We start from the raw sequence: 72,089 nt of genomic DNA on the forward strand, positions 1-72,089 counted from the left end.
ATATTAATTAGTGTTGGAAAACAGTATCTATAAAGTAGCATGTTTAACACTAGTCTAATTAACATCTGAAATCAGGTGTATGGTTTAAGATAATCGTTACTATAAAATGACTTGAGATCATTACACAAAGTAAATCAAACATGTCATTGATTGCAAGCTGTAGCCGACTTCAAATGCATTGTCATACAAAGGGCATAATATGTTAGCCAGTAGTGTTTGTCATATCACGCAATTTCAGATAACATGTTTAGGTCAAAACTGTTTTGCAGCACAATATGGACATGCTCGATATCAGACCAGCTCTGGTGCAGTTTCACACGGCTCCTGCATAATCTGATAGCAATTACAGATATTGCCTGTTTATAAGAAAATAACCCTCAGTTTGATTTCTGGAGGGAGATAAAGTTATTAAAAGCAGATGTTTTACAGTTAATATTGAGGTTTCAAAAGCAGTGAGGAAAACTAAAGCTTTTTTTTGTTCCTGATCGTATTGAGATCTTAAACCAACACAGCATCTTGATAACAAAAGCTACAGTAGTTCTTTCATTGTTGAACGTCAAAAGGAGGTCAGATTTCCAGGTCATATTTCACCCCAATTTCAATTGGACAGAAAAAAAAGGAACTATTTTGCATAAATAAAAAAATAAGCATATTTTAGGCTGATTAAAAAAAATGTGATTTTTTCTAAATTAAAATCAGAATAAATTTAATTCAGCACTATTATTGTGAATACGTCACAATTTTAAATAATGTATGAATATTTATTTTACAAAAATCACAATAATGGGAATTGGGCAGGGGGTGCTAAATTATCCTAATATTAATGCAGAAATATTTATGTCAATATTACTTATCCGCTTCATTTTCTTCAAGTGACAATTACATTTTATGTTTTTCATTTTGCGGTAAAATATAACCCAGACGTCATATTCTTGATAGGTTTCACGAGTTTTGAATATGATTAACTTTCTACAATTGTAAACAAAAAGTAGTGGTTGGTCACATATATATATATTATATATATATATATATATATATATATATATATATATATATATATATATATATATATATATATATATATATATATATATATATATTTATTAAAATGAGTTCCTAAAAAAAAATATGCAAAGACAAAAGAAAGGCATTTGCATCTGTGTAAGACAGTCATGGTTGACTGATTCGGTAGCGTAGGCATACTGTAACGGGATGGGACCGTGTGAGAGGGGTCAACAGGGATGAGGTAGGGGGTGTAAAGTGTTCTTTTGTACCAGAGGGAAAAGCAGAAAGCTCCTAAACTGCTGTAAAAGGCAATAACTTTACAGAAAATAAAGAGAAAAAAAAGAACATCCAAATGTTGCACATTCATTTGCATGAGGAATATGAGAGAATCTTCTCTTTTGAAAGATGCATTAAATCCATCTCAAACTTTCAAGCATATATACACATATCTTTTTTCTTATTTTTTGGCCATTCAACTAAATCCCCAAATATCACTTCTGTTTTACAGAAAGCAGCATTATTTTCAAAACAAAAAAGGGGGGAAAAACATCTGTGCTATATTGTTCCACAAAAGGTGTCACTGATGGTGCAGTTAGTGTTAGTATTATTGTCTTCATAAGTCACAGTTTATAATGTGCTCACAGTTTACATTCATTCTAGAAACTGAGCCCATAGAACCTCTGGCGCTAATAAAGCCACAATTACTGCCAGACAAAATCCTTGTGTGTGTGTGTGTGTTGTTCGGGTGCACTTCTGTTTCACAGAACAGCCTGTTTGTTCCATGCTTGATTAAAGCAAATTTGTAATTAAGCTCATTATTCAAAAGCAAAGCCCTAAATAAATACTTTGGCTCCCATAGCAATGGGGTACTTCCTTTATGTGCTTGAGTCCTTCGCAACCGTCCATTTGAGTCCTTCTCGCTTTGTTCCCTGGTCAAGGCTTTTTCTTTCGCTTTGAAGTGATTGCATTTAGTGTTCATATATTTACAATTTACTTTTTTTTGGGATGATGATGTGCATGTCTGTTCTTGCTGAAGTATCAAACCTCAGTAAAACTTCTTGTAGTGTGCTTATGTCTCTGCGTGTGTGTGTGTGTGAGAGTGTACGGTGTGGTCAGATACCAGTTCTGTCGCTGTAGAAAGGCGTCACGTGGAATATGTAGCAGTGAGTGCAAACTCTCACTGGCTTCATCTGACCGTATCTAGGCAACGGGGCTGAGTGTGAAGAGCAGCGGGAACAGAAGATCTGCAATAAATATAAATCATCTTATTAGAGTTTGAATCAGGTGAAATTATTGTTACAAACAATGTTCTTTCAGCTGACAGCTGTAGAGCGCAAGAGTGAGTGTTTAAATTCACAATCTTACATAGATACACTTAATAACCTGATAGTTATTAAACCGCTCATACAGTTTAGGCAAAGGCTGATCTGCATATGTAGAGTTTTTTCCATTATTTCTCTCTGCATGTAAACAAATCTAGTGAGTTGTTCAGTGTGGGCTGAGTAAGTTTTGAGATTAAAACTTTCAGGGATCCTAAACATTTCAATTTCAAAACTCCATACTTTTCCAGACCTCTGTAGATTTTTCAGACCATATTTACAGTTCATACAGCATTATACTTGGTATATATTTTCCCAGGTTTTTTTTAATCGGTTTTCTCAAAGTGATAACATCCGCTTACATGATGAGAAGAAACAAAAAACGCTTACATATAATTTATGTATAACCTATGTATAACCAAGGCTTGACATGAACACCCACCAAATGCAGGTGTTTATTTCAGCAGTGGCGTGTAATGCAGTCACTCCTACTAGCCACCTTTGAGGGTTGATATACACACATATTTTTGTCTAAGGTGGTCAAAAATAAAAAAAATTCAATACAAATGGAATCGATACTGAAATATCTGAAACTCCTCCAATACTCATTTCCCGCAGAATAGATATAGGATATCAGCTGCTCTTTCTCACTCTCTCATCTCTCCGACGGAGAGTTACACACAAACCCGCCTCCCCTCACGCACTGAATTATTCTTATTCAAAGTAGTATTTTATTTATTTTTTTCTACATAGTGAGTAACAAAAAAAAAAAAAAACGGTAACAAAATTTTAAACCATAAACCAAATCATCCGGCTCCAAAATGAATCACAACATTACAGACATTAATTTGAAAAAAATATTTTTTTAGAAATACAGATTTTTACATTTATTTATGCTTGCTTATTTTGCCAATTTATAAATTTAGATTACCTTTGGTAAAATGTAATGCTCACTTAAAAATATATATATTTATATAAAGTAGTTTATAAGTTCGTAAGTTCAAAATTGGTATCTCTATGGAGATTTTTTATTTTTTATTTTATGTTTTCCATTTTTCACATCTGGAGCAGTCTATTGCACTCTATTCTGGCAAGGGTTTGAAGATTGGACTGCTGTACCTTTCCACAGCTCCTACAGTGATGTTTTCTTCTGATGACTGTAAATGGCGCTTCACAGGCAATGCAGGAATTGCATGCCTCATCTGGCACCCATTCAGGAGGGTCTGATGTTGAAAGAAGAACAGAGAAAGGGTTGCAAAAACTGATAAAGGTCTGCAGGTGTTGTAATCAGCGGCATCTTCATTACACATCATCATAAAATAAATAAAATAAAACATTTCTGCTTTTCATTTAGTTTAACTTGTACAAAAATAGCAAAAAAAAAAAAAAATTAAAAAGGTACCAATTACTAAACTCAACAAATTTACTAAATTTAAGTAAAATTAACATAATATTAGTATCTCAATGATACTACAATAACACAGTCTCAACTTCAACATCAGGCCCCGTTCACCTGGTATTAAGATGCGTTTTGGTCGATCGGATCACAAGTGAACGACGCTAAATACAGGTGTAAACGGCGTCTACGCTAATTTGAGCTTGTTCAATTTCAACCACTTCTAGAGGTATTCGAAAAACACATTCAACTTCGAACAACCCTCCACTTGAAGAAATCAGAACAGAAGTGGGCAAAAAAAAAAAAAAGACACCAAGTGTAAATGGGTATGTGCCTCCCTCATCTACTTGCTATCTAATCGACCAAAATGCATCTTAAGACCAGGTGTAAACAGGGCCGGATTTCGATGATACTCATTAGGATTTTTCCTCACAGAAATTACTGGAATAGTCAAACATGTTAACCTGAAGTCCACATACTTTGGCCAAATAGCATATCTTTCAACCCTTCTGATAAAAATCTTTATCTTATATATATATATATATATATATATATATATATATATATATATATATATATATATATATATATATATATATATATATATATATATATATATATATATATATATATATATATATATATATATATATATATATATATATATATATATAGGCTTGCTGTATATGGAGCAAGCCTAAGATGGTTTAAAATGTTGTCTAGACGGCAGCTCACTGGGGCTGAATCACAAAAATGCCAACCAGTGGCGGCTGCTGGTCTTTCAAAGAGGGGAAGCTCATTTTCGGCCTACATCATAAAAATTATTCATTTATTTATACGTAAATTCTACGTTCCTTTTCAAGAAAATGCTCTGTGAAAAATTTATGTAATAATATAATAAATGTATAAATAATAATATAATAAAGTATAATAATAGTGCTACTGTAAGAATTGATAAATTAGGAAATTCCGGACAGTCAGTTTCTGGGTTGACCAGACCCTGAGAGGACAAAAGGACCTCTCCGGAGATTACCATTTGAACTGGCCCTCGTGCACTATCGAGACGAAAGTCTCACCTCCGAGTCATCCTAATCTACATCTCTTTACCTCTCCCATCACCCCCTCTCTCCCATGCCAGATGATCACTTGATTTCTCCAAAGAAAATGTATAGTTTAATGTGAATGATTATCACAGAGTATTTTCATGTTTGGTATTGTTTAAAATGTCACAGTGCGACTGGTACAAATGTCTCTTTCCAAATAAGTAAAACAAAAGGTAATAAGGTTTTTAAGAGTTTATGGATAACTGACTTACAAAGGAAGGTGGTCTCTCAAGCAAATGGTCACCCACCCCCATAAAGGTGCGACCACTGCATGCAAATTTCTTTTGTTAGTACATGTTTCCTGGTGAAAGGTTTGGGTATATAAGGAGATGCAGCAGAGAGTTCGGGGCCTTTTCTGTAAATAGATCGGCCCGTGAGGCTGAGAGAAAGAAATCTCTCAGCCTCACGTACTTCTTAAAGTTGGGTTTGCATCTTCTCTCTATTCCAGAGCATTTGATGTTTTGTATCGATTATCTTTGAATTGATTATGAAATTGGCATGATACATTTACCTGACATAATAAATTGTTACTTGTGATTATTCCAACTGTTCTTGACATTGTTCATTTAATGGTTAAAAGGAATAGTCATTCGCTCACTATTAGTGAGGCACAGATATTATTAAGACCTTTCATTTATGGAGTCAGATGAAATTACGAGAGAATACATGACTAAATGTATTGTAAATTTAAACAACCAATACTTCGCATGAATGAGGACAAGAACACGTGATTCCTTCCCTGTGTTATTGGAAAACCTCCATTGGGCCAATTTCACAGGCCTTACAAAATGGTGACCATCGACGTGATCTCAAAACAGATCAAAACAGTTTCACGAGAAACGTCCTTTCCAGCAAGTATTGGGATCTTAAAATCAACAAGAGGTTTGAAAATCATCTCTTTCTTCAGCGATTGTGGTAAGTCAATTTTCTTTGCATTTTCAGAAGTGTTGAAGAAATGTTTGATGCGGCAGCCAGATGAATTTTAGAAGAGATTTTAAAGATCTTCTTATTTTGCCTAAGCAACAGGAAGCAAAACCTAAAATAAGAATAACATCTTCCAAATAATTAATAACTCAATGAAGAGCTGAAAAAAGTAAAGCCTAAAAAGTTTTAAAATCAGCCGCATGTTTTCTGGCCATTGTTGTATCTGGGCTTGTTAAACAAACCAGCAACACATGATGAGAATGAACAAACTAACAAGAAACAGAGAAAGAAAAATCTAAGTTTGTAAACGATCGGAAAACACGTGATTTTATAAATAAAAAGGCAGATCGATGCATTGTTTATGGAAGGAAAATTTTGGGAAAACAGGATGATATGATGTACAGGCTAAAGCCATGCTGCGCTCAAGGCTAATGCTAAATGCTATTGTCCATGTTGCTTTCAAAACGCTCAAGGCTACGCTAAATGCTAAAGCCATGCTGCGCTCAAGGCTAATGCTAAATGCTATTGACCATGCTGCATTCAAGGCTAATGCTAAATGCTAAAACTTTAACATTGATGGAATTAAATTAAGATATTCAATTTAATTTGGCTTATTTCAGTTCCTCTGAAAAGTAAACCTCTAAAGTATTTGATATGCTATCTAGTCAAAAATTCGTGAAAATTAGAAAATTTTGCTTGGTTATCACTGTTAGGTGGTTGGGGATATGGCGAGACTGTAAAAACGATGGCAGAGTAATCTCTAAAATATATCCAACACAACTGACAGGAGCTGTTAAATGTGGCGAGTCTGTAAAAACGATGGCAGAATAAACTCTAAAACATTGTAACACGCTGGGATAATACAAGTATAAAAAGGCGCCGTTATAACTAGCTATGATTGCGCGCATCCTGATTTTGACCGTCAAGCTGTTCAAATATTTGAGGATACTACTCTGAGCAATGCATATTCTGTTTGGATTTTCAAATTTGTAGTCGTGCTTAACACATTGTGCTAGAACACACTTTATAGTTGTTTGTGCTAGATGCACATAGGCTAATTTAAAGTTTATTCTTTAACACAGGATTGCTTTACTGTAAGTGTATTTGAAATACTTAGGCAAAAGTGATATAGATGTCGTATTCTATTGCTTTGCTGTGAGTGTATTTGGAACACTTAGGTAAAAGGGTTGTAGATGTTGTATTCTAAGCCGTGTGTCCTGTGTAAAACTGAATTAAACACGTGTGTCTATGCTAAATTTGGTGGCTACGATGTAAATCACAAGACAAAGAAATCGGAAAATCAGAAACGAATGCATCTCATTAATCCTGAAACAAAAACCTTTTTATATTTAAGGCTTCAGAGAACTAAATATTGTTATGTTTGAATGTATTCTGAATTACTCTGAGATTTGTTTTTTCCAAAATAGATCAACGGATTCGTATATTTCCACAAGTTTGCGTCAGAGGTTAGCGACGGCTAACAGCTGATATCAGGGAGTTTGCTGGCGACTTGGGTGGGTGGATGTGTTCCGATGTCTTCTTTTCTAATTTAATGTTACTTTAGATAAATGTACAGGCTTGATTAATTCAGAGCCAAAACCTACTAAAGTAAAACGATTGAATTAAGATCTTGAAGGGCACCCAAGAGGGCTATGAAAAGGTCTCTTTGATTGTTGTGCGTGTTTCGGCAAAATCCTAGAGAAGTAGCCAACTGCCTCTGCTCCTGATCTTCGGGACTGACCACTTGTGTCGTGCATCCTTGGGAAGGACTGCAAAGCGATATAGTTTTCCTGATCTATAAACGGAAAAATATAAAGTAAGAGTAAATAGAATAACCAAACGTTAAAATGGCCATTTAAAAGACTAAATGAGAAGAAAATGTATTTGAAACCTAGCAAAGAAAAAAAGAGAAACAGCGAATGTACATCTTATCAGCCCTGAGCCAGAAAAGCCTTTTTCATATTCAAATGTATTGACATGAGAACAAGTAGAGATTTGACCATGCGTTAAGTTGTTCCAGAGACTCTTCAGAAACAGAAAACAATATAATTTGGCTTGTATTGTTATAGAATATAATTATATTATAACTTGAAATATAATGAACATTATATTACACTCGCAGAGTAGGATAATAATTGGAGAAGTGTGACTTTCGTCATTAAAATTGAATTTCTGAAACAGAACTTCATTTGTGTGCTACCCAGTGCCAAAAAGGGGCGGTACACGGCTAGAATTGTGTGGCACAGGTAATAGCAAACCAAATTGTGCAACAACTAAAATGTAATCTGACCAGAGAAGTAAATTTACAAGGAGGGTGTGAAATGCTAAACAGCAGACAGAAGTACCACAGTTTTTTGCACGACAAAAAATATCTGCACTAACTAAAATGTGTGAACGACACCATAAACAGCTAATGCTAACCAGACAACCCAGAGATCTGGCTGTAATGAGAGAAAGCAATGAGCATTGCACATGCAGCAGACTGAAGGCTGAACTGAAAGAGCAGCTTCAGGTGTCACATCACACTGAAACAACAGCAACAATTCAGACGTGGTCAATGAAACTCGGTTTCATGTGACATCTGGAATTAAAATTGCAACTGACATGATATTGGAACAAGTAAAAGAATTCCACACGTCTGAATTTAATGCTTTTGAAATATTGGAATTATCTGTCTGTGGTTCGCTCTCCTCTGTTTTATGTCTCAGGTTTACTTCTGCAAATTCCTCGAAGGACGGATGCCAGGATGGGGCGGACCCCACCTCAAGGCCAGGACAGTGGAATTGTTAGAACATAACCTCGGGAGATGGGTGAAAAGACACTTCAAGAGGCCATTCACACTTACAATAGTACATCACTGAATAAATATGGCCTCCCAGTTTAGAACTGGATCAAAATTTGCAACACAATTGTTATCGATTATATTCCACCCATCTCCTAGACATGAACACTGAACACACACCTCCATCACTACACATCATAAGAAGATAAAGATGACAGAGTCCAAAAGTGTCACTTCACTAAGATCTACTGTCCATCTTCACACTAACAGTTCCAGATAGCTTCACACACATAGGATGGTAAAGCTGAACCCATGATGACAGTCTAAAAGAGACACACATAGCATACGCTATTCAGAACACACACTGCCAACTCATGGAAAAACACTGAAATATACATATGAATGGCTACAGTCACAAGTCAGTGATGCGAATTATAAAGCAGAGACAGACCTGCTATCAAATTTCAAAATGTTCAAACTTTCTGATTATTATTGGGGTGGTTGGAAAGTCAGAGGGCCCCTGATTTCTCAAACATACCACTAATAACAGAAACATAAAAAACGGACAGACCTGAAGTGTGAGCACTTCAATCAATTACAAAATTTACAATTTAACCCTATCATCGACTGTGACATGGCCAGCACAAAACACACACACACACACACACACACACATACACACTCACTTGCTCACTCTCTCTCACACACACCCACACTCACACTCAAAAACACAAAACTGTTACAAGGAATGAACAATCTCCATTCTTATATGCTTAAACATGTTCCAAGTCACCTCTTAGATCTGCATAGGTGGCTTGCATTGGAAGATTCATGAACAAAGTGATTATTATATACATGCATTTCTTCCTAATTGTGATTGAATATTATTATTGCTGTTATTTATTTATGTTACACTGACCTCTTGCTGCATTTCCTTTGAATAATTCAGACCAAGAATATTTAAATTCCACTACCATTTAACATCACAGTGGTAGTGAAGAATTGGATATTTAAAATGAGACCATTCTACATGACCCTGAGAAACATTTGAGACCAGATGTACCATTCGCACTTGCTGACATGAACATGATATTTTATATTGAACATGACATGATTTTGTTTTGTTGCATTATGTGTTCCCATGCATTTCCATACGACTTCAAGTTCATAAGTGCTCAATCGTTAAGTGGACATTTAAGATGCTTTTCAGGTGTCTCAGGCTCTTCACACAAAGCAGTGTGAACCAAGGAGAAGCCCTTCATCCACTGAGGTCTGCCCAGACAACTGTACCGCTGGAGGTGACAGGATTGGTCAAGAAGGGTCAGATCATCATCGTGGAGAAGGTGCCAGAGAAGCAGAAGTTTCTCCATGGAGGAATGACACGTCAACTGAACAAGTAACAAAGGTCCAGATTGACTCTACGAACTTTGCTCACATCACAAGATCACAGGATGAAAACCTGAATGCTTTCATCCACCTGCTGGACTCAAGCAACATACACCTGGTGAGACCAGGTGTTCTGCAGGTGAACACAGTCCTCTGCAAGCTTCTACAGATGCTAACATTGAAAAGACTATTTTTCTCAAGGATTACAACAGACGTTGATCAGTGACTCCATAGGAGCTCATTTGAATTTGACCCACGGAGTCAAGGAGGGAAACTGTAAGAATTGATAAATTAGGAAATTCCGGACAGTCAGTTTCTGGGTTGACCAGACCCTGAGAGGACAAAAGGACCTCTCCGGAGATTACCATTTGAACTGGCCCTCGTGCACTATCGAGACGAAAGTCTCACCTCCGAGTCATCCTAATCTACATCTCTTTACCTCTCCCATCACCCCCTCTCTCCCATGCCAGATGATCACTTGATTTCTCCAAAGAAAATGTATAGTTTAATGTGAATGATTATCACAGAGTATTTTCATGTTTGGTATTGTTTAAAATGTCACAGTGCGACTGGTACAAATGTCTCTTTCCAAATAAGTAAAACAAAAGGTAATAAGGTTTTTAAGAGTTTATGGATAACTGACTTACAAAGGAAGGTGGTCTCTCAAGCAAATGGTCACCCACCCCCATAAAGGTGCGACCACTGCATGCAAATTTCTTTTGTTAGTACATGTTTCCTGGTGAAAGGTTTGGGTATATAAGGAGATGCAGCAAAGAGTTCGGGGCCTTTTCTGTAAATAGATCGGCCCGTGAGGCTGAGAGAAAGAAATCTCTCAGCCTCACGTACTTCTTAAAGTTGGGTTTGCATCTTCTCTCTATTCCAGAGCATTTGATGTTTTGTATCGATTATCTTTGAATTGATTATGAAATTGGCATGATACATTTACCTGACATAATAAATTGTTACTTGTGATTATTCCAACTGTTCTTGACATTGTTCATTTAATGGTTAAAAGGAATAGTCATTCGCTCACTATTAGTGAGGCACAGATATTATTAAGACCTTTCATTTATGGAGTCAGATGAAATTACGAGAGAATACATGACTAAATGTATTGTAAATTTAAACAACCAATACTTCGCATGAATGAGGACAAGAACACGTGATTCCTTCCCTGTGTTATTGGAAAACCTCCATTGGGCCAATTTCACAGGCCTTACACTACTAATAATAATGTATATTTGTAATTATTTTAATAATTATTTTTGAATTATTACTAATAATAATAATAATAATATAAAAAATATAATAAGTAATAATATAATAAAGGTATAAATGTATAATTGTGTGAAATGCATTATAAAAATTGGCCAGTAATTTCAACAAGCAAATACCAAGAAATAGGTTGCAGCAGTTTGTCTTTGAAAAATCCGCGATGGGACTGAGCTCGAACAGCTTCAACATCAGCGACTTTTTATTGTATGAAATCGCTGTCAATCAAAAGGAGACGCAGCGTTTTGACAGACCCTCCAATCATCACGCGGAAGCCCGGAGTCCGGGCCAGCCCACTCCTCATTCACCCCCAGAGACGCTGAGCGTCCGTGGGCGGGACATAATCGCAGCATTTATCCAATGACCGTCTAGTTTCGAAGCGCTGAAAAAAACTGTTCGAAGCAGCCCCATTGAAGTCAACGGACGCTGGGCTTCAACAGGGAAATGCACTGACGCTACGGGAATGTATGAGAAGGAAATCGAGTCAGCCGACCTGTAACTGATTCTGAACGAACTCGTCTTTGAGACGAACGTTTTCTAACGCATTTTAGTCAATAAAATGTTAATACAATAGTACATATTTGACCATTAATTTTTTGACATTATAAGGGAAGCCGAGCTTCCCTTGCAGTCTTAAAGAAATCGCCACTGATGCCAACTAATCACAAATATGCCAACTTCCCAACAAAATCAAGTAGGCCAAAAAAGTATGTGAAAAGAGTAGTATGTCCAAATTCACAGCTTCATAAAACAGAAGGCAGAAAGCAGATGACCTACTACTTCCAGCGAGAATCTGAAATGTGCAAACAAAAGATTCTTTACTATCTCGTAAAGGACACGGGATTTGTAAATGGTGGGTGAGTGACACAACTCTCGTATTTGGTCACATGACAGTGCCAACATGGTGGATGTAGTACGTCCACATTGCATTGAAACTTCACATATTCATATTAACAGAACATACTTTTTTAACAGTCACAAAGTAAGTACTTCAGTAGTTCAAAAGAAGAAGTACCTACTCAAAGTATGCGATTTCAGATGCGTCCTAGGTTTTGAATCGTGAACATCAAAATAAAATTCTCTTCATATTGTGAGCATATAGGTGTTGTACTGTACTAACCTTCAAACTGTCCCTCTCGGGCTTTGGCAGCGAGCTCTGATGAAGAGATCGTCTCTTGACAGAGAGCACAATCTTCCAGAACTGCACTGCCCAGACACGGACCTGAGGTGCATATCAAACAGCACATTAAACTAATGATGTCGGGCATCCAATGATGAAAACATGCTGTTATAGTTTCCAATATCTTTCAGAAGCGTGCCTCACTCACCTTTCTTGGGATTCTCATTGTCCCCTTGGTCAGCTTTTGTAGCCATGACCTCAAACAGAGTCTTTAAGATGCTTCGCAGGTCACTTGCATAATTTGTTTGCAACTGATCGGCCACACCTTCAGATATTTGAAAACAAGACATCGAATATTCTTTACCATTCAAACATGGCTTTACCAGTTCACGTCACAGGCTTCAAATCCATGTTAATTCCAATGTTATTAAGTGACCCACCTGATATGCAGACAAAAAGACGATGGATGAGGTCACTACTGCTATGGAAACGTGAGCGAATTTTGTTGTGAGCAGCAAGTTTAGCAGCTTGCAAAGCCACTTGAATCTCCTGGTGATCCAGATCCTCAGACATGTCTGAGCTGGTTGTCAGGCTAGTGACAGGGCTGAAAGAGAAGAATATTAGATTTAAATGAATAATCATCATCATAATAATAAATAATAAAGATAAAACTCTTCTAAAATATAGTTTATAACAGTGATTTAAAATAAAAAGTGTCAATGAAGTATGACTAATGGGTCGAGATTGCTGGCCTTCCTCAACGGAGAAATTCACATAATCAGGTTAATCCAGAAAGTGTGACCCTATGGCTGAGGGAACACTGTGGGTTTTGTGTAATACCTTGCTGGAATCACAGAGCAAGTTTTAGGACTTAATTTTCACATAGGCATTAAAATAAATAAAAAATTAAACATTTTCCACTGCAAAAGTGGTGCTTGTCAAGGTGTTATGTGATTGCTAGGGTGGTAGCCAGGGCATTGCGATATGCAACAACATATTCTGAGAGGTTGTTAAAAGCATTGTCATGTCATTACAAAGGGTGGTTGGGTGGCTGTCAAAAATAGTCACAAGAACACACTTCTAGAGTCCCCAATGTCTCCAAAGCAACTTACACTGCATTCATTACATTTAATCAGTTCTAGCATTTCCTGAGAAATGAACCCAGCACCTTGGCATTGCTAACATCATACTCTATGCCTAGGGTAAATGGCAGTGATGTGAGCTATTAAAACTTTACTGTGTTTGTTTGAACATCTCAGCCAGCACCATTGACTTAACCATTGGCTTTTGGGAGGGAGTACCAATGACGAAAGTGGTGAGTGTTTAAAAACCTGTTTGACAAAACCAAAATTACACACTTATTTTCCTTAGCTAGTACCACTATAAAAACTAAAACTACAGAGTGCTTCAGGAATGAGTCCTAAAACCTAGAATTAAGTTGGCATTTTAACACTTCCGTTCCATCGTCCAAAGTCAATTGTTTTTTTTAAAATGGGTTTTTGGTTAAATGCCACTGTTGAAACAAGCCTCCTTCCCTACAAAACACAAGCCCAAGATAGTTTATACATATAATTTTTATACATTTAAAAATTACGTCTTGATAGGTAGTTGCTCACAAGTGGCTAGAGAGATTGTCGTGGACATTAAACGTCATCACACCAAACAGGAAAATGAATCTACTAACTAGTCCGCTTTTACAGCCTTGTGCTCTTTGAACATGAACTTCAATGAACTTCCCAACTTGTTGATTTTTTTTTTTTTTTTTTTAGTTGTTAGAAGCTTAGTGGTGGTGAAGTTGAAGTCTTGCAACCTAACTTTCGCTTTTTACTTCTACTGATTGTATTTAAGCTTCAGAGCTTAAGATTCACGAACCCTGTGTTCAGATGTGAAGATTATTGCTAACTTCAGGGTCGGCCTATGAAAATTCATCATCCCTGCTGCACTCTATAGCAACAGAGCTGACATATTCCACCATTGCCCATCAGATAAAAGTTTACCTGGGTGTGTATGAACTTGACAAACTGCATGTAGTGACAGAAACACCATCAATGTCACTGCTGGGGACAGAACTGAGGGGGGACTCCAGAGAACTGCTGCGGACCATTTTGAAAAACATGTGGGGAAGGGGGGCAACAGATGAAAATGAAATATGAGAACTGAAAAGAATGCCAACCTTCATAATGAAATCAACTCATATAACAAAACAAGGTAACAAACAAAACATTTTCAAAATAGGCAAATCAAGAAAACCTTAATGCATGCTCGACACAAATAAACAAACCTAGACATCTTTCTGTTATCTTCTTTGGACTGTTTTCCAAAACCTTCCAATTTCCCTTTTACTGTAGTGTTAGTCTGTGTCCGGCATCCTGTGTCCTGATGGGTGCAACTAGGTCCTCCCTCCCCTTGTCCCGAGCCTCTATCCTGAGCAAGAAGAACCCCTGAGGTGCATTTCTCACAGCAGGAATAGTGGGTACAGTCCTGACTGCCCTCCTCATCTCTCGCTTGGTTCTGCAAGGGACAGTGCGGTACAGAAGGGGTGAGGTGGCCCTGTGAAGGGGGCAGGGTGAGCGGTAAATGTCCATTTCCCTTCCCTGGGCTGGCAGCAGCTACTGCCGATTTTATGACAGAGCTTGTGATGGTGAGCTTGTGCTTATCAAATCCCAGCGCCATGCCCCGGCCAGCAGGATCCATGGCATCCTCGTGGTTGTCGACGCATCCGCCAGCACAGCACACACAAGAATTAAGCAGGCACTGAGTGGCAACTAAAGCCCCACCCTCACCGGGTTCAGAAGCATCGGCTGAATGTGGCAAGACAACGGCCAAGTCGGTCAAGCTTGGGGAATGAGGGTTAAAAATAACAGTGGCGGAAAGCTTCATTCCACCGGTACGATTGGCGATTTCCTCCGCAGTCTGTACACTATCTTCCTCCTGTAACCCTTCCCAGCCATTCACCATGGGCGACCTGTCGGAGTTCCCCAAGGACTCGTCCGATTGGCTCAGTTTGCGCTGACATTCCAGATTGGTGGAGTTGCTTGATTGGCAGATTGTCAACCAACCATTACATGATGAGTCGATCAACGGGGTGGGCCTACTGTGGTCAGGGGATCTGAGGCATATGGTAGGAAGGGGAAGTTGTCCGGGACACAGTTCGCTAGTTATACCGGACTCCAGGTCATCCATAAAGAAAACTCTATCATCATCATGGTAGGAACCCGGGGCTCTCCGCGGAGATGCCTGCTGGCTGGAGGTGGCACTGGAGCCGTCGAGGCTACTTCCTCTGTAGGGTCGAGGCTGGCGGGCTGGGGACTGACTCTGACTTGGAGGGGAAAGAAGCGTAGACATTTCGTCCCCCACTTGATGCACCATCATATTAAGTTGCTCGATCTCTTCTTCATCATACTGCATGGAGCAAGCCAAGTCTACATCTGTGGCCTCCTCTTCCTCACTCTCGCTGGAGGTCTCGGGCCGCCCCATCTTCTCCTCATCCTCCTTCCATACAGAATCTTCTTCCTGGGCTACACAAAGAGTGAGATCCACCACCTCCTCAATTCTATCGTCCTTTTCCAGTGTCTCTAGATGGCTCTCAGGACCGGTGGAAGCGGCTGGGTCATTGGTCGATGGCATGCTGGAACCTACAGGGAAATCTCCATCCTGGGAGATGCAGAGGCTACGCTCCAGCGTCATGAGCTCTTCTTCTGTTAGAGTCTGCAGCAGATCCCTGATGTGAAGAACAATTATATGATTCAGAAACCAGCCATGTTCTTCAGTTGCTACATAAAAAGTTAATATGGTTTAAATTTTAAAATCTCATTGCTGCAATTAAAAAGTTATGAATGTCAGTTCTACTTAACTACCATAAAGACTGTAGGCAAGGCAATTAGTTTTTTTCTGAGATTCAATCGTTTTCCACATGAGTAAGCATATTCAAAGCTATTCCAGGGCATGACCGTGTGAGTGTTTCACTCGCTTTTGCGACCAAAAATAGATGTGGATGTGTGCGAATTGTAAAATGCATTTAGATGAGCCCCCGTAGGTCCTTAAAGGAGAACTCCGGTCAGTTTTAACATTGAGCTCATTTTTTTGTACATTTGGAGTGCTGTCAATACAGAGAACAACGACAAAAATCGGTGTTGCCTACACCGAGTTATTCTATTTTTAAAATTTGCACCCAGTTGACTTCAATGGGGCAAGTACTAAACCTGCTTTTAGCCTCTTAACATCCTTGATGTGTCATTACAAGTGCACAGAAAATGTGAGTGATTCCTTCAGAGTGAACACGAGTGGATCTGACTGCAGTAGATGTGAAAGATATGTATAAAAATGATGTTATTTAAGCCAGCGCAAATACCTGTGTTTACATCCTGTTTTCGGTTGAAGTCCAAAGTAGTCGATTGCCGAGTTCACGCGCATAGGTTTAGTTACCTATGATCACGCGCGTGAACTCGGCAATCGATTACTTTACTTACTCACATTTTCTGTGCACTTGTAATGACACATCAAGGATGTTAAGAGGCTAAAAGCAGGTTTAGTACTTGCCCCATTGAAGTCAACAGGGTGCAAATTTTAAAAATAGAATAACTCGGTGTAGGCAACACCGATTTTTGTCGTTGTTCTCTGTATTGACAGCACTCCAAATGTACAAAAAAATTAGCTCAATGTTAAAATTGACCGGAGTTCTCCTTTAAAGCAGCTAAAAAAAAATCAGTTTCATGAAATGTAAAAAGCCTTAAATATCTTAAATTGTATAATAAAACATCTTAATGATCACCTTAAGAAGTCTTAAATTTAGGAAAGAAAAAAATAATTACATTAGATTGTTAGATACGGCCTGTGACGTGATTAAACTTCAAAAAGATGTGATTTCATTACACAAATGTAAGCGCTGCATGTTCAAAGTGAAAACGTGGCGCTTTCTTGCTCGTTCAACAGGCTTGTGGTTCCAGACATTTATTTCAAACGATTGCTTATGATCTACTGCAGATGAATTATGACAGTGTTTACTTTATGAGGCTTATAATGTAATATGCGTTGTAGATTGTTGTAAGAGTGCAAATTTGATCTCCATTATCTTTTTGAATAAGCAGGCAGCAATAGTAAAGCACCTAAATTTCATTATAGTTATAAGGACACATTTAATTCTCACAGAAATAAATTCAATTGTATTCATGTTATGGCTGGCAACCAATACAAAGGCAGATTTGATAAATCTATAGTAGACTCTTGCATGTTTGAACTGGAAAAAAAAAATCTACATACTCCACGCACTTACGCTACTTCAGACAACAGTACAAATGGAGCGTTTGGTGTTAACAGCCTCAAGATGTTGCGATGTGGTGTAGACGTCGAGTACAAATATCAACTAATCAAATAAAAATAAATAAAAAACTAACAAAATTAAAACAAATAAAAAACCTGAAGAAAAATGTCAAACAAAAAAGTAATCCAGCAAAATCAATTGAATGCAAATTTATAAAGCCTTACCATAAAAGCATTGAAAAACCTGAAAAACAAGCTATATCTGCATCAGATGACCCAATCAGAGACTAACTATTCCATGACTAACTATTGTGAACACAAACTGTACCTTATTTTTCTCAGCAAAGTACGGAAGGGCCGGAAGAGTTCAGACATGTCCTCTGGTTTGCGGTCGAGGTTAAGAGGCCCTTCAGAGTAGATAACAAGGCCACTAATAAGAGATAACATGACACATGATACCATTACCAGGTGAGTAAAGGTATATATGAAAGAAAAGAGGATGACCCATACAGTGTGAGGAAAAATGTATACGTAAAGAGGGATTTGGAGGTGGTTGACATGAAGAAAACAGATAATTACAATGACATATCACTTACCAGACAATGGCAAGTCTAGGAATTGTAAACATAAGAGCTGGTTCGTAGTCGTCAATCATGTCTTGTGTAAGATAATCAAGCTTCAGGGCCCTTGAGATTGGAAAACATTAATACTGTATATATGAATATAATTACTATTAATAATATACACATTTAATTAATGTGTCACTTTAAAATTATACTAATCACGATTCTCCTCCTTTCTAAACTGATAATGCAATGCATCATGATGAGTATATTGCGAGGTAGATCCAAGACCTGAATATTCACCTCTCAACGGTCTCACAGAAGAGCACAATCACCTCCTGCTGGATGTAATACTCTTTAGGGGACTTCACAGGCACCATGGCTGACACGTAGCTACAACAGGAAACAGACAGATCCCAGATAAGTTTACATTACTTTCGCCCTTTTGTAATAATACTTTTAATTGGCTGCTGAAGTGGCATGTTTGCAAAGCTAACCTGCTTGTGTATGACAACATTAGTACCAATAAAGATACCTTGTAATGATTTATGAACGGTCCAAAAGGATACATGCAGTCTAGTCATCCTCATAAATATATCATCATAAGTGGATGCAAAAATCAAAACAGCTGTACATATTTAGGTACCTGAGCTCAAACTCAGCGAAGAGGCCGTCAAACTGACGTAACGCTTCCTTCATGCGGTCAGTGTAGTTGTTGAGATCTCGTAGCGCTTGGTCTCGGGTGATGTTGCGTACTTCCTCCAGGCTACGGGTGAGGTCTTTAGCCAGAGGTCTCATGGCCATGCTCTCGATTTCCCGATTCATGATGATCGATCCTGCTGCCAGGCACTGGAGAGAGGAGTGATAATAAAGTCTCTGCTTCTAATGGGTTACGCCGCCCTGATTCATGGCCACAAGTGACAGCTATGATACACTGATGTTCTGAAGTTCTTTATATTCATGTTCTTTTGAAAGTTAATAAGAAAGATCTCTAGGGAAGATCTCGTTCTGAAGGAAAGCAGTTAGTGTGCACTACCTCTGCCCCAAACCACAGCTGCCCGGCAAGGTTGTCATGGCGGATCTCTTCTGGGAACTTCACACAGAAGTCTCTGTTGGCTCGGTCTTCAGGTATGCATTCATCCATAATTTGATTTATGATGTTTAACACATTGTCCTACACATTTATTGACAAGATACACAACATGCAGGGTTAGAACATTCACTTAAAGGGTTTAAGGGAGATTATAATTTCAATGTTTCCACTTTTCCACTAATGGGATTACTGGATAAGGATTTTTAAGAAAATCATTAGAGACTGCACTCACAAACTGAGAATAACTAAAACATTTTTTTTTAATATAGATTCACTATAAAAATTCCCATGATTTGTTTTCAATTTTCATACTTTACCAGGAAATAATGATTTTGAAAATTCCCAGACAATCCTGGGTTTTCTATGACTGTGGAAACCCTGCAAACTGTTTCAAGGTATTTTGTGTATTTATTGGAAAATTAATTCCACTATCCACCACAATTCAAAAGTTTGGGGTCAGTAAGATTTTATTAAAATTATAAATAATAAAACTAAAGGAATGGATCATTTTCTTCAGCAAGGATGCATTAAATTGATTAAAAGTGACAGTAAAGACTTCCATTTCCTATTCGTCAAAGAATCCTGAAATAAATGTCACATTTTCCACAAATATATTAAGCAACACAACCGTTTTTAATACTGATAAAAAATGTTCAAATCAGCATATTAGAATGATTTCTGAAGGATCATGTGACACTGAAGACTGGAGTAATGATGCTGAAAATTCAGCTTTTCAACATTTTAAAATATAATAAAATAGAACATTTGTAATTGTAATCATTTTTCATTTTTTACTGTATTTTTTAATCAAATAAATGCAGCCTTGGTAGCCTTCTTAGCTTCCTTGCAACTTGTCATTGCAAGAAAAGTGAGGAAAAAGACTGGATAGGATGGAAAACAAACACTTGATAAAACTGTCCAAACAAGACTACGCTCTGTACTGTGAGTGATTAACCTGGCAGGAGCGGAACTGGTTGACCAGCAGGGTACACCTCTGAGGGTCCTTTCTGCCGTCCAGACTGTCCAGCTCAGTGGCCACCTGGTTCAGCTCTTCATCTGCATAGTAGAACTGGGCCAGCAGCTGCGGATCTGACCTCTGTATGAAAAAAGAAAGCAAATGTAAACAGATGGTCTGAATGATCTAATCAAGTACCAGATGATCAAACAAACTGGTGCTAAAGTAAGCAAGTATCAGAGTCCAGCACTATGGTGTGTTTCTGGCACTGTGTGTAAAAACATTTTTTAAGGACGCATATCTTGCAACAACAGCCATTCCCACACACACCAGAAGAGCATGTAATGTAACGATAGATGTCAGAACTGGATTAAAGAGCACTGATGAGGATTTAGACCTTTGGACCTCTTCTGCTCCATTGGGCACTCAACAGAAAACATTCTCTTGCATCATAGACTGGACAGTGAAGGTGTATCTCAAAGATCTAGGTGTCTCACAAAGAATTGGAAAACAATTTTTGATGGAATATATACAGTGCTATGCATAAGTTTAGACACCCATGCTAAAGTTGACTAAAAAGAGGAATAAAAAAATCATCTTTTGGAAACTGAACTTAATGCCTTAATTAAAAAAATTAGGAAAAATCCAACCTTTAAGGACACAAATTTTCTTTGTGAATGAATAATGTATCGTAAATAAATAAATGTTCTTCCTTAAAATACAGGGTGCATAAGTTTGGACACCCCTATGTTAAATTCCCATAGAGGCAGGCAGATTTTTATTTTTAAGTATTTTTTTTTATTTATTTTTTAGGATACTATGCATCCTGATAAAGTTCCCTTGGCCTTTGGAATTAAAATAGCCGCACATCATCACATAGCCTTCACCGTACCTAGAGATTGACATGGTTTTATTTCAGTTAGCCTAATAGCTGGTTTGATTTGCATTGAGAGATGATCTTATGGAAAGTACTCCATGCCAATCTCTAGGTACGGTGAAGGCTATGTGATGATGTGGGGCTATTTTAATTCCAAAGGCCAAGGGAACTTTATCAGGATGCATAGTATCCTAAAAATTTTTTTTTAAAAAAATACTTAAAAATAAAAATCTGCCTGCCTCTATGGGAACTTAACATAGGGGTGTCCAAACTTATGCACCCTGTATTTTAAGGAAGAACATTTATTTATTTACGATACATTATTCATTCACAAAGAAAATTGGTGTCCTTAAAGGTTGGATTTTTCCTAATTTTTTAAATTAAGGCATTAAGTTCAGTTTCCAAAAGATGATTTTTTATTCCTCTTTTTAGTCAACTTTAGTATGGGTGTCTAAACTTATGCATAGCACTGTATATTATATATATACCCATATATATATATATACCCATATATATATATATATATATATATATATATATATATATATATATATATATATATATATATATATATATATATATATATATATATATATATATATATATATTAGTTTTAGTTTCACACACTCCTATCAAAAGCAGAATATGGCAACAATATGTCATCGTTTTTCTTATCAAAAGGGCTATTTTAATGGAATTTATATATATTAGTGCTGTCAAACGCATTTATACATATATATTAATTAATATTTAGCATTAACCAGAAAATAAAACTCTTGAGATTTAAAATCTCTTTTACAAGAGGGTCCTGGCCAAGACAGGCAGCGCACTTAATGAAATAAAAAAAAATAAAACACATTTAAAAATAAAACACCTAATTAATTTAGTGTTGCTAGTCAAGAGTTGATATGATGTTCTGGTCTTTAAATATAGCTCGGTCTCTATTTCAAATTCTGCAAGTCTTTGCTTTTTCTTTGTATTACAGCATTTTGTATTGTAAAACCCCACAATTCTCCAAGCTGCTAACTTTATCATTCATAACCATATCGCAAGCTGTGCGGGATGATTTATACACCCAAGTTTTGTTCAATCCCTTAACCTTAAACAGAAAGATTAATAATAGCAGAGTTTGCCTTAGCAAGCATAACTAACATGTAAAATGTAGCCTACGTAAAGTTGAGTGTTATCTGCACGTTGTGATTTGGAGTGTTTCCCAATTTGGGACATCTATGTTTCCTGGACTGTGGCTGTTTGTAATCTGCACATGAATTTGCCTGGGATGTGGCACGTGGCTGGAACATGAACCAGAGCTGAGGATAAGCTGATTTGAACCGGTCAGCCGCCCTATGATGCCCACGCAGGTGCAATCAAACCACTAGAGAGAGACTCCCAAATTACCATAGAATAACTAAGCGCTGCATAGGGGAACTAAAAGATGAGGAAGGCCTATTCAAATGTATAAGGAACCAATATTGTTTAACTTTGTGTGACAATTTTGGTTGTGCATTTCAACAGACTTCAAAGTGATGAAAATGTCTGTACAGTCAGTGTCTTTAACACTAAAAAATAAAAAATAAATAAGGAACTGCATCATGTAATGCACTAACAGAAACACTTTTCTAAGCATCATCCAAACATCTAGAAAATTTGAAGAACAATCTTTTCTATTTTACTGATTCTGTACACGTACAATCCATTAATTTCTGATCCCTTAGTTCACTCCCAATGACAACAACAGGCATATTTGTGAAGAATGTCTCCAAGTGAGTCACAGACAGAGGCAGAACTGCACCCATGGGCCAATGCTTCTTTGACAATGAGTGTTTGTACATCTCGAGGGGTGGCCCAGGTTTAATTCCAACAAAACACTTTACTGCTCTAACATCCTGTTGTAAGATTAATACGATTTTTAAGACACACGTTCCCAAAAATGTATTAGACTAAAAAGTGACCCTAATCTCTCATAGAATCTGGTTAAAAACCGGTTGACAACAAACCTGTAGCAAACCACGATTGCATTAGTTGCCAAGGTGTGGATTGCAAGAGGATTTCATAGCTAAAGCCATTGTGAGCTGTGGTGAAATGTGGTTTTTGATGTGTAAAATACAAATTGGTGACAGCAACAAAGTTTGGGGCCACACAAAGGGTCATTAAACCTCAGCAAAGGCAATGACCTATAGACTTATAGACCTTATGCTCCAAGCATGCAGCAATCTTTCGAATTTTGACTTTGAACTTTTGTTTTTGCAGGGGCTCTGTATAATTGTATAGCATCTCTGTCGAAGAATTATTATCTGGTGAAGTGGATTTACTCACTGTAGAGTTAATGAAAGGAGGCACGAGCACTGAAATGTTTGAAGCGGATGTCAGTACACTAGGAAGATTTTGAGATGAGCCGTTCATTCGTAAATCCGTACGATCTTACCTTCATGTTGTGGAAATACAAATCGGTAGACCACAATGTACAGAAATATATCTCATCCAATCTAATCGGATTGATATATGAAGAGTTCAGATGCAAAACCATCTGAAATTTTCTTCTAGAATGATCATTTTTATCAAGCTCATATATTTAAGTTCAGTAATTTCACTTAAATGGCAATGCAAATTACCTATTAATTGTCATTTAAGTGAAATTACTGAACTTAAATATACGAATTTGATAAAAATGATCATTCTAGAACAAAATTTCAGATGGCACTTAGAGGCTTTTGCATCTGAACTCTTCATATGTTCTCAGGGTTATTTCTGTCAGCTAAAAAAACATTTACATTAATTGAAAAAGTTTAAATAAAATAAAAATATGAGATGAAATGCAAACTAAAATGTGAAATGTCGCTTTGTCAATGTACACAAACATATATCATCCAATCTAATTGTATTAATATATGTTTTCCGGATTATTTCTCGCTGTCAACTACAACACATTTACATTAATTGAAATAAAGTTTAAATAAAATAAAAACATTAGATGAAAAACAAACTAAAATGAGTCAACCAACTGAAATAATTTGAAGTCGAAGCACTAAAATTACTAACGAAAAAAAAAAACTGAATATAAATATTATATTTTAAAGCAAATGCTAATAAACCAGCTGAGAACATGATGACTTTGTCCCTTCATTATGAATAGACAAAGTCATCTGAATGAATAATAAAGGGTTGTGATTCAAAACGACCAGAAAATCATACCTAGAAATATTGGCATATGATACCCCAAAAAGCTGTCAAGGTAGGCAGATCACATCATGTGATGCTAACAAGATATTTATGTAGACAGCTTGCATTATACGACGCCCCAAAATGCTGTCTAGGTAGGCTGCCCACATCATATGATGCCCCAAATACTGCCTAAAGTAGACTCGCTAGGTTTAAAAACACATTCACTTAATAATAAAGCTATTTGATGAGTATTTATTAACTGAACTGATGGCAAGCTTACCTTTGGCTTATAAAGCCACTTTCGGAACCGATTCATCATTGGTCACCTCGCCAGTTTAGCGACAGCTCCGTACCAAACCCGAACCGGACCTTTAAACCCGAACACAAACACACAGCTAGCGAGCTAAGCTAGCGCCTGCTCTTCAACAATGCCGTGCTGACAGTGTTTAGTAGAAGCCCAAAAAACAGACACGGACTGTGTACATCCACTATTAATTAATCGCGGGCACGGACTCTGCCCTTATTTCCAGCAGTCGAGCGGTTGTCTTTGTCCCCAAACACACAGGCTGCTCATGACTAAGCTTTTGAGCTCGAGCTCAATCTGACTACGGAAGTTGCGCTCGCGCTGCTTGACTGATTACACTCGGGTTGCCAAACAATCCGCTTTTTTATTCCTAAATGATTTAGTACAGTTGATTTATCGCTCTTCCGTTTAGTTTACATAAATAAGCAAATAAAGGGAAAATATAATTGTCAACATTCTTTTTATTTTGCACACATTTTGTTTAAATTTTTATTATTTTTGTAAATCACTTTAAGGTACCAAAATGCTATCATTTTGATCAATATGATATTTTTCACTAAATGTTAATTTTTTTGGGACAAAAGAGAACAAAGGGAATAGCGCTGGAGAATGACGTCCTCTCAGGAAAAGTCGGACCGCCTCGCTGTTTCCAGGCAACAACATAACACTGTCGTTGCCAGGTAGATGTTTTTCATAGGATATTATCATACACACATGTAAACCTATTCATATCAATATAGAATTGTTGTTCTATACTTATTTTTTTTTTAAGATGCTCCAATAATCTGAATCAGATAAGTGAATAATTATATTTAGTTTGGCTGAGGAATCCAGCGAGGATGAAGAACTACAGGGAACTTGTCAACGAAGTAACAAGGCTCCTGGACGAGTTTCAAGAAGACAAACAATGCATTGACAATTTTACACAGGATGCTGCCAAGGATCTTAAGGTACACAAAATATGTCTATTTTCCTCCATACATATCTCCATGTGTTTAACATAATGAGCATGTTCATTACAGACAAACCATCATGTTTTCATGTCTTATGTTTTTTAGAATCATTCCTCTGCTGACCAAAAGTTTATTATTGATACTTTGTATGGATGTATCATGCGTAAAAAGCTTTTGGATGCTGTGGTCAACATCTTTTACATTCACCATGGAAAAATTATATTCAGAGTGGACCGAAACCTGTTCATTGGTACGTGTATCTTGTTGATGTAACTTAGTACGTTACAAATAAGCTGTAATTTCCAAGCTCAACCTACTGCTAATCTTGCTATATTACGGTTAATATTACTTGCTATTTCTTTTTGCTAAGTGTATACTATATAAACAGAGTTACTTATGTCAGACATTCAAAAAGGTAACTTATCTTCTTTGGTCTTGTTTGGTTTTATCAGTTGTCTGTTATCTTGCCATGTTCCATCTCGATGATCTTGGCCTGGAGCATTTCAGTAGAATTATCAAGTCTCTAGACACCTCAAAAATGCACAAAGTAAGCAAAGCACATACATAATGAGATTTAAGAATAAGATTTTAAGCTATTTAACATTAACATTACAGTGGAATTGAATCATAACTAAAGTATTTCAATTTCATTGTATTATATATTTCCTCATCATTTGCTTTCCCTCTCTGTTATGGTGCAAATCCGGTCCCTCAGTTCCTGAGTTTTTTCTTTAACGTCAGCAACCTCACAACACATATCCAGAGGGAATGGAGTCACATCTATGATGCTGCCGTCGTAGATAATAACTGGATCACCCCACTACTGAGGTAAAATTATTATTATAATAATAACAGGAAAAGAGCTGGACATCACATTACTTTACATTATGATGCACATTTGATACTGTTAGCCGATGGTGTTGCATTTAGGAATGACATGCTTTGAAAATTAAATCACAAAAGAAATATGTATCCCATTACTGAATTGTGAAAAGTGTTTGTAAGTCATTAACTGAATTAGTTATATTAATTAGGTGGATGTTGTTAGGAATCATTACATTTTTAATGAGAGTATGAATTCTATCCACCATTGCTGGAGGGTGTGGCACAGTGATGCCAGAACATGATACTAATATATCCTGCTCTAAACAAGACAGCGTTTGCACGTTTAGTTCTGTTATTTATTGATGGTTAATTCTTTATTCTTCTTCTTAGATGGTGCAGTGAGATCGAGGTGCTGCTGGATCAGCTTGCCAGAAGAATGGGCAGAGGAAATCTGCCGAAAAAGTCTCCCAGGAAAAACACAGAACCCAGGGAATTTGATCTGACCCGGCCCAAAGCTCGACCGCTCCCTGCTCCTGAAGTCATTCCACAGCAGGACAAGTCCAAACCGGCAAGTCAAAATAAATACTTGAAATAATGGAGTATGTGTTTTATGAATCAGTCATTTTAAAAATATATTATAAAAATATATCAACTCCTTTCATTCAATCATCATTTTATTATTGCATTGGTTGTTTGATAAAAGGCTAAAATATTTTTTTTTAACAATTTTGGGAGACTTTTTAATGCTACAAACCTTCAGAGACAGCAATGACACAGACCAATCCAATATGGCCGGGGCCAACTGGGGGGCCTCAGAAAATTCCCAAAGGGGTCGCAGGGTGACTGAGTATTTAGATTAAAAAGATTATTATTAATATATTATAATAACCTATAAATAATCTAACTCTAATCTAAATTAAAATGCATACAGTTTCTGAAACTTCTTCAATCACAAAATGATTTGCAACTTTGTCATAATTACAGCATAAATATTTTAGCCTAAATGGGGGGGGGGTGGCCTTTGAGTCAAAACTGCGTAGTTCTACTACTACTACATACAGACATTGTTCAGTTTAGATTGTAAAATAATGCTGATTGTGGCATCCCCCCACCCCCCAGGTACCAGTTACAACTCACAAATCTCCAAAGGAACCAGAGATTCTGGATGAGATGAGGCAGAGGAACCGACAAAAAGCTTTAGTAAGCCCAAACAGAGACATACTGGGAAACTGCTTTTAATTTTGTTTATCATTATTTACTTTGTGTTCTGACATTACCTCATGGTGTTCCTCATTTACTCCATTAGAAAGTCCTGAATGAAGCAAACTCTCAGCAATTCAGCTGTGCAAACCCACAGAAGTCTGAGAAAACTCAAGTTAGTGTCTTACAGCACAATTTAATTCATCAACTATGTTTTGTCTTTAACATCATCACAGAATTCGAAAGCTAATCAATTTTTACAAACATTTTCTGATGAATAGAACGTAATATCCAAAATTCTTCAAAGCAATGATGCAGAACTCAAATTTGACCAGCTTTATACTTCTGGCAGCCCTGCCACCCAAAAGGTAATAAAAAAGTTTATTGACACATGCTTTTGAACTTATTTTCTACTACTGAGCATCTTTGTGCAGTTAAATAGTGAATGTATATTTATTTACAATGGCACAGACAAACAGCTTACCTGTCAGACTGAACACAACAGCCATACTGCGAGAGGGAGCTTTATATAATCGTCAACTGGAAGAAGAGTTACAAAGGTAAAGTCACATAATCAGAATTAGTTATTTTTCTCTGTGCAATTACACAAATTAATTCTACATTTATTTGGACTAATTATTAACCATTATTCCAAAGCACTGAAAAGCAACTAATAGCATATTAAAGGAATAATTCTCCAAAAAACAATTCTGTCATCATTTACTGTTTACTCACATATTTCCAAAACTTGTTTTCGCCCATGTAACACAGATTCAGTTCATGCTGCTCTTTTCCATATAATGACAGTGAATGTCAATATAATTTCAAAAATGACAAAAAGCACCATAAACTGTCTATTTACCATAAAATTTATGAGAAATATTTAAAATGTTGCACTTCTTATATCAATTATCAAATAGGTAGATTTGTTGCATTGACTCATTTGTACAAAACAGCTTCTTTGCTGGTTCAAATCACCACTTCCCTTGGTTAAGGGAACAATGGCGTGCTGCAAGGCTCTGTATTAAGTCCTTTGACCTTTTAAAATGATTTTGCACAAACTTATAGTTCATGCTAGCTGTAATTAAAACAAATTACCTGTTATATTTTCAATTTACATTTTCACCTATTGTTATGGTGCTCATATAACTTTTAATGAAAATATTTGTAATGTCTGATCTCAAATATTTGGACCAAATTTGATGTATATATGAATGGGAGATAAATGTTCTGGTTGATGGGATAATAAATATAAATATAGTTTGACCCATGCCAAGTCTTCTGAGATTATCAACAGTTTTGAGCAAGGAACAAAGTGAAATTCGGAAATCTATCAAATCTCTTTGGCATATATTTAAATACGGTGCATGAAGACACTAAGTCTAACATTAATAGGTGCAAACAGCATTGGTTCTTGAGTCAAGTGGACTGCATTTTTGGCTCTTTTAGGGTGACTTCAATGAGAATCATGAGATAGATGTGAGATTTTTGGGTAAACTAACACTTCAGGCTCAGTCATTGAGATGTTTTCCACTGTGGTCTAAGAAAAGTCCTTGTGTGTTGTATTTGGGTGTTCAGATTCGAGCGATTGTCACAGGGTGCAAGCGTGCCATCTGCGTACCTGCAGTGGCAGAAGGAGATGAAGGAGAAAGATCTACAGGAGGAACTTGCTGAACTGGAGCGCCGAAGACTGGAGGGGCGGATCAGCCATGAAGAGGCCGTTCTTGCACGAGAACGCGTCTTGGAGCGTAACCACCATAAAGCTCAGCAGACTAAAGAGGAGGTGATCTCATAACAAACATCAGTGTTTGCAGCAATACATGACTCAGTCTGAATTATGTTTATGATGATGTAATGTGTGATTGGTTCAGACTGAACACCTCATGCGCAAGTATGCAGAGAAACGTCTGAAGGACGAAAAGGAAATGAGAGAGCTTGTGCAACAAGTGGCTGACGGTCACAAGAACTCCAAAGCCGCCAAAGCTAAGCTACAAGAAATCAAACAACGGATAGGTACAAAGATTGTGGATGATACGTATGGCATAATGTTTTCACAAGGCATGAAATGAAGTTTTTCTCCGGAGCAGTTAAGGAAGTCTCGGAGCAGAGCCGGGAACTCCTCAGCCAGGCTCTGGAAGAAGCTCAGGCCGAGCTAAGCAGGAAGATGGAGCTCATCCGTCAGATCCGTGCTTTTGAGACAGTCTCTCTGGTTAGACAAAACTTTGTGGATAACACTGAGGTTAGTGTATTGTCTTGTTACATTTAATCAAAAATAGATTTAAATGATGTACACTACCAGTCAGAAGTTTTATATAGCTGCCTATGGGGATGAAAAAGAATGTATGCATCATTATGATCTAACCAGTGTTTTGCTATGTTACTCAGACCGCAGGTCATGATTTGCTGTGTGAGATGTCTCTGGCGGAGCTGCGGGAGCGTTTGGCACTCCTGAGAGAGTCAGAGCAGTGTGAGCTGGAGGACAGAAGACAGCGGATCTTTCAGGAGAAACAACTCAAAGAGCAGCTACTACTAGAACAGCTGGACAATATCGCTCTACGCCGAAGTCTGGCAGAGCAGGCTGTTTCTCGCAGGTAACACACCTGTCCAATCACACCTGTCCCTGCATCAACCTACAGTCGGGTCTAAAAGAACATTTCAGACATTACATTTTTTTGTTTTTTTCTATTTAAACCTGTAAAAAAATTTAAAGAAGACAGATGAGAATGATAATAAACATTGAAGTTTTTGCACTTTTTCTAGGTCACTAATTAAATCAGTAAATTTAAGACATTAGGGAACTCGTTTGTACAAAAGGTCAGACTGCTTTCATTGAAATTCATGAAGACTTATCATAATACTTGTCAGATTTACAAATGACCTACTTATGTTATCTGACTGTGGTTGTATTTCTCCACTAAAACGGCTTGACTAGAAGTGCTGCCATTAACACTCATCATATTCTTCTGGACAGGCTTAAAAATCAGGTTTGCATTTGTGTGCCTGATTCAAATCCTCCCTCTTGGATCATTATGACTTTGTCTGGGTAGTGGAACAAAAACCAGGTCAAGTTGCATAAACATAGCCATTATGTTAAGACATCATGTCTTAAGTACTAGTATGACCAACTAGGGTTTAGTCAAGGGGTAATCAGTCTTACTCTTCAGGATGAAATTAGCCCGATCTACCTTTTTATGTAACTGACTTGAAACAGTTAAGAACAATCTTAAGGAAAAAAGTGTGATGACTAAGACTAGTCTTAGAAGTTTATGCAATCGGTCTTACAATGGTAAACTATGGTGTGCCACAAGGCTCTGTATTAGGTCCTTTGCCCTTTCAGGGTTTGCACAAGCATACAGAGTTCATGCCAGCTTGAGTGTTGCAGTCATTAAAGCAAAAAACGGGGGAAAACCAAATCCAAAGAAATTTCCAAATTCATGTTTCAATCTAACTTTTGACTTGTTACGCTGCTAATATACAGTACCAGTCAAAAGTTTGGAAATATTACTATTTTTAATGTTTTTGAAAGAAGTCTCTTATGCTCATCAAGCCTGCAGTTAAAAAAAAACAAAAACAAAAAAAACAGTAATATTATGAAATATTATTACAATTTAAAATAATGGTTCTCTTTTTTAATATATTTTAAAATGTAATTTATTTTTGTGATGCAAAGCTGAATTTTCATCAGCAAGTACTCCAGTCTTTGGTGTCTTATGATCCTTCAGAAATCATTCTAATATGATGATTTGATACTCAGTTATTATCAATGATGGAAACAGTTGTGCTGTTTAATATATTTTTTTGGAATACTTTTTTCAGGATTCATTGATGAGTAAAACGTTAACAGCATTTATTCATAAAAACAGCATTTATTCAAAATAAAAACATTTCTAACAATATAAATCGTTACCATCACCTTTTATCAATTTAACGCATCCTTGTTGAATTAAAGTACTAATTTCTTTAAAAAAAAAAGTTATTGTTCCCAAACTTTTGAACGGTAGTGTATATTGTTACAAAAGATTTCTATTCTAAATAAATACAGTTCTTTTTAACTTTTTATTCATCAAATAATCCTGAAAAAAGTATCTCAGGTTATAAAAAAAATATTAAGCAGCACAACTGTTTCCAACATTGATCATAAATCAGCATATTAGAATGATTTCTGAAGGATCATAAGACACCAAAGACTGGAGTACTTGCTGATGAAAATTCAGCTTTGCATCACAAAAATAAATTACATTTTAAAGTATATTAAAAAAGAGAACCATTATTTTAAATTGTAATAATATTTCATAATATTTTTACTGCAGGCTTGATGAGCATAAGAGACTTCTTTCAAAAACATTAAAAATAGTAATGTTTCCAAACTTTTGACTGGTACTGTAACTTGTAATGAAAAAAAATAATTAAATTAGAAAAATGCAAATGTATTTTCTCTAGTGGTCTCAGACATTTGGACCCCACAGTAATTATACATATGAATATATTATGTTGAGTTAAATATGTGGAAAAGAGGGGCTGAAGGATTTCTGTTTTCAGTCAAGAAGAGAAAAGGATGAGAAATGAACTGCGGGAGGCTGTCAGTAGAGATGAGAGAGTGCTGGCCCTACAGAAGACTCTGGAGCAAAAACAACAGGAAAGACAGAAGAGAAAGACTGAAAAAAACACTATGAAGAAAAATGAACAGGTGCTTCCACTCACAGTGAAGACCTCCCTCAAAAAGGTGAGAAGAGACTAGAATACAATCCAGATGCCACACATTTTGCCACAATAACGGAACATTTTTCTCCATTTAATGATACAAGCAGCAGGTTCTTGAGGAACAGCACTGGCAGGAGTTGGAACGCAATTTGGAGCAACACATTCATGGGGCCTTGGAGCAATCATCTAAAAAAAATGGTGCTGGTCAGAACCACAGGCGAGTTTTCTGATGCCTCATGACTATTACAATATAAAAAAAGTAGAAGCAATTGATATTGTAAAACATCTAGGCATAGTATAAAAATATATAGTAATACTTGGCATAAAGCATGTTATCTATATTTTAAATAGCTTTTTTTTCTTTTAGCTTTGGCTGGAGTTACTAAAGAATTCGGGATGATGTTATGAAAAAGCATTTTTATGGTTAAGTGAACAATGTTTTGAGTGTGGAAATTTAACAGAATGATTGGATGATTTCTTTCCATACTGAAATATTTGTAATCAAAACACTACAGTAACAAAGTGTCTTCTCTGTATTGCACAGGCACACATACTAAATAAGGACAACAGAATAAATCAGTTTAGTAGAACTTTTTAATGTTGTTCTATTTCATCTGAGCAGAATTACTGCAAATATCTTTTCCATTTACATTGATGCCCAGAAAGAAAAAAAGTAATGCCTGATGAAGAGTGAATTACTCTAAAACAACTGAAAAAGAACAGTTTCATTCAAAAGAAACAATGTATTGCACAAAAATACCATAACATGAATCATCTTGAAAAATCTACAACATTTAGTGGAATGCATTGTGAGCTACTTAAACATTCAGATGTGTACATAAATTGAACAAAGATATTAAACAAAATCACAAATTTACCTCAAGACATTTTCATACACACTATAACCTACTTAGTGTTCCTTAGTGCTCAGACCTTATAAAATACATTTTAAACTATTTAAACTACTTGATTCAACACAACAGTATGAAGATTAAACCCTTAGTGTCTAACATGAAAAATGTAAAATGTTAATTATTCAAAAGTATAAAATCATTAAGTACAAAAAAATATATCCAGTTCCTGCTGCATCTTAAAGGAACACGCTGACTTTTTGGGACTTTAGCTTATTCACCGTATCCCCCAGAGTTAGATAAGTTCATACATACTCTTCTCATCTCCGTGCGTGCCGTAACTCTGTCTGACACACCCAGCGCTAGCCTAGCTTAGCACAAAGACTGGAGGTAAACGGCTCCAGCTAGCATACTGCTCCCAATAAGTGACAAAATAACGCCAACATTTTCCTATTTAAATGTTGTGATTTGTATAGTCACAGCGTGTACAAATAACAAGGTCACGAGACATCTATGAAACATCATGGTATTACCTGGTCTCCCCCGTTTATTGTCGCAGCTCTTTACAATACATCGAACACCCATGATTGTAAACTATGCATTTACTATCTAGTAATTGCTGACTCTATTACTCCAACTCTGAGCGAACTCTCTGCTCCTCACCACGGGGCTTCTCAGAAGATGGCGGTGTCTCATGTGACCTTGTTATTTGTACACGCTGTGACTATACAAATCACATGTAAATAGGAAGATGTTGTATTTTGTCACTTATTGGGAGCAGTATGCTAGCTGGAGCCATTTACCTCCAGTCTTTGTGCTAAGCTAGGCTAGCTGTGCGTGCGTCAGACAGAGTTACGGCACACACGGAGATGAAAAGGGTATGTATCGACTTATCTAACTCTGGGGATACGGTGAATAAGCTTAAGTCCCAAAAAGTCTGCGTATTCCTTTAACCTACTGATACTTAATAAAAAAAAAAAGAGAAGCAGAAAACATGCACCCGTTTTTATACCACAAACAAAATTTCCTATCGTACCATGATATTATTCTGTGATATGAAAGAAGAAAACTATTAGACGGCAGTGGGACAAAATCTTAAAGTGCTTAGTTGTAGTGGTTACATCATGAGTGGTTATTACAGACAACTAGTGTTAAAAAAAACATGATACACAACCTACTTTTAACAGTAAATCAAGATTTGATTTGAAATGAATTGGGCCGTCATTTAGTCTTGAAAGGGAAAGTTTCAACTACAGGATTGTTACTTAAAATCTGATTAAAATGGTTTACGAAAAGTTACAATTTTTTTCAGATTATAGTTGTTTGTTCAAGCTAGAACAAACAAGAGGCATAAGTATACATTGACATTCACTCCCAGCATTCTCCTGCACATTCTTCTGACCCTTGATATGGATCAAGAAAAGGGTGAGAGGGAGTTTATCTCCTTATGAGTCCCAGGGCGTCTCATCTTTCCATAACAGATCATTAATCACAGAGATGTCTCATGCCTCATTAATTCACCAGGCCTTTGGGTTCCTCTTCTCTCTGAATGACATCCTCAGTTTGTTCCTTGGAGCCGGCACAGGTGGCTGAGGGACCTGACTGTACTCTTTCCCAGGATTCTCTGGTATATCTGACTCGTCATCTCTTTTTTGCTGGAGACAAGGGTGCTGACAGGGCTCGATCTGTCCAAGCGGGGCGTTTTTGCGTGTTGATGCGTGACTCTTCTGCAACTGCTGAATGATGGCAGAGAATTTAGCATCCAGCGAGGGTCGCCCTGTCCGAGGCCTCGCCCCCTTACAGTTCTCTTTCTCCTGATTGGATAAGACGCTGGTAAAGGGTAATTTATCAGGAGGGGGTGGAGGAGCTCTTCTCTTCTTTTTGCTGTCCGTGACGGGACTCGTAATAGACTGATTGCTTTCTTTACCTGGTGACAGAACCGTTTTTTGCACTACCATTGGCCGGGATCCTTCAAACAGCGCTGCCCAATGAGGCGGCTCTATGTCCTCCTCCTGACCAATGAGAAAGCGCCCATCAGTCTCCTCAATCTTATTGTGAATTATGTCAGTCAAGCTCTCAAATTTCCCAGGGGACCCGATGCCTGAAAAGAATACATTAACCAAATAATGAACACAGAAATAACAGGAAGTTGGACTAAACTCGTTCCTCATAATTTATTCTAACAAAAGCAGAACAAGTCACTCTTATATTAGATTATAAATGATACGTATGTCCTTGATTACTCACTCAGATCATTATAAACAGAGTCAGCTTGCTTCGTAAGAAAGAGTGGGGGTTTCCGTGGTGACAAAACCTCAATTTCCATGAGCTTGTCACATGCATGTAGCCACTGACCTAAGAATAAGTTCGTAATAATTGTTAACGCATACAAACTATAGTAAAATAATTTTGCTTTGAATTCTGACAGGCGCTAGTTGAACTGACCCTGGTCATAAATGTGCTGCCAGAGGGCATCCAGCCACTCCTGTAAGATGTCAGGAGTTTCAGTAATGAACACATGACTGACGGAGTCTCCATGTCCCGGGTTTATCAGGTTGAGTTTACAGCCAGTCCTCTGGTGGTCCTTTTCTACACGAATACGGGTCTCCTGCATAAACACACACACAAACACTATACTACATATTTTACGATGGTTCTTCAATGTATCCCAAATAGTAAAACTTTGTCAGTCATTTGCTATTATTGCTATAACCTTTAACATTGACCGCAATTAAATTGCTGTGTTAAATACAATCTTATTAGATTAGAAAGGCTGCATATAGCAGCATAGCCATAGCCAATTAATTATTATAGAACCATCGGCTGATATTAAAATGACATGTACTTTTGACGTGCCACAACCAATGAGGCTCTTTCTCATGTTATGCAGCACGTTTGAGCTTCTGCAAGAACGAAAGAGGTTTGTTCTCGTGCATCAAGCAAGTATGGATGAGCTTCTGTTTATGTTCGCTGATCAATGTTAAAGGAGAACTCCGGTCAATTTTAACATTGAGCTCATTTTTTTGTACATTTGGAGTGCTGTCAATACAGAGAACAACGGCAAAAATCGGTGTTGCCTACACCGAGTTATTCTATTTTTAAAATTTGCACCCTGTTGACTTCAATGGGGCAAGTACTAAACCTGCTTTTAGCCTCTTAACATCCTTGATGTGTCATTACAAGTGCACAGGTCATGTGAGTGATTCCTTCTGAGTGAACACAAGTGAATCTGACTGCAGTAGATGTGAAAGATATGTATAAAAATGATGTTATTTAAGCCAGCGCAAATACCTGTGTTTACATCCTGTTTTCGGTTGAAGTCTATAGTAATCGATTGCCGAGTTCACATGCATAGGTTTAGTTACCTATGATCATGCGCGTGAACTCGGCAATCGATTACTTTGGACTTAAACCGAAAAACAGGATGCACTACTGCAGTCAGATTCACTCGTGTTTACTCTGAAGGAATCACTCACATTTTCTGTGCACTTGTAATGACACACCAAGGATGTTAAGAGGCTAAAAGCAGGTTTAGTACTTGCCCCATTGAAGTCAACAGGGTGCAAATTTTAAAAAGGAGGCAACACCGATTTTTGTCGTTGTTCTCTGTATTGACAGCACTCCAGATGTACAAAAAAATGAGCTCAATGTTAAAATTGACCGGAGTTCTCCTTTAATATGTGAATAAAAGCATAAAATAAATCAGTTCATCATTTAAAGCGATCGAGTCTCTTCAGAAAATTTGGACTAAACTGCTCAATTGATGGATTAGTTTTAAGTTCCCTTTATGAATGTTATTGTAGTTGTGTTCCAAAGATGAACAAAAGTCTTACAGGTTTGGAACAACATGAGAGTGAGTAATTAATGCCAAGTCTTTCATTTTTGGGGGAACTAATCCTTATTTTTTAGTCTTTTTTTAAACGCAACCTTTTTCTTTTGGAAATATATGAAATCATGCACAAGACCAGGAATTTGTATTTTGTGGTGACCTCAAACACAGTAGAACACTATCTTATACATTCCTTCCTAAAAACAAAGTGTTGCATTCCCAAGTTTTAAGGGGCCATTTTGGAAATGTTTCTTACCTGGTTTATGGGGATAATGAGGCTGGGCTCCACTTTTGCTTGAATCTCTTCAGGAGAGTAATAGCATGAAATCTGTCCAGCCTTCAGCATACAATATAACTTACAGCGGCGCTGCAAACCCTCAATGCTTAGCTAAATGGATAAACAAAATGTTAATTTTACACATTTCATTCCATTTACAAATGTTGACATGAATCTTTACTAGAAAAACACCAGTTGATGTCTTACCTGTTGGCTCAGGTAACTGCTCATCATGTCTTGTGTCATGCAGTCAGGTTGTGCCACCAGCTGACAGCACAGGTTTCCATACAGCGGCAGCCATGATGAAGCCTCCACTGACAGACCAATGGCAGGAGCTCAATCAGAACCACTATGCTGGTCAATTATTCAAATGTGGGTTGTTTGTTCTTACCATTCTGCATGATTATAAGAGAATGAGACTGGAAAGATCCCTCTGCCTGCTCCAAGCCCAGTGTGGTGTACGCCAACAATGAGTACTGTGCACCTCTAACACACACAAAAAAGTGTTTTTTTACATGCATTTCTCTAGTACAACAATAGAAGTGATATTAATTGTTAAGGAAATGGATATTATATCCATGCTTGCATACAATGGTATTGGGTTGGACTGGAGGAAAGTATGTGGGTCTCCTCCATCCAGGAGAGGGCAGAGTTTCCTGCCTGAAGATCTGCCAAAAGACAAGCGCAGCTTCCTAGCCAGTTTTTTTGGAGTGTTGACAAAGGTTGGTTCCTCCTCCAGTCCACAGCTATACAGCTCAAATGTAAGTTCAAAGTCCGGCTTCGCTTCAGAGCTGTTAAAATGATTGAAATTGAGCTCAGAACTCTACAGACTGCAGTTCTCTTTCTTTTAAACAAGAACATTATTTTCACATATGGCTGTAGAGTGCAATATGGAAAGATGAGAACTTACAAATGTTTTACTCCTTCGAAGCAAATATCGGTCATTGAGGGGTCTGCAATCACCATTTCAGTGTCAAAAATCTCTGAGCCAATCTTTATCAAACAAAAGACTGCCACCCGCTGTGCATCTGTAGGGTTCAGATACGCATGGCATCAGGATAAATGACAATATGAAGAGATTTCTTTAAATATACATATATTATACACACTACTGTTCAAAAGTTTGGGGTTGTTAAGCTTTTACGTGTTTTTGAAAGAACTCTCTTATGCTCTCCAAAGCAGCATTTATTAAAGGAGTAGTTCACTTTAAAATGAAAATTACCCCATGATATACTCTCCCTCAAACCATCCTAGGTGTATATGACTTTCTTCTTTCAGACGAATACAATCGGAGTAATATTAATAAACACCCTGATGCTTCCGAGCTTTATAATGGCAGTGAATTGCAACCATCAGTTTGAAGCTCCAAAAAGTGCATCCATCCTTCATAAACTCCAAACAAAGCGCTGAGTTTGTGTAAGAAAAATAAAGTAAAATAATTAGCTTCCAGCCAAACGAACATACGGATTGCACTTAAGTGTAAAGCGCAACTTATACGAGTAATGCGACGTACTGCTGATATTTACACTACGCTACTTCCAACGTCACAAGTTGCGCTTTATACACAAGTACACTATGGCCGTTTGGCCGGAAGCTAGAATTTTACTTTGTAACATGTTATAAATAAATATTTTTCTTACACAAATGCCGTTTGGAGTTTGTTTATGATGGATGGATGCACTATGAAGGATGGATGCACTTTTTTGAGCTTCAAACTGATGGCTGCAATTCACTGCCATTATAAAGCTCGGAAGCATCAGGGTGTTTATTAATATTACTCCGATTGTATTCGTCTGAAAGAAGAAAGTCATATACACCTAGGATGGTTTGAGGGAGAGTATATCATGGGGTAATTTTCATTTTAAAGTGAACTACTCCTTTAATTATATTAAAAACAGCAATATTGTGAAATTTTACAATTACAAGCAGTTTTCCCTTTTATTATATTAAAAATTCCAAAGCTGCATTTTTTTTCAATACGCAAGTCTTCAGTGTCACATGATCCTTCAGAAATCGTTCTAGTCGGGGTGATTTGCTAGCCTGGCTCCGCCCTCCTGCATACTTCCGCTCAATTTTATTTCCCTTCAGTACTACGTCTGGGATTGTGGTGTATTCTTTGGTTGTCTCCGGCCAAATTTTTGGCGGCCCAATCAGCGAACAGAGGGAGTGGCTGAGAACGAAGACATTGAGGTCGTGCGCTAGTTTGAGTTGTAGGGTTACGTCACGACCAAAGGTTAGCGATTGGTTATGGCAGATCCAGAGTGACTCTGGGCAGATCCAATAGTTTTAAACTTCAACAGAATACCCGCCTACAAGGAAGTTAACGCTTGTCAATGGAGAGAGGCCAGACTCTCTGTACAAATGAAATGTACGAGAGTCTGGTAGAACTAGGCTAGTGATTTGCTGAACAAAAAACATTTCTTATTATCAATTTTGTAAACCGTTGTGCAGCTTAATATTTTTGTGGAAATTTTTCTATGATATTTAAAAAAATAAAATGTAAAAAATAAAATAAAAAAAGAAAAAGAAAATGAATGAACAAAGTTCATTTAAAGTTGAAATCATTTGTAATATTATAAATGTCTTCACTGTCATTTGATCAATTTACGGTGTTGCTGCTGAGAATTTTTTTTTTTTTTACTGACCCAAACAATCAGGGCTTGAATTTCGGTGCGGGATTGCGCATATTTTTTAGCATTCCCGCAGGTCTCCCATTTATAATGCGGGAAATTCCCGCAAACATTGATTCACTTTAGCATGTAGGTTCAGGTTGTATTAGTAAATTAATCCACGCAGATGGAAAATCAAATCAGTCATTTTAAAACTGTCTGCGAGACGCAATTTCACAAACAGCGTGAGTGATTCAGCGGCGCTGCGTCTTCTATCTCGCGTCTCGTGGGTTGCACAATGCAATCGTTAAGCGCGCAGCAGGCGGCGGAAATACACTCTCGCGTTTCGGGAGTCGATCGGGCCAGCATTGCATCACGAGTAACTAAAGTTAACCATTTGCACGTCTTTTCAAATCTCACCAGTTTAAACAGTCACGCGATTTTAAACTCTTCGGTACTTGCGCGCTGTCTGAGAGATGCTTTTTTCGCTGCACACATACATAGAGTAAAGCAGCCTCACAAACAGCTCGCGGGTAACAAAAGTTATTTTTCGTGGATTATAAATCGCTTTAACAGTCAAAAACATAAGAAAATGATGTCAATTTCGGTCTTGGAGAGTATGCTCTAATCTAAACACAGTCGGTTATGTCTTAAATAAGCATAAATCGCACGTGACCGTATAATGAAAACAGGATCCGTGCACTAGCTCTTAAAGGGACAGCAGCCATATGTGTCTGTCATTAATTTGTTTGTCAAAACAACAAAACATAGCTTTCATTTTAAGGAATCAGGATTAATAGCCTATGAATTTAATTTAGTCAGGACTAAAATACTACCCAGTGTTATTTTACATTTGATTAGGCTACTTTATTCAGTCTCTGTAGTATTTCTGAATAGCCTACTAGTTTTAGACCTAAGCAAAAACTTTTCTCTTTATTTCTCTTTATTGATATCTTTATTCTATTGTATTTATTTGTGCTACTTTTTTCAATTTAATTCAAAGATTGAAATCAAGCTTCCTTGAGTTGTGTAAATTCTTAAGAACAAAATGACCCCATTGTAAAAATGCAATGAGTAGGCTAAGCATACATTTAGGCGAGATAAATGTAATTAAAAAAAAGTCTAAACTCCCCCCTCAAATTAAAAATTCCCCCCCATAAGAATCACCTAAGGGGGGATTTCCCCCCCATTTTCCAAAATGAAATTCAGGCCCCTTTTGAACTGTAGTGTGTGTGTGTGTGTGTGTGTAAGCTAAAACATTCAATTAATAAAAATCAAAACAGCATATATTTGCATTACATTCATAACATTAGCAAAGACGTGGATTTTTTAAAATAATAAATAATTATAAATGTTATACTGTCACTCACTCCCTTTGCTGTTAAAGTGTTCTGAATCTTTCCAAAACAATGGAATTCGCAGGCCTGGATAAGTACAAGAAAAATACATGAATGGAAGAAAGACATTTTTACTACAAAATAACAAACGGGGTTATATGAAAAAAGAAAAGAAAAGTTGATTCCTTTACCAGATATGGCTACCTTTCCCTTACAAGGGATTTGATCCTGAGAGACTGAGGATCTAAAAAAAAAAAAAAATAAAGTATATTATTTATATGCATGTTTGATCATTTACATTAAAAATAAATGAATTTTCCACTAACTACTCCCAGCATTACAGCTGCTGTTCTAACCTTCTGATGTCCTGGGGCTCTTTCCTCCTCTGGGCTTCACTCATGTAGGCTTTAATTCTGGCATTACAGGTTAACAGACTCCTGGAAGCGTCCAACACCTGCTCTTTTTTAGTGCTGGCAACCAGAATCTTGTAAGCCCCAGCTCTCATTCGCATCTCAAACTCCAATTTCTCCTGAATATCACGGTCCTATTGGAAGGGTAAAATTAATCAGGAGAAATTTAATGGACAAGTGCTCTCAAAAGAGTTCTGGGTAAAACACATTCAGACAAGAGGAAGAATAAGGTAAGAAAGAAGGACTCTACCACACAGTCTATTCTACAATAATTCCTGATGCATGTGCATGCTGATTTATGGAGAGATGAAATATGGGCATTGGAGATCAATGGTCTGGACACCAATGAATGGGAATGAGCCAGTGAAGTAACACAAAATACTTTAGGGGAAAGAACTGACAATGGGCCATGGATCAATGAAAGTGAGTGAAAGTAATGGAAGTCGGAGTCATTTTTGGTGAATCGGTTCTTTTAAAACTTAGATTCAATAATTATTTAGTCCAACCGTAATCACATTGACCATGGCATTATATTAATTATGTTTCAATAAAGCATATGGAATGGGACACTGGTTTTGAAGAGATAGTTCAATCAACACCCAAAAATGAAGATTCTGTCACTTATCACTTGTTTAACCTCAAGTTTCTCCAAACCTGAATGAATTTCTTTCTTCTGCTGAACACATAAGATATTTTGAAGAATATGGGTAACCAAACAGTTGTTGGACTACTTTGACTTGCATAATATTTTTCCCCAAACTATGAAGTCAATGGTGCCCCATCAACTGTTATCGATATTCTTCAATATATTCTTTTGTGTTCAACAGAAGAAAGAAATTCATGCAGGTTTGGAGCAACATGAGGGTTGGTTGAACTATCCCTTTAATTTTGGTTTGTTTATTAATAACGTTAGTCATTTCATGATTTTACCATTAGCTCAATTATTGGTTCTCTGCTCATGGCTAATTGGACTTTCGAGTCAGAATCAAAAAACCGCAAAACAAATTCACTAAAAAGAGTCGATTCACATGAAACGATTTGTCCACGAATCGGATATGGCAAGCAGGTGGTGAAGACTTATAACGTTAGGTGGACAAAAAGACGCAAAACAATCTAAACATCGACTAATTTTAGAACATTTATTCACTCATTTGGTCCATTGGAGGATTCAAACACATAACATGGTGTGTAACGTTAACGTTAGATAGAATATGAATGAAACATGACCACACGCTCCTCATACACAGACTACCTTTAGTTTCTTAGAAGTTATGAACAACAAATTCATGTCTTCTATTATCTGCTGCGTGTTATGCACATTTGCGCATCGCTTCATATGTCTGTCTTTGGCCTGAGAAAATTATTGAATGTACCGGTTAGTCTTGAATAATAACAGACATGGAAAACCACAACGTGAATTCCAGCATAACGTTAACAGACTCACCTCGTTTTGAAAAAACATGCTTTCTCTTATTTTCTTTCTCTTGATCTCCATGGCGAGAGAGGAACACGATGATACCGTGGATCGAGTGGCAATATTTCGTTTAAAATGTTGAATATCCCGCGGTGGATCCATACTGGCCTCTTCCTCAAGACAAGCCTCTCTCCGCACAACAAACCAACGGATTACACAAGCGCGAATCGACCAATCAGATTATTCCAAAGCTCGCCGTTGCCTATACAGCAGTTGGGCGATACCATTTTTAAACTGTGAAAGGTTGGGGTATCGAAAAAACTAAATAGGTGTGCTTAAATAAGTTGATTTTTCTCTTACATTTTGCGCATTTAATACTAATATGTGAAGTATACTACATTTTAAACTAGTTTATGCAAATGGTCAAATAATGTGGGTTTGTGTTAATGCTGTGATTTTGTGCTCTTCTCCCTCGTCTGTCTTTAAATAGATTGACCTGACGGTCTGCCGCACTGCATTCTAATGAATCCTGAATGTTCTGACCGAAATCTTTTCAGTCAGTGATCTTTTTACAGCGATTGTAATTTTACACCTAATGCGATGACATTTTGCACACGAAAACTGCATTCATCATCATATGAAAAGAAATCAATGTCACCTCTGTCGCTGCTGTCACGCTCATTCTTGACCCAGATGACTTCATACACCTAGATATCGCTTTTACTGTATCTCAATCAGAGAGGGTTACCAGTGGGGTTCGGACTGAAATATCAAGCAACAGATAACCCGAAGGATCAACAGTTTGATCAAGCTTACAATACACAATCCCACTGGAGCTCGTTCATCAAGGTATGATCGCATGCTTGTGGTGTTATAGAAAATGTCAGTCAGACTCTGCCCAGTAGATCTCCTCCTCCTGCTTGCTTAAGAAGATTTTCACAAATATCTATGTGGTAGTTGAATTTAAGTATAGAAACAATTATAGCATGATCTTCGGTTGATTTAAGCATATAAGCAAAGCATTAAAACATTTGCAAATGCATCTCACCACCGATGTGCATGCATTTGATTTGCCAAAGCTTTACATTAACCTATTTAAACCATGGATATGCTGAAATTAAGAACATAATTAAATATTAATAATGGATGGAAATTGTCATGTTATATTCTGAATGAATATCTAGCACACAGCCTAGATGTGACAAGTGGTTCAAGTGTTGATGTCAGTTTTTTATTTTATTATATGATACTGTAATATATTCTGTCTATGTTAGGCTTTGAGAAAAGCTTGATCTAATAAAAATGACCAGTTAGACAGCGAGGGATACACACCATAGTTGTACTGCATGAAGAATACAGTTCATTTAATGCATGTGACATCCCAATAGTGTTGATATAAACGTGAAAGTAGAATAAAACCTAAGACCTAATTAATCCACTTATAAAATGAAAGCTACTGTTCCAAATTATTTTTTTCCATCCAGTTTGTATTATATGCAAATAATGTGCATTGACAAATATACCAAATATAGACAGATTAATCAGCCTGCCTGATATATTTGTCTATTACTAAGGTAGAAAAATGGTTGCTCTTTCTGTCGGTTTTTCTATCCTCTAAGGCAGAAATGAACAAAATTTGTTAACACTTTATTTTACAGTGTCCTTGTTATAACAGTAAATTATGCATAATTACATGCAACCAAATCCTAATCCTACCCTATCCTTATAGTAAGTACATGTAGTTGATTAATATTACTCAGTACTTAAATATATAATTACACTGTAAATGACACCTTTAAATAAAGTGTAACCCAAAATTTTTACTAAGAAGGAAGGACCAAAAATCATACAGGAGTGCCGTGGGACAAACGTATATGTTGCGTTATATCAAACTATGTTATATTAAACTTGAGATGATTAACACTAAAAAGTTAAAACAAAAAGATTCATTAGAAATTAAGATATGCTTCAAAGATATGTAATTCCCCCCACCTGTTGTGATATGGTGGGTCAAAATCACAGGTTATCACAGGCCAACTTTGGCTTGTGGACCCTGGTTTGCCATTTCTGCTGTAAGGTATTTTTACATCGAAGAACTCGGGTGCACAAATTTGTAATATTTTTATTTTTATTGATAGGTTATCTGTGTCATGCAGCAGAAAGTGTGCACACGCAACACAGCGCTGTTTGTGAAGAACGGTCAGGCGTGTGGAGCCGGGGTCCCTCCTCAACTTCCTTTCCGCTGCCCGCGATGTGGAGAGCACCAACGTTTCCACACTCTCTCTTCCCTCAGAGCCCACCTTGAATACAGCCACCCGTTCCACACTAAACATGACATCAGCCTCCTATCCACACGGGATTTATGTAACACAGACCGAATGGAAGGCTGCAAAATCTCCAATTCCGACATGCATAAAGTACGTGATGCCGGCACCAATACTAACTCGACTACGAGAGGAGAGCGCAAACACACATTCGCTGCTGACCAAGCTCCATCCCAGCATCCCTCTGAGCAAAAGCTCACGCCCCCCGTGAGGAGCCTCAGCGTTGGGGACGCGTCAGCCGGCGCCGGACCCCTCTCGGCTCCGGTGGCGTCCGTGGAGAAGAGGCTGGAGGGGATGATGAGGACAGCCAATAGCAGCATGGAGCGGCGTCTGCTACGGCTGAGCTCAGAGCTAGCGCAGACAGACACGGCTATCCTGTGTGAGCGCGCTCACTCGCATCACCTGGCCCAGGAGAAACAGGTAGTGCTGGAGCGAGAGCGAGCGCTCAGCCGACAGGTAGACGCCGCTGTGATGGTGATCGCCACACTGAGGCAGCAGCTCAGCATCTCGGAGCACGAGCTGGAGCGGAGAGAACAGTGAGTGAAAGATTTAAAGGCTTAGTTTGCTAACTCATTCACTCACCGTCATGTCATTCCAAACCCATCAAATTCCGTTCATCTTCGGAACACGAATGAAGATATTTTTAATGAAACATGAGAGATTTCTGTCCCTCCATTGAAAGTCTACTCACCCAAATCTCTTGACGCTTTAGAACTTTCATAAAGAGATTGCACAAGATGCATGTCGTAATTACCACAATTACGAGATGACAGTCAGCCTGTCCGGTGGGACAAGTTGGCTCTTTCAGAGTTGTAATTACGAGATGTACGAGAATGTAAAGGCTTTTTGCTTGTCAGAATGGCATGAACGCATCTAGAAATCCATATAAATGGTTAATCAAAGGCTGTGTCCAAAATCGCCCCCTATACCCTTAAAGGGATAGTTCACCCAAAAATGAAAATTATCCCATAATTTACTCTCCCTCAGGCCATCCTAGATGGTGTACATGATTTTCTTCTTTCAGCCAAACACAATCGGCGTTATATTAAAAAATATCCTGGCTCTTCCAAGCTTTATAATGCGAGTGAATGGTACCTTAGATTTTGAAGCCCAAAAAAAGCGCATCCATCCATCACAAAAGTAATCTATACGGCTCCTGGGGGGTAATAAAGACCTTCTGAAGCAAAGCGATGCGTTTTTGTATGAAAAATATCCATATTTATAACTTTATAAACTATAATCACTGGCTTCTGGTAATGACCGACCGTACGCAAGTCGAGTTCTGGTGGAAGAGTGACCTCTGACCTCTTCTTTTGTGTTTCACAAATAAAATAAAGTTATATAGGGTTGGAATGACATGACGGGGTGTAAATGATAATGAAATGGAGAAAGTGCTCAACTCTGGCTTATTTTTACACGAAAAAGTTTTTTTCTTAAAAGTGCAGCAGCAAGAAACAGAACGAAACAGTAATATGTTCATGCACTTTGAAGAAAATAATTAAATATGATTGGACGCCTTTAATCCTTTTACATTTTATGATGAGAGCCTAATGTTTCATAAAGCTGTTCTTCAGTAACTACCTTTGACTGTATCGCAGGGAAGTTGTCACCATCCAGAAGTTTCTGGAAGCAGCGGCGCAGCACGAGATGTGTGGGAAGGTTCGTTTGCGACGGTTCATTGAAAGCCTCTTGCGGCGGATTTCCCTGGCCGAGAGACTACTGGAGTATTATCAGAGCGTCCCTCACAGGCATTACTGCACGGCTCACTCTGTATGTTACCAAAATATGCATCAACATAACACTGTATATCTCACGACTCAATTAGTATTTTTAAAAAGGGTTTTAGAAAGAAAAAATCACACAGGGTCCTCTGTTTTTATTGTATTCATGTTAGTTATATCACATTGTGATTTGCCTCACAACATTTTAGATAATAGTATTTTAAAACAAAATTGCTCCATGGGTTTTCAAAAGAAATTGTAATAAAATACTATGCCAGTATTACAAGATTTACAATGTTTTAATAATGAAATCATTTGTTTTTTTAAGTTCTCCAGACCGTTACACCACTATTTTTTACTTTGAAATGAATTTCATAGGTCATTTTAAATGCCAGAGCATCAAGTCATTGACCCCATACTGGTATACAAAAGATATTGCCATTGATAATGAATCACCTGACATGACCTACTTCAGGATTGCAGTAATGAACTTCTATTTCAGAAATATGTCAGCCCTGTTGTATTTCTCTAATTTCTCATTATTTCAGGTGCCTCTGCCATCAGAGTTCGGTCCACACAGAATAACACAAAGCAGGTATTTCATTATTGCATTCACTTTTAGAAGAAAAGTCACATTAACCCAGTAATTCATGTAACCATTTAACTTGAATTAAAAAGTGGTAACTTGAAATTGTTACTTGTTTTTACTTGATTTAACCCATTAAAATGAATTTTGTTGGTATAAATTAATGTATTTAGGTTGATTCAGTAATATTAAATGATATTTTTGACTTGAATAAAACCAGTTAAAGGTGCAGTACACTATTTCTGAGAAACTGTTGAAAGTGAATCAGACCGAGCAGCGCAACACACTTGTAGCCAATCAGCAGTGGGGGGCGTGTCTTCTCATGACGGGGGAGGAGAGAGAGTGACTGAAAAAGAAGGGTTATGGTCAGGCAAGAGCTTTAGCACCCGCGTTAATATTAGAAAAGATTTCCAGTGGTGGAGAGACGTTAGAGAGCAGGAAGGCCTGAAAATGGACGCTGAGGTTGTGTTGTTTCTGCTCCATACATGAGTAACATTGGTTTTGATGTTTCACAGAACTAAGATATGCTGTTGTTGTAATGTTAGCTCTAGTAACAGCACAGTTTTTAAAGTCGACATGAAATCAAAATTGACCCTATTTACTTTGTTAGCGCATATCACTAGTCTTGTGGTGAACAGTTAATCCGTGCAAGTTAATACACAGAAAAAAATTGTTTGCCGTTGTAATCTTTAATCAAAATCTGGAAAGTTTCTTCCGGTCTGGAATGGCGTTCCTTCTCTGATGACGTAGGTTTGACGGCTTGGGTTGGGAAACGCTTAACCACTCCCCTCAAACCGTTTGCAACTTCCGGTTCACGCGGACTTTAATGTGTCATTGTTTGTCTGGAGCTGCTGGCGACTAACAACCAACTCTTGCTTGTATATACTCTTGTGTGCTGTATGTTCATTTTTTGTTCTTCCTTGTCGTTCGTTCGCCATCTTCGCTTTATTTTTCATGAAGCTTTATTTTGTTCGCTTCTGCTATGATGAAGAGACATCCAATTTGTGGGCGGAGCAATGAAGGGAGGGTGTGTTTGTTTGGGCTGATTTCAAATATCAACAGTGTTAAACAATAATTCTCAGAAATCGCTTACTGCACCTTTAATTTAGATGTTATCATTTTTTTTTAGGTGTTAACTTCCTATCCTTAACTACCTGTGGAAAACAATTCAGAGCACTTCAATATAAATCATGTCCTTTTTTGACTCATTTGGCTTGTAGACAGGTCGTCTCCTCTAACTAATTAATGTGATCCTATCAAGACAGTAGGAGATCATGTTGCCCCTTCCATAAATTACCCTTCTGTGTTCTTTTCCATTTAATTAGCCTTAAAGTGTGTACAAATAAAATAAAATAAATACAATTTATTTGCTTTATCTGCTCCCATGAAACTTTAATAATTTGCTTTGTCAAGGTCTTCGTCAGGTGATGTCTCCCTTTTCAATAATTGTTTGATATTTTCTTTTTGCTTATTGGATAATTGGTTAGTTTTATCGGGTGTGTGTTTATTATATATGTGAATATGAAATCCCTTGATATTTGTTGTTTCTATTGCCTGACAAAGACCTTGATTGTTCAAAACATTGATCTATATTGGTTTAATGGGAGCAGATAAAGCAGTCATTGTGTTATTATCTTTTCTTTTTTTCATTTCTTTCATTTTGACTTTTTTAACTGAGCACCTGCCCAACTTATTTTGCTGTTTGTCATCAGGTCTTCAGGAGAGCATCTTGAGCCGGATGAAGAGCAGCAGTTGCTTGGCCAGTCTGGATGGGAACTGTTGGAAGGTTCTGCTGGGAGACTGGGTTACGACAGCTGGTCCCAGCAGAGGAGGTCAGATGGGTATGAGGTTTAGGGACAGAGGCAGAGCTTAGCAATGAGTGTACATGTAAATAATATCGAAGTGAATATGTTGAATGTATTAACAATTGTTCAGTGGGGTCCAAAGGTCTGAGACCACATTGGAAATCTGGGATTCAAAATCTTTTTTTTGGTTTATTAAAATACACTACCAATCAAAAGTCTGGGGTAAGATTGTTTTTAAAGAAATTAATACTTTTATTTAGCAAGGATACATGAAATTGATCAAAAGTGACTGTTCTGAAGGATCAAATGTCACATGCCTGTCCTGTCTTGTGCTGCACATGGGTGTTTTGTTATTTTGGGCCATGTGCTCGTGTCTATTGTCTAGCCCCTCCCATCTTGTTATCTAATTATTGATTATTTGTTCCACCTGTTCCCTCTTGATTTATTCCCTTTTTAAGTCCCCTCTTGTTTGCTGTCTGTGTTGGTTCGTTGTCAAATGTTTCTTGTTTCCCCGTGACCCTGCAGTTAGTTTCATGTTCTGGTTTTGTTTGGTATTGTGTTTACTAGTTATGTTTTTCCCCCTCGTGGGTTTTGTTTTGTGTTTGTTCTTTCTTTATTAATAAATAACCACTCTTCCGCACTTGAGTCCTCGCACCTTTTGTACTTCCCCAAGTCGTGACAGAACGAACCAACCCAAAGATGTGGATTCAGCGGAGTGAGTTTTTTTCTGGCGAGGATAAGGGGTCTCCAATCTCCTTGTTTGAGTATTTCGCCAGGTGTGCTCAGAGGACTATGGAGGAGGAGAGACTCATGGCAGATGGCGGTCAGCAGAAGGGCAAGCCCTCACCGCTGGTCCCGAGACGGAGGAGAGGAAGGAAGAACCCCTCCGTGACTGTTCCGGTGGTCCCGAGTCCGGTGGTCCCGAGTCCGGTGGTCCCGAGTCCGGTGGTCTCGAGTCCGGGGATCCCGAGTCCAGTGGTCCCGAAACGGAGGAGAAGGAAGAATCCCTTCGCAACAGTGCCGGTGATTCCAGTTCCGGTGGTCCCAGTTCCGGTGGTCCCAGTTCCGGTGGTCCCGAATCCGGTGGATCATAACACGGAGACCATCCCGGAGGTGACTATCGTCCTTAATGAACCTCCCAGACGTCGTCCTCTGCCCAGGCGTCTTGCCCTGCCCGCGCCGCCCAGGCGTACTGTTCTGCCGGTCCCGCCCGAGCTGCTCGCCCTGCCGGCCCCGCACGAGCTGCTCGCCCTGCCGGCCCCGCCCGAGCTGCTCGCCCTGCCGGCCCCGCCCGAGCTGCTCGCCACGTCGGCCAATCCAGAGACTGTTCACGTCACGTCTGCCGAGCCTGTGTCTCCGGACAAGATGGCCGCCACCGAGTCTGTTCACGTCACGTCTGCCGAGCCTGTGTCTTTGGACAAGATGGCCGCCACAGAGACTGTTCATGTCACGTCTGCCGAGCCTGTGTCTTCGGACAAGATGGCCGCCGCCGAGCCTGTTCACGTCACGCCTGCCGAGTCTGTGTCTTCGGACAGGATGGCCGCCGAGCCTGTTCACGTCACGCCTGCCGAGCCTGTGTCTTCGGACAAGATGGCCGCCGCCGAGCCTGCTCACGTCACGCCTGCCGAGCCTGTGTCCCCTGACAAGATGGCCGCCGTCGAGCCTGTGTCTGAGCCGGTGGTGTCTGTTCCTGAGCCTGAGCCCTCAGTGACCGCGACACTGGCCATTATGGCCACAGCCATGTGGTGTGTGTGGGCTACACACACACTTGAGCCGGTGGTGTCTGTTCCTGAGCCGGTGGTGTCTGTTCCTGAGCCGGTGGTGTCTGTTCCTGAGCCGGTGGTGTCTGTTCCTGAGCCGGTGGTGTCTGTTCCTGAGCCGGTGGTGTCTGTTCCTGAGCCGGAGCCAGAGCCAGTGTCTGTTCCTGAGCCGGTGATGTCTGTTCCAGTTCCTGAGCCAGTGTCTGTTCCTGAGCCGGAGCCAGTGTCTGTTCCTGAGCCGGAGCCAGTGTCTGTTCCTGAGCCGGAGCCAGTGTCTGTTCCTGAGCCGGAGCCAGTGTCTGTTCCTGAGCCGGAGCCAGTGTCTGTTCCTGAGCCGGAGCCAGTGTCTGTTCCTGAGCCGGAGCCAGTGTCTGTTCCTGAGCCGGAGCCAGTGTCTGTTCCTGAGCCGGAGCCAGTGTCTGTTCCTGAGCCGGAGCCAGTGTCTGTTCCTGAGCCGGAGCCAGTGTCTGTTCCTGAGCCGGAGCCAGTGTCTGTTCCTGAGCCGGAGCCAGTGTCTGTTCCTGAGCCGGAGCCAGTGTCTGTTCCTGAGCCGGAGCCAGTGTCTGTTCCTGAGCCGGAGCCAGAGCCAGTGTCTGTTCCTGAGCCAGAGCCAGTGTCTGTTCCTGAGCCGGTGATGTCTGTTCCAGTTCCTGAGCCAGTGTCTGTTCCTGAGCCAGAGCCAGTGTCTGTTCCTGAGCCGGTGATGTCTATTCCAGTTCCTGAGCCAGTGTCTGTTCCTGAGCCGGAGCCAGTGTCTGTTCCTGAGCCGGAGCCAGTGTCTGTTCCTGAGCCGGAGCCAGTGTCTGTTCCTGAGCCGGAGCCAGTGTCTGTTCCTGAGCCGGAGCCAGTGTCTGTTCCTGAGCCGGAGCCGGTGTCTGTTCCAGTTTCTGAGCCGGAGCCGGTGTCTGTTCCAGTTTCTGAGCCAGAGCCAGTGTCTGTTCCAGTTTCTGAGCCGCTGGAGTCTGTTTCAGTTCCTGAACCGGTGACTGTTCCTTGGCCGCCCGAGGGGTCGTCTCCGCCGTGGCCGCCCGAGGGGTCTTCACCGTCCTGGCCGCCCGAGGGGTCTTCACCGCCCTGGCCGCCCGAGGGGTCTTCACCGCCCTGGCCGCCCGAGGGGTCTTCACCGCCCTGGCCGCCCGAGGGATCTTCACCGCCCTGGCCGCCCGAGGGGTCTTCACCGCCCTGGCCGCCCGAGGGGTCTTCTCCGCCCTGGCCGCCCGAGGGGTCTTCTCCGCCCTGGCCGCCCGAGGGGTCTTCTCCGCCCTGGCCGCCCGAGGGGTCTTCTCCGCCCTGGCCGCCCGAGGGGTCTTCTCCGCCCTGGCCGCCCGAGGGGTCTTCTCCGCCCTGGCCGCCCGAGGGGTCTTCTCCGCCCTGGCCGCCCGAGGGGTCTTCTCCGCCCTGGCCGCCCGAGGGATCTTCTCCGCCCTGGCCGCCCGAGGGGTCTTCTCCGCCCTGGCCGCCCGAGGGGTCTTCTCCGCCCTGGCCGCCCGTTGGACTGTCGTCTCCGCCCTGGTCTGTCCCGCCCTGGTCTGTCCCTCCCGTCCCTCCCTGGTCTGTCCCTCCCGTCCCTCCCTGGTCTGTCCCTCCCGTCCCGCCCTGGCCTGGCCTGATGGAGCGTCTGGTAGCCGCTCCGTAGGGAGGGGGTAATGTCACATGCCTGTCCTGTCTTGTGCTGCACATGGGTGTTTTGTTATTTTGGGCCATGTGCTCGTGTCTATTGTCTAGCCCCTCCCATCTTGTTATCTAATTATTGATTATTTGTTCCACCTGTTCCCTCTTGATTTATTCCCTTTTTAAGTCCCCTCTTGTTTGCTGTCTGTGTTGGTTCGTTGTCAAATGTTTCTTGTTTCCCCGTGACCCTGCAGTTAGTTTCATGTTCTGGTTTTGTTTGGTATTGTGTTTACTAGTTATGTTTTTCCCCCTCGTGGGTTTTGTTTTGTGTTTGTTCTTTCTTTATTAATAAATAACCACTCTTCCGCACTTGAGTCCTCGCACCTTTTGTACTTCCCCAAGTCGTGACATCATGTGACACTGATACTAAAGATTCAGGTTTGCATCACAGGAATAAAATACATTACAAATGGTAATAACACTTAACAATATTGTTTATATATATATATATATATATATATATATATATATATATATATATATATATATATATATATATATATATATATATATATATATATATATATATATATATCTTTTTTTCTTAAAAAAAAAAAAAAAAACATACCAGCCCCAAACATTTGAATGTTAGTGTATAATTTATTACAAAAAACTTGCAAATATATTTACACATTGTCATAAACAACTTTAAGTTGATTTAAGTTTTACAAAAGATAAGTACACAAGATTTCAAGATGCACAGTAATGATAAGTGGCAGTTCAGTGGGTCACATGTTGATTTAGTAAAGCATACTGAATCTTAGGCTATGTTCACACTCCAAGCCGTAGTGCTCAATTCTGATTAATTGCTCAGGTCCAATTTTTTGTTTGGCTGTTCACATTTGTCACGATCCTGAACTGACCCGTAATACTTATGAATGTAACAGCTCACCGTCCCTCCACTGACTAACTTCACTGCCGTCTTCCATATTCACTGAGTGACTAAAGAAATAGCGGTGTGTGAAATCTTTGGAGTGACTCCCATCAGTGCAGTATTGTGATGAATGATGAATTCTGATACGACTGTTCAGACTGAGGTCGCATTGCAAAAATTCCGACATGTATCTGATTTAGGACCACATATGGAAGCAAATCAGAATAAAAAAGATCAGATTCCATGCGGTTCCTCAAAAAAATGTCCTGCAGTCTGAATGTAGCATTATTGATTGATTCATGACTCATTACGAGAACCGTCTCCGAGTCGGACTACACTGGTCTCCCTGTATGTTAGTTTTTGCATGCAGCCAGCAAGAATAACTCGTGTTTTCACGAGTGCCATTTTAATTTTTTTCCCACCAGTGACTTTTGGACTCCACTGTTACACAAAACACCAATGAACATCAGCGATGTCCGACCACAGATGGCAGATTAGTTATTTGATACTTATTTGATTCTTAAATGTGATTATGGTCCATCTGTGAAATATTTTAATAAGATTGGCTCTAGAATGAACACATGGTGAAACTGCCCTTTAATTTAAATAGATAAAGCTGTTATTACAGGCTGCTTACATAAAGAGGAGCTATAACCTAGTTAGTAATGTTACATGCTTGTTTTCTACCGTTCAGGAAAATGAATGTAGTTATATTATCTAAATGGAGGATGATGTTAAAACAAAACCTGACGCACAGGTCGGACGTTATGCCACTTTAAGCTTGTAGTTTGTTCACAAACTTTCTCTCATAGAAAATGCACTGTTTCAGCAAAAAGCAAATGTATGTAGCAGATATCTACATTTAATTGGGTCTTTTTTCGAAGGTACCGTTGTGTATTTGAAATAGTGGTGCTACATTTCAAAGGGATGAATATGTTTCCCTGCTTGTTAGCCAGCCTCATTAGAAACTTAAAACAGGAGAGAAAAAGGAAACTTTAATAGAGAAAGTTCTCTTTTGTTTTAAAACATGCAGCTATTGAAATATGTATAGATAAGTGTTCTTAAATTCATTGCCAAGTAGTTTGATAAAATATCCTTTTTGCTATTCTGTACAACTGGAGCAATAGCACTTTGACTGAACTGTGAAACAATTGATTTAATACTTTGATTTAAAGGGATAGTTCACCCAAAAGGACAATTTGCTCTAATCAGTTCAAAGATATTCTGACAAATGTTTCAGTGTTTCTTTTTTCTTTTTTGCACATATATGTCAAAGGATCGAGGAAAATTAGATTTCTCATGTCATGACCCCTTTAACTTGTTCATAGAGCTTAAAATTGAAAATTCTATTTAATAATTCCCAGTCAGTAAAGACATCAGATCATTCTGGGCTCTGTATAACTGGAGCAGTAGCACTTATTCTCATCTTCGGCCGAGCTGTGAAACAATTCAGAGAATTGTGGTATAGCTACTTTAAGTAATTACCAAAGTCATTGTAATGGTAATGTACAAGAAATACTGATATTAACGGTATAACGTGAAATATACTTGTATGTATGATGAGGGTAGTGTCCATAAAACAGATTGGAGGAACAGGGTAGTGCTTTAGGTAAAGTTTGATGCCGTGTTAATCGATAAATGTATTTGGGTCGACCCTTCATTTGACTTTGACTTCAAAATTGATAATGTTTTTTAAATACTAGTAAGTAGTGTGTCAGATGCAGGGTAGATCTTACCCACAGCACCTTAAGTCTTCATATGAAAACCGTCTGTTTTGAGGGGAAAAGCCAAATGAGGGCATTTGCTAACATTTCAGCTCAGGCTACTTGTTCTGTTCAGTTTAGGCTCCGATGTTTTTCACATATTATTGTACCAGTTGCATGTAACCAGCTAAATAGGACCTCTCAGCTTTGTGTGTGAGGCTTTTACCTTAAAAATATACAAAAAAAATTAAAGGGGTCATATAATGTCATTTGTGTACAAGCTAATATGATTCTTTAGGGTCTAAATTAAAAGTTTGTAATATACTTTAATTAAAAATTCTCATTAGTATTGTAAGAAAACACTAATTTTACCTGGTCAAAAACAGCTCTGTTTTCAGCACGACGTTTGAGTGCATGTGTCTTTAAATGATAATGAGCTTTGCTCACCCCGCCCCTCTGTTCTGCGCGTACAGCGTTTGTAACACAATAACCATAACGCCTTGTTTATTATAAACATGGGATTATGAATTATATTGAGAACGTCATACATAGAAAACATGCCATAATGTACGCTGAGTGTAAAAATAGCCGCATTCATCGTGAAGCGTGCAGCAAGCGATTTGCAAAGATTAATATAAAGGTTAATAAAACGTTACACTCACTCACTTCTTCTGGAGGTGCAGCAGGAACACGAATAGTTGGTACCGATCCTTTTTTCAGGAGCAGCTTCTTAGCAAAACCAGCTTTATACTGACCCTCGTTTGTAAAGCAGTCTGGTGAAATGATTCGCGCAAACATGAAAGCACTGACGCTGATTGCGGGGAATATTCCCTTCGAAAACAAACTCAGCCACTGTGTCTTCAGCGGTTCGGATTTAGGAACATCAAAATGACTGCTGTGTTCGTTATTACACCCAAGAACACCACAATCGAGACCATTCTACTCAGTGCTCCAGCTATCAACAATGAACGAGCGTCAGCGCGTGCTATGATTGACAGCTCGCTCACGAGGGCGGGTCTGTGTTGAAACAGGTCTGTCAATCACCATTGTGGGAGGGGCGTCGATATTGTGACGTCACAAAATCGAACAGCTTGATTCAGGAGAGGGGAAAACATATAAGAAGATTAAAAAAAAACACTGGGTGGATTTTTATCATTTTATGATGGTTGTGTACAGGCACTGCCAACACACATTTCAGTACCATCAACTTGTAAAAGTGCATGTATCATTATATGACCCCTTTAACAAACAAAAAAAAAAATGGATTTTGAGATCAGAAGATGAAAGTATAAAAACAGCTAGTAATAATTCTTGTTTTAAAGGTGCACTCTGTAATATTGCAAATATTGGAGAGGGTTGTTTCTCCCGCCCCGTCCTTCCCAGACTCCACGCTTACATGGGTTGCCAGATTGAGGACACGCAACAAAAACGTGCATAATTGACAATAGGAAGCGACGAGCCTTACAGTATAAGTTGATCAGCTAATGTATATGTTTGCAATGTTTTTATTGCAAAAGCTTTTTAGGTCGGGTAGAATTTGCGATCTTTGACCCAGTTCGTTTGCTGTGTTTTCCGCCAACTGGCAACCCAGGGTGTCGAAATGCTATTGGGTGAATTGGCAGTGGGCGGGATCACACAGACCAAAACAAAAACAGACATTCTGACACAGAACGCACATTTCAAAGTAGAATAACTGGCTGTAGGATTGTTTCTCAAAGAAACAAGTATTTGAACTTAGCATGTTTCCTACATCTCTGCAAACATTATGGTATTTTTATGCTTTAGTACAGTCAAAAAAATGACATAGAGCGCCTTTAACCTCTGTTCGTGATGTTTTGTTCAGTGGTGGCAATGTCATCCACTCCATTGTGTGCTCAGTTCTGACACTGTGATTAGAATCTTATTTTGTCTTTTGTGCTTCCTTCAAGTTTCTGTATTACTTGATATGTTGTGTTTACGTAGAAGGAGATCTGAAGTGCTGTAGTGCTGTGTGAGCATGAGATCATTCACATCCATCGGTATTTTATTGTGAGTGAGCATGCTATAATGCTTTATCCCGTGGCTTGTGCAATATGTGACAATACTTTCATGATGGGAGGAAAAGAAACAGTATACTGTACAGAAAACATTGGAGACTATAGACATAATAGGGCTCAACCAAATTCACTTGTGTTTTTCTTTTTTTTTTTTTTTTATCTGCATTATTGATGTGATCTGAGACAATGTGTTTTATTGTCTCATTATTAGTCCCAACTCCCAACTAATATTATGGATACCGAGCACAGTGTCCACAACACATTATTTTTAAGAGTTGACATAATTTTTGGACTGACTGAAAACATTAATAAGTATGATGCTAAAAATAAGATTAGTATAGCATTAGTTGCTTATCTACCGTATTTCAATACTTTCAATATAATAATGTTGTTAGTTATGTCAATATTTTGTCAATATCCGGTTCGAATTTCACAGTATACAGTGTGGGTGGCCATTCAGATTCAGTCATCATAAGTTGCTTTTTTTTTTTTCAGTGTCAGTTTGATTAGGCCATTCAGCCATTGTTTCACCAAAAAATTGTATACCGATGCATCCCTAATATTAATACCATTAATGAATTTTTTTTCTGTGAATTAGGTTGGGCTCTAGAAGTGTAGGTATGCCATTAAAGATGACAATCAGAAGTAGAACAAAGTTAAAATGTTTAAAACAAATGTTTTGGTTCTATTGTTTGATGTTTCCTGATAATAATGTGTATAATTTGAGCTGATATTTTAATGTTTTCTCTAGACTTATCTTAATGTTTGTGCCTTTCTCTCGGAACATTGTTGTCTGTATTACACGTGTGATACTGTGAGATTCGAAGTCTCGCGCTATCTTTGCTGCTGTACGTGATATTCTGAATAATAAATGTGACTAGAATTGATCATTAAAGACTGATTTGTTAATGCTATGTCTGTCATCCATCTCTTGTGGCAACTGAATGGTCACTCGTTTGATGAGACGCACTTTTTTACTGTTTTTTCTTCTTCTTATGATGTTGTAGTTTTACATATGAATTTAAATTCATAACATCTCATCTTATTCACTATACAATCAAAAGTCCGCCTTTACATGTCTTCAAAAATGTTTAATTCAGTTCTTATTCATCACTGCAATACAGTGGATGAGCACTAGAGGGCATCCTCAATTTTATTTTCAGTCCATCAATGCAAAACTGATTTTAGGATCTCTGTGAAGAGCTTCTTGTTCTTGTGCAATTATGAAAAACCCTGAATTAGAAGTTAAAGGCTAGTATGATCAAACTGGCTGCATCCTTACACAGCAATGTATGAAATAGTTTTATTATTCAACACACGCTCTTGTGGCATTTAAAAATTTGTATTTTCAGTCCAACTTTGGAAGATGTAGAGTAATCCTTGTGCATTCTAGGGGTGACGACAGAAATGAATTTAAGTAGCTAATGACCATAACTGGCTAACGATGGTTTTGGAAAACGCACCCCAAGACATGAATGTTTGATAATGTTTCTGAACATGTTAAGTTCAGCGACTGGTAGCACCATTTTCTTTGCAAATTATCTGATGATATTTTTTCTTTGTAAATCATGAGAAGACGATAAATTGTTCTCCACCTACAGATCTCGAAGATCTATGTTAAACTTTATTCGAGAAATCATGTTAAAACTCTAGAACCCTGGAGGAACTTTTCTGTATGTTATATGTTGAACATTATGACTTGTTTGGTAAATTAAGCCACCAATTCTACATTAAAAAAAGACTGAAAGAAATGAAAACTTTGTCATTTACTCACTTGCGTGTTATTCCAAACCTGTGTGATTTTCTTTCTTCTGTGAAACATAAAATGAGATGTTTAAAAGAATGTTCATGCTGCTCTGTTCCATACGATGAAAAGTGACTTGGGCAAAACGCTGTAAAGCTCCAAAACAGACAAAAAGCCTACTAAATATATTTGCTACAACACAAAAAAAATGGGTTAGGATTTACTAAAATTGCTAGTGAATTTCACAAACCGTTACAAAGAAATGGCAAAAAATACATTGAAACATGACATTTTGAAATAGAAAGATTGAAATTCTTGTAATTTTTTTTGTCCTATTTACAATTTCAAAAAACTTTTTTATAGAGAACTTGTGCACTAGACTAAGTGCCAGATTTACTAAACAGGGCAAATTAGCGTGAGAGCACAATCCCATAAAAGCGGCGATGGGAGTGGAAAGTTCTGCGTGTGATCTACTGACGACACATACATTACAGTACACACAGACGCAGATCATTTCCATGATGACCAACGCAATCTAATCATAAATTGACTAGTGCAAACCTTAGTTAATCAACTTGCATGATTCATTTAAATATTCTCCTCCCATAGATTTTGCGTGTGAAAGCACAATTTACAAATGCATATGCAATAAGTTCAGCAGCAAAAATCACCCTGTTCATGCCTTTTCAGCGCACATTTTTCACTGCGTGTCTTTAATAAATCCTGACAGTCATTTTTTTAAGTCAAAAGAGGCTTTGCGCTGGTGCAAGCTGTTAGTAAATTTGGCTCTAGTCTTCTGAAGTAATACGATAGCTTTCTGTGAGTAAGTCATTTTCATTGTATAAAAAAAGCTTGAACATCCTGCCAAACTTATTATTTTGCGTTCAGCGGAAGAAGAAAAAAAAACGTGTGGGTTTGTAATGATGTGAGGGTGGGTAAATTAAATTTTAATTTTGGTGCAAACTATTCCTCCAAGTAAGATGTTTTGGAAAATAAACCTCCAGAACGGAAACACACATGAACCAGACAGCGTATATCCAAACGGCGAAGACCTCTCTGCTGCATTAAACAAAGCTGTTATCCAGGAACAGAGACCAGAGAATGAAAAAAGAGTAAAGCTTGTAGTGTGGAGCTTTACTGGTACTACTTGAATTGAGAAGATGGTTCATATTAACATGAAGATCAAAGAATCGCTTGGTAATGTTTGATTGGTTCGCTCTCATTGTTGTCTTTGAGGGACTTTAATGGCTGCAGCCTCTAAGGCTCGAACCGACGTCACTCACTACATTTAGTATGCGGAGTCACGATCTCTCCAATTTACATTTTTCAGAAGGTTTTTGTCTGACGGAGGCCATTCATGACCATTTCATTCTTTGAAACAAACAAAACCAGTGTTACTCACGTATGCAGCAGACGCACCTTGCCATTCGTTTTCAGGCCTTCCCGCTCTCTAACATTACCCTGGTCATCCAGAGTTCTCAGGAGAGCACAAGTTGAATTTGCTCAGCGAGTTACTCTGGACGTCGAGTAATGATGCTCATTAAATATGCCCCTCAATCTGAGCTGCACCAGTCACATCGGGTTATCTGATATAGGCGGGCCAGAGGCGAGATGACGACAGCGCTGTGACGTCGAAGTCATTAGTAAACATTGCAAGATGGCTATGGATGAACACCAGTTGTTTGAAACGGCTTTAACCGCTACAATGAACGAGTTAGACTTGGCTTTTTCTCTAAAAGAGGAACAGAAGACGGCGCTCGAATCGTTCCTTTGCAAGAAGGACGTTTTTGCTGTTTTGCCGACCGGATACGGTAAGAGTCTAATCTACCAGTTAGCTCCGCTGGTAGCTAAGCGATAACTTGTGATTGGTCGTAGTGTTATCCAATTGCGTGCAGTGAGATTTTCAAATGCATGCTTGGTGCCGCCCCTCGAGCTTTCATTAGTCAACGCCAGACCATTAATCTTTTAAATTTAGGTCTGGATTTCCAGGCAACTCTAATGTTTCTCCAGCGCTGGAAATATTAACGCTGGTCCTAAAGCTCTTGTTTGATCATAATCCTTGTTTTTCTTTTTCCAGTGATATTCCTCTTACCTTTTCTCTTTTGTAATGTCTCTCAGCCATCTCTCTTTCTACAGTCTTTCTTCAAATCTCACTCTTTCTCCTCCCCCATCATGAGAGGACACGCCCCCTTACTGCTGATTGGCTACAGGAGTGTTGTGCTGCTCGGCCCGATCCACTTTCAACAGCTTTTCTCAGAAATCGCTACTGCACCTTTAAAGGGATAGTTCACATAAAAATTAAAATTCTATATTAATTTATTTACCCTCATGTCGTTCAGCCCCTGAAGCTCAATCGTGCTGCGTAACACGAGAATGAACCTCATTGGTTCTCACACGTCAAGTGAACATGCTTGAGCTTCTGTTTACCACATCTGAAGTGTGAGTTGATGAATGTTTATATGTAAATAAAAGCCTAAATTCAATCTATTCATCATATAAAGTGGTCGAGTTTTTTCAGAAAATTTGGACTAAAATACATATTCATATGGATTACTTTTACAATCACTTTTTGAAGCGTCAAAGTTGCGTAGCTGTCAACTGAGGGACAGAAAGCCCATAGATTTCATCATTTGTGTTCTGAAGATGAACGAAAGTCTTATGGGTTTGGAATGACATGATGGTGAGTGACAGAATTTTCATTTTTGGGTGAACTATCCCTTTAAGCCCCATATGTGAACCAATTTGCATTGTTTTTTCTTTCCTTAAAGATAGACTCACTCAATTTTTCCATGATTGAAATAAGTTTAACCAAATACAAAATATGTTTAGAATCCTGGACACCATACAAAACAAATGTTTTATTTTACAGTGAGTGGGTCTCTCATGAGGGCAGACATGTTGAGATCATGTCTACCCAAAAAACACTTTCTTTATCTCAGTAATCCCTCTGCTATTATTAAATTAACCAAGGCTGGCTGTGAATAAATAAGCAGATTTCTAAAATGACATTGTAACTGAAGACTATCTTGACGCTATTGTGCGATGTTACATACACACTAGAGGTGTGCTAAGCAAAACTGAAAAGACATCAATAACGATTAGTTATTTTAATCTTCTGTTACTCTTTACTGTTTTACAAGTTTCACAAAGAAAACTATTTCTAGGTTCTTAAGCCTTCTGGCCTGGGGTCACATACCCCTCGCTGGGATTACAGCTGTTTTGGTTAGTGCTCATTTCTACAAATAGATAAATAAACTGACTGAGACGCCTCTACTTGTTTGAGTTGGCTATGAAGCAAGTTTACAAGCCACATTATTAGGAGGAGAGAGAAATAGTGAATAAGCAGACTAATATTATTAGACTTGTTTGCGCAGCTAAATGTGTTATTCGGTCATGATACTGTATGTATCATAACATAACGAGGAGGACTAGAGAGTTTATGCATTTATTAATGTCTGGTGTGAATTCAGATGACGTATAGAGCATCCCCATGATATCATCAAAAATGTCTCTTCACAGTCATATTGTGATTCACACGCAGTGTGTATGTTGCTTTACACGCTCAGAAGACTGGAGTAGGCGGTGGTGTTGCATCCTGTTCCATAACGTTAGCTTTTTATAGAAACTCTGTTTTTAAGTGTATGCCAACAAATGATCAGGCGAAGTATTTGGGAATAACAACATGACCACAGATGACTAAACTGTCATGTCTCTTTCTCTATAAATACATATTTTAAAACAATGTCATACAAACATGTTTGTGAGTCATGATTGGTTGGGCAACAGCCAGGATATCAACGGTCTGTTTCTGCACTGATAATGAGATAATTGTTTTATCATTTGCTGTTGCAGTCAATCATTTATTGATTTCTTGCATAATTTTGGAATTTGATTTGAGTAACATCAAAACATCAAGATTAAATTGTGTCAGTGTGGATTTCATTATAAGAAAAACAGCTCATTGTGCTGACATATTTCCATTATAGACTGTGTATATAGTGATATATAGTGTTAGTGTGTATAGTGTTCCGAGGGATAGTTATTCCTGGATAGTACTCTTCACAGTGACAATTTATTGTATGCAAATATAGGCATATATAGGTCTCCTTTTGTTAATTTATTATTGAGACCCTAGAAAATACGTAACCTAAAGGGATATAAATTATTTTATCAGCTAGCCTAATTAATTATGTTAATTCTATTTCTCACCCTCAAGTCATTCCAAACCTGTGACTTTCTTTCTTCTATGGAACATAAAAGGAGATATTTTGAAGAACGATGGACCAGACAGCATTGGAGCCCATTGTGTTTGATGTCATACCGTTCAGTTTGTATTTTCTGTACTCTAATGTTTGAGTCAGAAAGCAAAAAGTCTGTATCAAAGTCTGGGAGAAAGAGGGAATTTGTGTAGGCCATACTGCTTATTCCTCAGAGTGAACTCCAGGTATTTTGATAGTACAATCATACTTGGAAAATAAAACCAATAAACAAGTTATTTATGTTGTAACTTGCACTTGATATAGAACAAGCTAATATAAACTATTTCCCTCCCCGTCTCACGCTCGCTCGCTCGCTCGCTTACACGCACACACTCACACACACGACGTCAGTTCCCCTCAAGTTCACACAGGTGTCAGTAGTGTAACCACGTGTAATTAATCACAAGTTTGATGACCAAAAAGTGTCTAAATATTTTTTGTCATAAGTTTGAACTTACATCTATGGCATTCCTTAGTATTTCTATAGGTTAGCGTATTACAAACTTCTTCATTCTGTTGGATAGCCTATGCTCTTTTTCTTTAAAATAAATTTCATTTGGTTTGATATATTGCATGTAATGGAATGATATTTATACTTTTATGTGTCAAAATACTCTTTGGGGGTTACACAGTGAGTAAACCCACAATAACGGCATTTTCAAAGCGTGAGAGGTGGTGAAGGACCGAAGTGTCATTGCCCCTTGAAGAGCAAGTGTTATGGGAGTTGTAGTAACCGGTGTAAATGTAATATCTCTTATAACGCCCATATAGGTCTTTACAAAGATATTTTTATTCGTGACAGACCATATTGATTAAAGTTTACAGCTATAAAAAGCACACGTTTCTAAAATGATTCGTTTAGCATTACCTCCTCAGCTACACAATATTAAAACACTACATTTCCCATAATTCCCTGTGCGACGTTTAGCAGTGTTGACATTGCGTACGTGTGAATCTGATGCCTCTATATGGAGTAGTCATGGCCAGGAATGGCTTGATCCTAACGGTATTCCTGGAGGTTCCCTTAAGCTTTTACACACTGACGGCCCAAATAAGAAGGTAATCTCTGAATTACGAGTTGTAGCGTGTGAAAAGTGGCGCGTGAAGTTGTAAGGCAAGTTGACGCTGGACACTTGCGTTATGATGCCACGAGACAATATGACTTCCACTGTCCAGAAAATCGCCAAACAGGCCCTTGCGACTTTCCGAAACCCCTCAATTGTCGGAGAACACAATAAAGTGTTCATGGAAAATCAAAGCAAGCTGAAAAACCTTTTAGCGGAGGTCAGAGCGGCCGATTTGAAGATTGTACCGCGGAGCGTCGAGAGCGCGTCGATGACGCCGCCTCAGCGTCTCGCGCCTCCCGTCACATACATGCACATCTACGAGACCGACGCCTTCAGCATGGGGGTGTTTTTATTAAAGACTGGTGCTTCTATACCCCTGCATGATCACCCGGGAATGTACGGCTTGCTGAAAGTGATCTACGGAAAGGTACGGATCAGCTGTTTCGACAGGCTGGATAAACCCAGAGAGGGAACCAGCGGTGTGCAGTTCAACCCTCCACTGATGCCCTTCCAGACGAGCTCTTTACGGCCTTCAGTGCTGAGGTCTGTGGGGGAATACACGGAGGACAGCGGCCCGTGTGTGCTGTCGCCACAAAAGGACAATATCCACCAGATAGACGCTGTTGACGGACCCACCGCTTTCCTTGACATCTTAGCGCCGCCATATGAGCCGGACGAAGGGAGAGACTGCCACTATTATAAAGTTTTACATGCTCATTCAGAGGCTGCAGATAGAAACAGTGAAGCCCAGGAACAGGGTGATCTGTGGCTTATGGAAATACCACAGCCTAGTGAATTCTGGTGTGGTGGAGAACCTTACCCAGGGCCTAAAGTGTCCCTCTGAAGCACTATCTAGAGATTGTATGTTCTTGTACTTGAAGGGATAGTTCACCTGAAAATGAACATTTTGTCATATACTAACAGTCTCTTGTTCCAAACCTGTGTTTGTTTCTTCTGTTGAACACAAACGATGATATTTTGAAGAATATTGGTAACCAGACAGTTGTCGGGAGCCATTAATGGGGTCCATCAACAATCTGTTCAAAATATCGTAGTTTGTGTTGAAGAGAGAAGCTTATACAGTATTGGAACAACATGAGGGTGAGTAAATAATGACAACATTTTCATTTTTGGGTGAACTGTCCCTTTAATACGCCAGAATTGGTACTTTATCAAGAGTATGGTTATTTGAAATACCTGTCAATCCACAGCTGCTGTCTTTCGTAATCTTTTGGCTTTTATTTTTGTGCAGATTTATCTAAAGATCAAGTCTCTGTTCTTTACTGGTCTGTTGCCTGGAGTCACTTTGTACAGCATGTGATAAATATTTAAATATTTGCAGCAGATGTGAGATTTGGTTTAACAAAGGCTTCACAATAGTTGAACAGAGCAGGAATCTGATCATCTCGTTTCCATTGCCGGATATTGTTTTAACGCATTATGCTATCAGAACTACAATCTGGCTCAGAAGTGTTTAGCAACACTCACTTGGCACTGGATACTATTTTGAACACTCTTGGTCATTATGACAGTAAAGCACTTAGCCAAGATGCAAGTTTAAAAAAATGAATAATAATAAAAAAATGAAACATTTAAAATATTATGAAGATTGTAACATTGATTTTACATTAGAAACTAAAGTTCTGTTTCTCCTCCAATAAACTTAAACTAATAAAAGATGCAATTATAACTGGTCTTGTTGATTATTTAAATACATTTTAGATTATTATTTAGAAGCATGTTATAACCATCGTTTTTGAAAGAAGTCTCTTATGGGCACCACGGCGGCATTTATTTGATCATAAATGCAGTAAAAAAACAGTAATATTGTGAAATATTATTACATTTTAAAATAAATGTTTTCTATTTTGATATATATTTTAAAATGTAATGTTTTCCTGTGATCAAAGCTGAATTTTCAGCATCATTACTCCAGTCTTCAGTGTCACATGATCCTTCAGAAATCATTCTAATATGATTTGCTGCTCATGAAACATTTTTTTCTTATTATAAATGTTGGATTAATTTAATGCATCCTTGCTGAATAAAAGTATTAATTTCTTTTACAAATCTCACTGTTTGAACGGTAGTGTATATAGACCTATCTTACTAACCTGCACTTACCGGTCACAATAGTGACTGTAAAAAAATGTTTAATTTCTAAGGCTATAAAAATGTTACTGAATGATCTATCAATGCATTTTCAGCAGATATTGAAATAATAAAGGGTCTCAATGAAATATGTGCAGTGTCACATGTTTACTGTAAATTGTCACATGACCAGAGCTGTTTACTTCCTGTTTGCGCCAAGAGAAGAGGATGACAGTGAGAAAGCTCCCAAAGAATATGTTAGTAATATATGTTCATATAAAGATAGGACATAGATTTTTGGTACACATCATGTTTAAAGTGTCTAGTATTGATATATGCATTTGCAATTACTCAACTTTTTTTAATGTGGTCATAGAACTCACAAACATGTCAACGGCAACAATAGTGACCGGTGGGATAACCCATTGTATCTACATACTAATACACATAGGCTAACTGTTCTACCTTACTTTCTGCTGCTACCTAACTTTCTACCTAATTTTACACACAGACACACACACACACACACACACACACACAAACCTATTTTTTAGGTTTGCACAGGTCAAATAGACCATTTCAGTCTGTCCAATGGTTGATACAACACACACAAACACACACACACACACACACACACCAACACACACACACACACACACAAATACACACGCACAAACACTGCACAGGTCAAATAGACCTATATTCAGTCTGTCCAATGGTTGATACAACACACACAAACACACACACACCAACACACACACACACACACGCACACACACACACACACACAAAAACACACGCACAAACACTGCACAGGTCAAATAGACCTATATTCAGTCTGTCCAATGGTTGATACAACACACACACAAAGACAGAAACACACACTCAGAAACACACACACAAACACACTGCACAGGTCAAATAGACCTATATTCAGTCTGTCCAATGGTTGATACAACACACACACACACAAACACACACAAAGACAGAAACACACACACAAACACACTGCACAGGTCAAATAGACCTATATTCAGTCTGTCCAATGGTCCAGTGTCCACAATTGTGACCGATCATGTAACACACTTTTTCACACACTTTTCCATGAAAATTTCTAAAAAATTATGATTGATTGTTTCAAAGGGATACTAATGACACATGATTTGGATATTTTTGTGTCTGGGAAAAATTTGGGATTAAATCGGACAGCCGCAAACATTTCTCAATTGCGACCTCTAGTGGTCAAACCTTGCAATGCGGCACTTGTCACTCTCACTGGAAAGCTGATTCTCAAAAAAACAGACTTTGTTTTTATTACAATTTATTAAGACACATAACAGTAATAAAAAATACTCACTGTAAACACTATCTCAGAACAACTGCATTTTGAACCACATGAAATATTCTGTGATAAAGACGTTGTCTAGCTAGCCTACCACAAACCACATTCAACACTTAATTCATAAGCTGCCTTCGTATCTCTGCGCACACAAACAGAGCGATAGTTCCAGGTTTAATTGGGGCAATGACTAACCCATCAGTCAGAACTTGTGCTGTTAGTTCACATCGCTGTAGCATCAGCGCTCGAGCTGTGAGGGGGCGCTGACACCTTTTTATCTCTCTGTCTCTGGTGGATTTTTGTGTGCCTCCTTCGCTCGTCACTCCTCGCGAACCTTCTGCCACAGAAGTCACAGGAGAAGGGCTTCTCGCCCGTGTGTGTGCGTATGTGAGTCGTGAGGTGGTCGCTCCGGCTGAAGCTGCGCATGCAGATCCGGCACTGGAACGGCTTGTGTCCGGTGTGGATGCGGACGTGACGCGTGAGCTCATCCGAGCGCGAGAACCTCCGGTCGCATCCCTCCGCCGGACAGGGATACGGGCGCTCGTGGACCGGCGTCTTGCACGGTCGGTTCGGGTATTTCCGTGGCCGCAGTATTGGCCTGAGTGGGACGGTTTGCGGATTGGTGCCGTGACCGTCCACAGGCGGCCTTGACCCGTCAACCGGACACGCCAGAGTAAAATTCCTAATGGTGTTCAAGGGAGTCAGAGGTGGTGGGACTCGAATAGACTCCAAAGAGCACGAAAATGGCTTAATGTCCTGAAATGCAGCCATGTTGTCCCTTTGGCTGTTGCTGGTCTGATAGAAACCTCCATAGTCGGGAATGATGGAGAAAAGCGCCCCGTCTATGGTTGACTTTGGGGCGGAGTATGACGGAGTGGCGTATGTTATGGGGCACGTGGTGGTCGAGAGGTAGGCCGAGGGGTCCTGGTATCCATCGGCACTACAGGTGTAGGGGGGCGGGCCGGTGTATATATGCTCCATGTTGGGAAGAGTTTGGCCTATTTTGGAGCAGTCCGGACCTGCGGGAGAGCCCGTGGAGAATGATCCCGAGGAAGGTGGCCTATCTTGTACTCCTGCACTGACAAAGTTGATTAATCCTTCTTGGTTCCAACTTCCTTGTGCGTCGATGGATATCTTTCCTGTGTAGGCGACAGGAGAAAACTTGCTCGGGTCTGACAGATCAAGGCCCCGTTTCTCAACGCCGAAGCAGTCTGTGCTCAAGCAACCTGGAAACGTCAAAGCGAAACATTTAGATTGAGAAATTCCGTATAGGTGAAACGTATATATGTGCAGCCTATTTCCAGCCAATCGTGTTTCCACCGAGTGGGATCTACTCTAGGAATATTCAGCTATTTGTCTTGAAAAGATTGTTGGTATGTAGGTGGCGAAGTTTATGCGGGTATTTCTCTGTATTCTGATTGGACAGATTGCAGTTAATATACTAAATATAGTTGCAATACTAAAGAAAAAGTTAACTTAAGGTAGACTTCATTTTGTTATACACTTCTAACCCATTTTTGTTTATGAAAGTGCACTTTAAAGAATACGTTCAGCAAATATACCAGTAATAATTGTAATACTGCAAGTATACTTATATGTTTCCTTTAAGTGAACTTAATAAATATCTTTATTTTTTCAAAAAAAATTGGAGATAGACTTTTTTAAATTAACAGGCCTATTATAAGAGTTCATTTCTGAAAGTCAGTTTATACCCAAGTAAATGTTACTGAACATTTCCGTTCACTTTTTGTGACAACATGACCCAACAAAGACTATTATAGGCTTTTCATCGCAATATAAACAGTAAAAAATAAACAAGCAATTGATAAAAGCAACAAAAAAGTAAAAGATACGTAAGATCGAACTATTGTTTTGGACAACAAATTGTAGTCAATAACAAATTGTATACATTTTAGTGATGTCAAATTGATTAATTGTATCTTACATAAAATGTTTTGTTTACATAATATATACTTCTGTGTGTGTATATCTAAACTATATGATCAATAAGTTATGACATGTTTTTAATCATCAAAATAAGTTAAGCAATTTTCAACTTTTTTATAAGTTATACAAGATTTCACTAATTTTATCGTATTTAAGTTGAAATTGCTTAAACATCCAAGTTGATTGTACTTAAAATTTACAGCAACTTTTGTATAGTGATATATGTATAAATATATACATGTATACAGTATACACACTAACACACACACAAATATATATAATATATACACATATGTAAACAAAAACTTTTCTGTTAGATGCGATTATTCACGATTAATTGTTTTGACAACATAATAAGTTTACAAAATATAAGTAAAACATGGCATGCAAGGCAAGAGTAGCCTAAATGAAGGTTGAACTGTTGAACTTTACTTGTATTTTGTAAATCTATACCAAAAATAATAACTCTAAGTTTTGGACAAGTTGTTTTAATTTAACTTACAAAGCACTGCTAAATCAAGAATCCCCCCCCCCCCCCCCCACAAAAAAAAATATATATATATATATGTTATTGAGCAACAGCCCATTGTGCCTATCCATTTTAATATGTAAGCATCTCTACAGTATTCTTACCTCCCGACGCATCACTGAACTGCTCAGAACAAACATCAGAGAATCCCATCGGCACTGATGAGGGAATCTCATCCAGAGAGTAGATGTGTGACGGCAGACAGCGCATTAAATCATGTAGCGACGCGTTAATTTGATCTCTGCTAGCTGTTGCTGTCATTTCGATCCTCGGTGTTGTTTATAAAAATAATAAAAAAAGCAGGTTGAATTTTATTAAGTTGTTCTCAGAGCGTTTTTGATCTAGTTGATGTGTTATGAACCTGCTCACTTCATCATAAACGCTCGCATCGGGCTTGAACTCATCTGCTCTCTTCATATATGCCGCGACAATAAGTGAAACTTTATCTCGTAGATGCATTTATGAGGAGCCTGTCAATGTCCAGTGACGTCACTGACCATAAAAGGACAGAAAAACGGGTTGGGCTTCTTCTTCCTTTTTTTTTTCTTTTTTCTTTTCTGCTTTTGGCCATGTGATGACACGACCTCTCTTTTTAGACATAATATCTCTGAATAGGACATTACTATTCTTTTCTTTAAAAAAAAAAATGGGATTGAAATGTTCTGGATATGTTGATGTTATATTTAAATATATTTGTGGTCTGTGGGAATAATTAGATGTTTTTTGTTAACTTTTGGTGTATGTTGTTATCAGGAATTCCGGTTACGGCGCATCCCATAAATGGTTATCATCCGGTAATCTCAAACACGCCCCTTTTGCCCTATATGGAACGCATCCGGGAAACTCGACACGGAAAATAACGAGCCGCGCCGAGCTCACTCACGTCCCACGGAGCAACCGCAATACAACGAGATCAGGAAAGTGATATTTGAATATGTTGGAAAGTTATTCTAGTCTCTAGAGGGTTAAGGAAACATGTGTATTAATATACAGAACGCTTTTTCCTCTACAACAAGCCAAGACTATTGTGATTAAACATCTTTATTAGTGAAAAATAGATTTTAGGTATGTTTTCAGCCTTGTAGGGGTTGCAAACAATTTTAATATTTAACTATATTTTCGTCTTTTACAGCATTTTGAAGGATTTCAAAAACTCTCAATCTCATTGCAAGCACTGTTAGTTTACATTTGGTCTCCAAATGTCACTTTATATAGATAGATAGATAGATAGATAGATAGATAGATAGATAGATAGATAGATAGATAGATAGATAGATAGATAGATAGATAGATAGATAGATAGATATAGCATAGAATATATTTATAAAATGACCCTACACTGTAAAAAATGATATGATCAATAACTTATGACATTGACAACATATGTTTTTACTTTGCTTTAAAGTTAAGCTCATCAAAGTTAAGCAATTTTCAACTTTTTATACAAGATTCCACTCATATTTAAAGTCAGTTTTGATTGTACTTAAAATTTTAAGGCAACAACTTTTTTTTTTTTTTTTACAGTGAAGATCTTATTCTTTCTCTTCCTTAGTATGACGGACACATGCAAGGCCGTCCTCGGCTCTTCATCATCCCTCTCGTCACTTTTTGTTTTCCTGCCACCATGTTCTATTTTGATCCGTGGCAGCGTGAGCAACAGAGCGTTTGCTGTATGTGCGACCGAGGCCTAACTCATATCCACCCACA

The 72,089-nt window shown here is 38.5% G+C and overlaps 6 protein-coding genes across 7 annotated transcripts; 3 read left to right on the forward strand and 3 right to left on the reverse strand.

Moving 5' to 3' along the window:
* Positions 1–1,119: 1,119 nt before the first annotated feature.
* zfyve28 (zinc finger, FYVE domain containing 28) lies at positions 1,120–24,838 on the reverse strand. 2 transcript variants are annotated; one of them, XM_081347346.1, is made up of 14 exons: positions 24,497–24,838; positions 20,178–20,318; positions 19,166–19,303; positions 18,776–18,978; positions 18,433–18,522; positions 18,163–18,252; positions 17,895–17,996; positions 14,589–16,028; positions 14,305–14,397; positions 12,748–12,911; positions 12,516–12,632; positions 12,308–12,409; positions 3,444–3,547; positions 1,120–2,249 (listed from the first exon to the last, which is right to left on the reverse strand). In XM_081347346.1, exons 1-14 carry the CDS (start codon positions 24,533–24,535, stop codon positions 2,118–2,120), a joined length of 2,955 nt encoding a protein of 984 aa, XP_081203472.1. In that variant the 5' UTR covers positions 24,536–24,838; the 3' UTR covers positions 1,120–2,117. The 2 variants fall into 2 exon arrangements, with proteins under 2 accessions (XP_081203472.1, XP_081203471.1); XM_081347345.1 differs by having other exon boundaries at positions 14,305–14,400.
* A 521-nt stretch (positions 24,839–25,359) lies between these two features.
* Positions 25,360–32,429, forward strand: cfap99 (cilia and flagella associated protein 99; the record flags this gene model as incomplete). Its single annotated transcript, XM_081394310.1, has 15 exons — positions 25,360–25,470; positions 25,579–25,723; positions 25,926–26,020; positions 26,189–26,301; positions 26,689–26,866; positions 27,418–27,498; positions 27,605–27,673; positions 27,780–27,866; positions 27,970–28,058; positions 29,077–29,281; positions 29,370–29,511; positions 29,586–29,737; positions 29,884–30,089; positions 32,038–32,221; positions 32,301–32,429. The coding sequence occupies 15 exons, from the start codon at positions 25,360–25,362 to the stop codon at positions 32,427–32,429; spliced, it is 1,986 nt and encodes a 661-aa protein (XP_081250436.1).
* A 353-nt stretch (positions 32,430–32,782) lies between these two features.
* On the reverse strand, positions 32,783–43,157 carry rtkn2 (rhotekin 2). Its single transcript, XM_081347350.1, has 12 exons — positions 42,957–43,157; positions 41,459–41,646; positions 41,294–41,346; positions 41,136–41,189; positions 38,067–38,184; positions 37,747–37,947; positions 37,548–37,642; positions 37,364–37,470; positions 37,136–37,267; positions 35,496–35,658; positions 35,298–35,405; positions 32,783–35,151 (listed from the first exon to the last, which is right to left on the reverse strand). Exons 1-12 carry the CDS (start codon positions 43,086–43,088, stop codon positions 34,568–34,570), a joined length of 1,935 nt encoding a protein of 644 aa, XP_081203476.1. The 5' UTR covers positions 43,089–43,157; the 3' UTR covers positions 32,783–34,567.
* A 280-nt stretch (positions 43,158–43,437) lies between these two features.
* znf365 (zinc finger protein 365) lies at positions 43,438–49,411 on the forward strand (the record flags this gene model as incomplete). The annotated part of the gene is made up of 5 exons (XM_081347357.1): positions 43,438–43,775; positions 45,065–45,786; positions 46,849–47,020; positions 47,520–47,566; positions 49,270–49,411. Exons 2-5 carry the CDS (start codon positions 45,077–45,079, stop codon positions 49,409–49,411), a joined length of 1,071 nt encoding a protein of 356 aa, XP_081203483.1. The 5' UTR covers positions 43,438–43,775; positions 45,065–45,076.
* A 14,964-nt stretch (positions 49,412–64,375) lies between these two features.
* On the forward strand, positions 64,376–66,707 carry adob (2-aminoethanethiol (cysteamine) dioxygenase b). The gene has a single exon (XM_081347363.1). It carries the CDS (start codon positions 64,550–64,552, stop codon positions 65,318–65,320), a length of 771 nt encoding a protein of 256 aa, XP_081203489.1. The 5' UTR covers positions 64,376–64,549; the 3' UTR covers positions 65,321–66,707.
* A 1,176-nt stretch (positions 66,708–67,883) lies between these two features.
* On the reverse strand, positions 67,884–70,814 carry egr2a (early growth response 2a). The gene is made up of 2 exons (XM_081347353.1): positions 70,487–70,814; positions 67,884–69,132 (listed from the first exon to the last, which is right to left on the reverse strand). The coding sequence occupies exons 1-2, from the start codon at positions 70,641–70,643 to the stop codon at positions 68,129–68,131; spliced, it is 1,161 nt and encodes a 386-aa protein (XP_081203479.1). The 5' UTR covers positions 70,644–70,814; the 3' UTR covers positions 67,884–68,128.
* Between the last annotated feature and the right edge of the window lie 1,275 nt (positions 70,815–72,089).

Source organism: Scardinius erythrophthalmus, assembly GCF_964197995.2.
Source record: "Scardinius erythrophthalmus genome assembly, chromosome: 19".
NCBI classification, from domain to species: domain Eukaryota; kingdom Metazoa; phylum Chordata; class Actinopteri; order Cypriniformes; family Leuciscidae; genus Scardinius; species Scardinius erythrophthalmus.

What these genes read in the sequence shown, in the direction of transcription:
- zfyve28 (XM_081347345.1), bottom strand. Translation starts at nt 24,535, where the DNA reads ATGATGAATCGGTTCCGAAAGTGGCTTTATAAGCCAAAG. An exon ending in ACTTTGCTGAGAAAAATAAG is followed by an intron (nt 16,029 to 17,894) that starts GTACAGTTTGTG and finishes TCTTCACATCAG; the next exon opens with GGATCTGCTGCAGACTCTAA. An exon ending in TCAAGTTCATACACACCCAG is followed by an intron (nt 12,912 to 14,304) that starts GTAAACTTTTAT and finishes CTTCTCTTTCAG; the next exon opens with CCCTGTCACTAGCCTGACAA.
- rtkn2 (XM_081347350.1), bottom strand. Translation starts at nt 43,088, where the DNA reads ATGGATCCACCGCGGGATATTCAACATTTTAAACGAAATATTGCCACT. An exon ending in GGGAAAGGTAGCCATATCTG is followed by an intron (nt 41,190 to 41,293) that starts GTAAAGGAATCA and finishes GTACTTATCCAG; the next exon opens with GCCTGCGAATTCCATTGTTT. An exon ending in TCATTATCCCCATAAACCAG is followed by an intron (nt 35,659 to 37,135) that starts GTAAGAAACATT and finishes GTGTTTATGCAG; the next exon opens with GAGACCCGTATTCGTGTAGA.
- adob (XM_081347363.1), top strand. Translation starts at nt 64,550, where the DNA reads ATGATGCCACGAGACAATATGACTTCCACTGTCCAGAAAATCGCCAAA.
- egr2a (XM_081347353.1), bottom strand. Translation starts at nt 70,643, where the DNA reads ATGACAGCAACAGCTAGCAGAGATCAAATTAACGCGTCGCTACATGAT. An exon ending in GTTCAGTGATGCGTCGGGAG is followed by an intron (nt 69,133 to 70,486) that starts GTAAGAATACTG and finishes TGACGTTTCCAG; the next exon opens with GTTGCTTGAGCACAGACTGC.